The 72,089-nt window shown below is 35.2% G+C and overlaps 1 protein-coding gene across 1 annotated transcript; it reads right to left on the reverse strand.

The window, feature by feature from the left end:
- Positions 1–16,770: 16,770 nt before the first annotated feature.
- Positions 16,771–35,214, reverse strand: LOC149557118 (UvrABC system C protein, putative (DUF3411)). The gene is made up of 8 exons (XM_089831830.1): positions 34,627–35,214; positions 27,387–27,455; positions 25,373–25,504; positions 25,219–25,272; positions 25,035–25,079; positions 23,397–23,536; positions 17,154–17,279; positions 16,771–17,044 (listed from the first exon to the last, which is right to left on the reverse strand). The coding sequence occupies exons 1-8, from the start codon at positions 35,164–35,166 to the stop codon at positions 16,996–16,998; spliced, it is 1,155 nt and encodes a 384-aa protein (XP_089687956.1). The 5' UTR covers positions 35,167–35,214; the 3' UTR covers positions 16,771–16,995.
- Positions 35,215–72,089: the final 36,875 nt, after the last annotated feature.

Genomic DNA, 72,089 nt, shown 5'->3' on the forward strand with positions numbered 1-72,089 from the left:
ACATGTTTGGGTGATAAGGCTTAAGTAGTGAAACATGAAAATATTATGTATGTGGACTAGCATGGGTGGTAGACCAAGCCGATATGCAACTAAGTTGATGACCTATAGCACCTCAAAGGGTACAATATATCTTGGGGCAAGATTTGAACCATTGCTAAATGAGATTGAGCTCTTCTGAGGCTTGACACACAAGAACACCTTATCACCAGTCTGAAACTGCTTGAAGGTGTGCTTCTTTTCAGCATTTTTTTTATCAGTCTGCTACTTGCTTTAACTGATCACGAATAAGAGTTATCTGCTCTTCCATTTCCTTCAACATCTCAAGACCAACAATGATTATGTCCTCAACCCTATCCTAACTAATAGGTGTACAACACTTATGGTTGTAAAGAGCCTTGAAAGGAGCCACTCCCAATGAAGAATGGTAGGAGTTATTCTATGAAAACTCAACCAGTGGAAGGTACTCCTCACATTTATGTTGTTGGTCCATGTAGTACAAGTGTAGTAAGTCCTCAAGCACCTAATTCACCCTCTCAATTTGTCCATCGGTCTCATGATGATAGGAAGTGCTAAAATTTAGACATTTATCCAATGTTGCATTCAAGGTTTTCCAAAACCTTGAAGTTATCCTAGTATCTCTATTGGATATGATGGTTTTTAGTACACCATGGAGTCAAAATACCTCCTAAAATTTTTTTTTAGCCATAACTAATGGCCCATCCTTTAGGCTGCCAGGAATGAAATGGGATACCTTAGTTAATTTATTAACTACGACCAAAATGATATCATATTTGTGTCTATTCATGAGTAGTCCCTATACAAAATATATATTGATAACTTGTCATTTGTACTTTGGTATCTCATGTGGGTAGAGTAAACCTATCAAATGGATATGCTCATCCTTGACACATTGGCATTCCAAACACTAGGCCACATACTATATCACATCTTGCTTAAGCTCTAGCCAAAAGTACTACAACCTTGCATTAGCCATTATTTTGTTCACTTCTCGATGCCCTGAAAAATGAGTGCAATGCATCTCCTCAAGAACTACTTTTTGCAACCCTTGACAATCAGGACCATAAATCATGTTCTGGTATTTTCGTATACCATCATCATCTAAGGAATATCCATCAAATCTGGATCAGATGGGTTAGTATGCAATGTTGATTTCAACCATTCATAATGAGTATCACCTAGAAGATATTGTAACATGTACTCCCTTATGTGGGTCCTAAAAGTAGAAATAGTAGTGATGTGTCTTCTTCAACTAAGAGCATTTGCTTCTTTTTTCTTTTTTCCCTTAATGTATTCAATGCCAAAATCATACTCGCTAAGGAACTCTAATTAACCATCTCCTATGTCTACATTAAGGTTGGTTTGAGTGAAAATGTATCTCAAGCCTATATGATCAAGCTTGAGTTCAAATAACTTTCCTAACAAGTAATGTCGCCACATTTGCAAAGTATGTACTATTGCATCCAACTCCAAATCATGTAGAGCAGAATTCACTTCATGTTGTTTAAGCTCCCTAGACTCATAGGTTACCACTTTTCCAACCTACATCAGTACGCCACCCAATCCATCCCTAGAAGCATCTATTGTCACAACATGTCCATTTGGGTCCAATATAATCAAGATAGGAGCAAAAGTGAGCCTTTTCTTTAACAACTAAAAATCCTTTTCACATGTTTCTATCCACTTGAATCTTTTCCCCTTTCACTTAATGGAAGTAAAGAGAGCTACAATTCTAGAAAATCCTTCCATGAATTTCCTATAGTAACCCACAAGCTCCATCAAACTCTGAACTTCACTCACATGAGGAGTTGGCCATGTGAGAATGATTTTTATCTTTTTAGGGTCCACTAATGTACCATATGCTAATAAGATATGACCCAAGTAATGTATCTCATTCTGATAGAATGAACACTTGGAGAGTTTTCCATACATTTTCCTCTCTCTCTCTAAGGCATTGCAAAACTATGTGCAAGTGTTCTTCATGTTCCTCCAAATTATTGGAGCATATCAAGATGTCATCAATAAATATCTCCACAAACTTGTCAAAATAATCTCTGAAGATGTTGTTCATCAAGTTCATGAAAGCAAAAAAAGCATTTGTCAATCCAAAAGGTAAGACCACAAATTCATAATGCACATACCTTGTTTTGAATGTGGTTTTGGGTATGTCTTCATTCCTGATCCGAAGTTGGTGATATTCAAATCTCAAGTCAATTTTGGAGAATACAGTCTCTCCCTTCATTTGATCAAACAATTCATCAATTCATGGGAGGGGATATTGGTTCTTAATGGTCAACTTTGTGAGGCCTCGCCCTAATCCATCATATCACATTTGATACATTATATTTTGACAAATTGTGACTCGATATGTTGAAACATTATCTGATGGATAGGACATTATCTATATTATTTATGTCATGTAATGTTTTACTTTAAAAATGCTTAATCATGTTATTTGGTGTTTAATGTGTAGGCATGCATTATGATGGTGTATTTCAGTAAATGATTTAGAATTATGAATATTTTAATTACTCTAATTATGCAATTAGTAGTGATTAAATATGTGTACAAAAATGAGAAAGGTTATTTAATTGAAAGTTTTAATGTTTTGATCAATGTGATTATGCAATTTGGTTTAAATATATGAATGTGATGTTATGAAACTATTGATATTCAAATTGAATGTGTAGGATAAGTAGCAATGGAATTAATTAGATAATCAGTAATTGACCCTATGTACAAATTGTAAGACTAAGGTTGAATCCAATAAAGTGATTCAAACCTCATTGTCAAGTGTTTAATTTGTATTGTAATCTGAATGTGTGTGTATCATTCTGTATTTTGGGACATGTCGAATGTTATGTAAAAGTAAATCTTATGGTGTCACTTGAAACTCGTTATATGCATATGTGTACCGACATGTCAATTAGGGTTGTCAAAGTAACTCGTTAACCTAAAACTAATTTAGTTAGTAATCTAGATTAATCTTCCATAATTAGGGTTTAGTGTAAATATTACATCCTTAGGGTTTTTTAAGATCAAATATTTCAAGTCACTTGTATAGGTCTTAAAATGATCTTAGAGGCCAAATTTAATGTAACTCAAGTTCCCACGTGGTATGTGTATGGGTTAGGAACCTTTTACACCCTTCTAGAACTTCGTAGCAACATTTATGACCCCTAAAATATCTCATTGTCTCCTTTGTGGGAAAATAGATCATCTCCATAAGGTTACCCAAGTTTCCACTCCTCTAAAAGGTTGTCTTTATGATAAGGGCAAGTGGGAAGATCATAGCAGGCTTAAGTCAAGTTTGGAGATATTGTTATTTTTGGTGGGTGAGTTTAGAAACTATTTAGAGTCCCTTTGAAGAGTTGAAGGTTGTTCACCCATTCTCTACATTTAGAGAAGTCAAGTTTGGAGTTGCAAGAAGGAGAGCATTTAGCTCATCTCAAATTTCATTTCCAAAACCTCTGTGAAGGTAGGTTCTCCATTGCCATGGTTATGTTCTTGTTCATTGCTTGTATGTGTTAAATTCTTGCATAATGTAGCATGTGTGTGTGTGTGTGTGTATTTGTATCATGTGAGGGATGGGTAATTGTGGATTTTTTTTTTTTGTTTCTTTTCATGCTTCTTTTCCTTGTTTTGTTGGGGAAACTATGAAGGGAGTGTTGGCATCACTCACTCTTAGATAGGGAAAAAGCAGTCATGTATTCGAGAAGAGCTTTAGTTGGACTCCAAGTCAATGCAAAGTCTCTTCTAATGTTTTTGATTAAGTAAAATAGGTTTTAACAGGTGTCTAGAACCCAACAGTTTGCAAAAGATACAAACATTAAGTCATGAACCATAACAACCATCCAAGAAACAATAGGCCAAAGAAGGCCATGAGAGCATGACAAAAAGAAATAACCTCTAAAAGAGCAAGCGACAATAGGTTAAGAAAGGACCTAAGACCTCATTCAAAATAGACCATTAAGATTTACATTTTGGTCTCGTCTTTTGAGAATGTAAAGACATGTCAAATGAAGGCATGGAGGATTTGCCCTTTTTTCCTTTTACTGATGTCCATCCATCCTCCACCTTACCAAAAGCCTTCTGCCAATCAGGACAAGCATCCTCACAACCACCCCCCAACACCCTTGCATTAGGAGATAGAACTGCTAAAGCAGCACCAGCAATAGTGTTTTGAACAACAACAAAAAAAGGGATAGCAGAACCAATTTGAATGTGAGCTGCAAAAGGGACAACATTTGAAACAAAAGTTTCAACAGCAGAAGTGGGGACATCAGTAACATTATGAGTCACCGTCGTAGGGGCAAAAAATGAATCATTAGGGCCAGCAATTGAATCCTCTACCAAAGAAGGATAAATCTAAGAAGAGCTATCCAACCCATCCACAACTGAGGATACTTTTTGAACTGTGTAGTGATCATCTAAAACCCCCAACCACCAAGAAGTGATTTCTTCGATTTAACCTTTTCAAAGGAGCATTGCGCAGTGAGATGGCCTATCTTATGACATTTCTTGCATCTAAAAGGGAATTCCCTCATGATCAAGAAGTTGAATCCAAGACCCATTTGGAGAGGCCAACATTATCATTTCAGAGAGCCCCTTGGAGACATCAATCTCCACAAGAATGTGAGCATACATCATCCTAAACACATTGGAAGACTTTGAATCAACCAACAAGAAGTCCCCAAGGGCCTCCCCCATAGCCTCCAAGATTGAATCCAACCAAAAGTGAAGTGGAAGATTCGACAACCTTAACTAAAGAGGAATCTTATTAAAGGATTCAGTAGTCAAGTCGAAATTCTTATATCAAGGTTTGGCCATCAAGGGGAACCTATCATCCCAAGAGAAACCACAACACAAGATGAAATTTCTATCTTCATCATTAACAAATTGCACAATAAAAAAACTCCTTGCCATAGGGTAAACCTGAATTAGATCCGAGATGATAGGTTCCCAGTATTTGGAAATTCAAGCATGCAGATCTGAAAGAGAGAGCTAGAAACCCCTAAAATAAAAAATAGCAGCTGTAGAAGAGAAATTTGCCTCATATTTAGAGATTTCATCAACAATTAATGAATCTAAATAGAGCACCAATGAGTTACATACAGAGATGAGCACAGCCGAACGGAGTCCCAATTTTACTAAAAGACCCCCAATACCTACCTCATAAGAAACCACATCAGCATAAGAGATTGCAGATCACCCCACAATAGCCTGAGACTTAGAATTAGGAGAACGATTAGCTACTACAACAGGAGCAACATGAACAACATCTTCAATGACCCTAGTTGTCACAGGGGGGTAGAGAGCTTCCACTGTTGCAATGGGAGAATGAATAGCACCCCCATCACTGGCCAAAGGACAATTTGCAGGAGAAGACAAAGTTTGAAACCCTACTTGAACAGGCTGGGCAGGATCAACAGAAAAACAATGAGCAATAGGAAAAGAAAGGGTAGCAGGAGAAGGACATGCATCATCAAACCAAGCCACAACAAGTGGAACATCCACAGCCACACCTAGGGAATGAAGATCCTCCACAGAAGCTTCCAACAAACGATGGGTAGGAGAAGCAAAAAAATAGCATAGTGGGTGGGAACCTTCATGGGAGTAGAAGCGGGAGCCATAGTTTAGAGAAAGGATTGATCCATTGTCTTCTCATGTTGAGAAGAGAGAGAAAATAAGATGTTGTGGGGCCTTGCTTGGCAATACAAACTGATCTTGTTTTGGAGAAACAAGGAGAGAAGGAAATGAAAGTTTATGTGATTTGGTAGCCTTGGAAGAGGCATGTGATTTGTGTTCGTGATTGACATCTCCTACCTGGAAAAATCCACCTTCTCCCTAGTCATAGATTCATTATAGAACCTATTTTGCATACCTTGGATGGGAAATATATGTTGAGTTGTGCCATTTTGATTTTTTTCTAAATGTCACCCAGTCGGTTACTAGTTCTCCTAGCTTGGGGTGTGGCCTCATATCGAGGCTCAGGTTGGAAGGTGAGCTCTCCATGGTTGTTCTTTGTATATTTGCATATTGCTTGGATAGTATTTTGAAATGGAGCAAAATTGGATTCAGAGTCTTCTTGGTGTTCTTGAGTCATCTATCATGTCCTCCATTTTGACATCTTCTCTCTGCACTATGTAAATTTGAAACATAGAGAGTATGTAATTTGATGATTTCCTAGGTAATGGATCAATTGTTGAACACTCTAAATTTGGAAATGTAAGTATGGATTATTGCATGAAATGGAGCATGTGATTGATAGGATTTTCATGAGTTGTAAACTTTATCTTACCCTTAAGTGTATTGATTTTGCATGAGTATCAAAATGAAAACTCCAATAGTTCCTCTAGAAATCATTAGATTTGAAAAAATGTAAATCCAAGTTTTATTTTTCTCAATATCATGCAATAGGAGGACATTAAATTTCAATGACAATATTGTATCAGGAAGTTACTATTAAGATTTAATGTTGAATTTCAATTACATTCTATGTATTTTGCACATTAGAATACCTAATGAATTTAATGGTAATGTAATAACAATATTGAATTTAATCCTAGAATACAAACTTTCACCATTAAACATCCCTTAGACCTTTAGAATATACTTAAATAATTTGTCTAAATGAAGAAATAAGGTCCTTAATACCACCTATCCATGTTAAAACATTACCCACAAAATCACTTTGAAATGTTCTCACAAAAAAAATAAGTTAAAAAAAAATTGTCCAAAATGAGAATGCAGGAAAATACATGGGAACATTTTAATTTTAAAAAGGTAACAAGGAATATTCCCTAGATACCTTCACCTTGTTTTCAAAATTAGTTTATTTCAATAAATTATATATATATATATATAGACACACACACACACACACACACACACATTAGATTTATAAATGCTAAATACCTTTGAATTCTTAAATTTACCTACTTTACTTCATCTTTAACTACACCCCCCTAAGTCTCCATCTACCCCTTCCCACTTGGTTCCCAATCTCCAACGCATGCATCCTCCCCTCATGCCTTGGGAACCACACATCACTCTCCTTGCAAATTATCTTGGTAGGCACGTTGAATTTGAAGTGGGGTGGTTAGAGGTTTTTTTTTAAGTATACAGAAAAAGGACAAACCCCTTACCATGTTCCCTATTCTCCTCACAACCCTTACATACTTTTTCGTTTGAATGCCCCCTTGCTGTGATTTGTAGAGATGGGACAGTGTGCCAAGCTTGGGCAACCATCCTCTTGGCCCATGTGAGCTTGGGAGACGTGGATTAGGGAATGGTAAGTGAGTGTTAAGATGTAGGTTGGTTAGAATGTTAAGATGAGCTAGTTTGTAATTAGCGTTGATTTATAGTTTTTGTTTTATAAGTTTTGTATTAAGAGTTTAGTGTTAGTAAATAGGTGTTAATGAAAATGTTGTGTTTCTTTTAAATATTTAATTATATTAAACTGAAAGTGTTAGGTGTTAGATAGGTTTAGTTAGTGGTTAAATAGTTTTAGTTAGTAGTGATGTGGGTTAGTATGTAAATTATAAAGTTGGTTAATGTTATTATAGGTTGTGGTAAAAGAAGAGATGATATTTAAAAGATTTTTTGTTATAGGATTATTTGGGTGTTTGATTTATTTTTGATATGTCAAAATTTGAGGTGAGTCATATTGTTAAGAAAAGAATATTATGTAAATTAGTTAAATCATTTTAGTAGATTATTGCATTTATTATTTTATAATGTTTTAATATGGTTTCCTTAAGTCAAATTTTTAAGATCATAGGAATCAAAGGCAAATGTAGAGATCTTAGGTAGTTGACCTGATAGTGAAATAGGAAGGTGTTGTAGAGATAAAATGAATGTCAAAAGTAATTCAATAATGAATAATAATGCTTTAAATAGTTAAATTAAAGTATGAGTCTAAACAAGATCAATTATTAAAGTTCTAGATCACTTCCTAATAGGTACAAAATTAGATCATGTAAGGAAATTGTTCAACATAACAAAATGAACAAATGGAGTCACAAAAAAACCTAATGTGTCTTATGAAATTAGTCAAACATATTAATTCAACTTTAAGGAACTATAGAACCCTAATGCCTTCTTGACTATGATGTCACACTTTAACTAGAGTTTTATCAAACCAAATTGTGTAAACTCGAATTAAGTGTACTTGTAGCAACAAAACCTAAGGTTTCGTCATAGTGTAGTAGGGTTGAGATGTCGACTCCGCATCATTATGAATTACAACTCAAACTCACTTCTATCCCATTTAAACTTTCCGTAACTATTCAATTTAGTATGTCCTAAACATGGTGTTATTTAATTTTTTTAAAAAAATTGTTCATGTGTTTTTACCCCAATATTTTGGGCATGACAACCTTGTTCAACATATAGTAGTCGATGAACAATCTTAGGGTATCATCTTTCTTCTTGGCAAAGATTATAAGAGCTCCCCAAGGTGATACGCTAGGAAAGATGAAACCTTTATCCAAAAGTTCATGTAACTGTGTATTCAATTCATACATCTCTATGGGGGTCATGAGGCAAGGAACCTTTGATTGAGATTCTACTCCAGACACAAGGTCAATAGAAAAATTGAACTGTCTCTTAGGAAGTAGTTTGGGTAAGTCATCTAGAAACACATCCCTGAATTCTTGTAGGTTGTGGTAATCATCTAAATGAGGTGGGGTATCTTCCATGTTCTTTTAATATGGACAATATACAACTAACACCCTTTTCTCCTTGCTTTCTTCAATTGCATAGCGGAGATTTGTCTAAGTTCAAGTGAGCGTTTGACCCCATTTAGTACTATCGAGTGACTTGTATCATCAATGCATTCAATCACCTTCTCGTGGTAGTTAACTATGGCCTTATGTTCACTTATCCAATTGATTCCTAATATGGCATCATTCCAGCCCAAGGGAGCCACATAAAGGTTGACCTCTGTTCAGAAGCTAGGGATAAGCATTGCTCTACCCAACGCTCAACCATGTTACCATATTCTACAGTCCAAGGTTCAACCATAAAATTGTCCCTAGAAGGAATTCTAGCTACAATCTTAGGGTCTACAATGCATTATGTAGCACCAGTATCAATTAAAATTGAAATAGTATGTCCAAAAAGTTTACCCAACATCTGTATAGGAGTGGTATGATAGTTTTTCTGCCCGTGATCAACTGCAGCGTGAATGTGATGCTGAGGTGGAAAGTCTCTTCTATCAGAATGCTGAAGGCATTTAGTGGCATAATGACTACAACTACATACAAAACATCTTGATTGTGGTCCCCTCTTATCATCATTTTTGTTGGTTTCATTCTCGTTATCCATTTCTACCATTACCAATCCTGTTGTTCCTGTTATTTTTTGTTGTTCCTGTTATCATTATTCTTGTTTATATCGAGGTTTTCAAGCTCTTTTTCTTTCATGTTTCTGATTTGTTGTTTATTTCCATCCCCCTTTTGTCTATCATCTTGGTATTTCCTGTCATCCTTGTATTTCCTTTTGTAGTTCTAATTGTTATATAATTTGGATGAGGTCACATCCTTTAGTCTCTATTCCTATTTAAGAGCCTTTTAGAGTGCAAAATCCATGGTCTCAAGCTCATGCATTTCGACCTTACTGTAAATCTCAGGACACAAGCCCATAACAAATTTATGGGTCTGAAACGGTTCATTGTTTTGATATTAGGGAACATACTCAACCAAATGGAAGAACCGTTCATGGTACTGCATCATTGTCATGATTCCCTGTATTAGCTTGTAGAACTCCTCTATCATAGAAAAACTATGGTAACCACCTCTTGCAGAAAAGTTGTAAGAAATCCTATCAGGTTACCTTACCATGTTGAAACTTCTTCTCTGCCATTATATTTTCCCACCACATAAATTGAGAATATCTTTCACCCATTTAGAGTTGCACTTATTTTGACTACAAAATAAAAAAGTACACTCTAAGACCTTTCTAACAATATATGATAGTCCTATGTTCGGATTTCATTCACACTGGCATGCCTCTGAATTCTATAAAATTTTCAAAATGAATGCAGTTAAATTAATTTCATTTCAATATATAGTCAAAATTATATAAAAATTGGAGATCCATTCTAATTGGTCGATGGGCCCCACTTCATTTTTAAAGATGCCTCACCCACCAGCTAAAACGTGGCACATACCACCTTGGATTTTCGAGTGAAATCTTGAAAAAGGAAATATCTTTCCATACTAGCAATTAATGCCTTGATGTCTTCCCTAGAAGTTTTTCCATTAAATATAGGTGGGATGACCTTCTTGAGGTCTTTTCCCAAATTAGTTGCAATCTGAACCCTGTGATTAACATTCTCAGCAATTCAATAGCAACCTTTGACTTTTTCTCTTCCTCTAACCTTCTAAATGCCTCGGCTAACGAATCATCCTCATTTTTCTTTTCCTATTCCTCCTCATGTTTGTGCAGGACCTCTAAGCATTAATCCTCATCATGCTTCCTTGCTTCCTCCTTGGCATGTCTACCTCTTACATCGTTTTCTAAGGTATCCATCCTTTGACCTTGTTATTGCAACAAGGCCCCCTGATGAGTCAAAAGTACCAATATCTTATCCAATCTCTGATTGGATTCATCAAGTTGTGGACCATTGCTCGATCCAATCCATTTGCTAGCTCTAGTGCTCACAGTGAAAGATCAAACACTTGCATCCATACACATTTTTGCACATTAGCACAATAGCCCAAGGCCCTAGGGTTTAAACATAACTCTGATACCAAATGTGAAGACCATGTCCTACTAAGCAATTGCCACATCATTAAATTGCTAGAAATGTGAAAAAACACTAGAGAAACTCTAGTTGAATAGTCAACCATTCATTTCATTATCCATAATCAAGATTCACATTATAGTTATCCATCAAGAATGCAATTTCATAACATTATCCAAGGATGTTGACCTACAGGTCATCCATCCATCAAAATGCATGATTAAATAAATTCATTTGAAGATCATTTTAGATACATTACTCATAGTACATAATTACATCCAAATGACCATCTTATGATAATTAATTACATTACATCTTATGCATTTAAAAACAAGTTGTCATTAGGCATGTGTCCATCTGCAAATCTCGATCTCCATGGCCATCGTCCATTTGCTATCTAAGACAGGAGTGTTGCCCAAGCACTTTTACCATGCCAACCACAGAGTGTTTAGCTCCCCCAAACTCCTTGACATGAATAACACCTCGACCTTGGCACGAGAAGCCTAGCAACTCAATACAAGAGGATCAGATGGATTCGGTGCGGCTCTGAAACATACTACTTTCCATATATGTCTAAGTAGCCTAATCATGGAATGTGGCATGGAAAATAAAACATCAAGCATATCTACACATAGCAATATAAATACGACTTTGGCCAAAGCACTTTAAGATCCAGATTTACATGATACAAAGAAACAAAACATGTTGTATCCATTTCTAAACTGAATTGACAGATATAAAGAAACAAAGCATACTATATCCATCTCCATCTCTCCCAATGCCACATTACACCCATCCCATAAGAAGTTTAAATGCACTTATGACAACAAAACACATTTCCATAGGATGCAATAAAATTCAGAAGCAATTAGCACTCATACTACAATTCCCAATGGTATGGTGTTTTCTACACAAAATGAAATGTTCTATAAGGAAATTACAATCAACTGGCACTCATGCTCTAAAGATTCCAATGAGGAAATCATTTATAATCCGCTTTGAATAATACTTTCTACTGTAATGACCATGCATATTTCACTGTAATCTCATGCTTACTAAATTAACAAACGTAGAGTATTCAAAGCTATTAGCACTCAAAGACTACCAACCTTCACATAAACATTTAAATTTGCTTGCTAAACAAAAATGCACAATGACATGGTGATTTCACTTCTATCAGACCTAGTATATAAGTTGTACAGAGAATGAATATAAGAAACAACAAGTCTGACCCTAAGCCGCCAAAATAACTACTCGTTTTCTTCTACACATCCAAATCCATCTCTGTTAAAGGAGGAAAATAGTACAACATATGAGCAAACAGAGAGAGGGGTAATTTGCATGTAGTACTCTCTTATTAATAATTCAAGAGCAATCATAATCGAGGAGTTTATTCCTAACTTTTTCTTCTAGCATTCTAGTGTAATTCATCTAAATGTGTATATCTCAATACGTGAAGTCCAAAACTAATCATTAACAATCAAATGTTTGTTTCAAGAATGATTAAGTTTCATTTATGGAAAGCGATTCTAACTTTCAATCAAAACTACTCTATTTATCACCATTTACCCCATTTATGGATGACTCTTTAAACAATTGCCTTGAATTATCTGGGAGAGTAATGAGACAATAGAATTAATGTAAAAGAATGCTTAAATCTTAACATTGTCCACAAAACTTCCAGAATGCAATGACAAAATAATGCACTTGTGCTCATTTCATAAGGAATTTAATTATGATTGCAATTTATTTTGTGTATGCTCCCTTGCTAAACATACTGAGTCTATTGCTCCTATAGTTCCAATTGATTTGTGACCTCTAAGATTGGTGTTAATCTACTCCCAATGTCGTTTTTCTTGAATGAAAAAGGTCACCATTAAAAGCAGTTTAAATTGTAGTATAGGAAGACTACAACCAGTTCCATATTGAAAGTTGTGTGATAATTTATATGTATAGATATCTGCACATCTTTGAGAGTTTGACCTACCATTACAATGGGTAGGCTCTAATTGTAAAATCAACATTTTTCATTAAAATGATCATAGTGTTAACCCCAACAAAAGCTTGCTCTAAGCCTATTGGTAGTCCACCCATATTTTCAGAATTAAGAATATAAGGTATTGTCTCCTCCAGAAGTTTATTCTCATGTAACTGATACCTACTCTCTAATGCAACATGTGGATATGACAGTTTGGCCAACATTGAGATTTAAACTATATTCAATATTTTACAATGCAATGGAGGTATAGTTAATTCCCAGAAAGAAGCAGGTGTTACGGTTAATCATCAGTTCTAGATGCATATGAAGTAATTTCCACAAACAGGGATAAGTTGAAAAAGTGAAACGAAAACAAGACAAGAATCCATCTTCAATTCATTTTCCCTAATGTTTTTCTGCAACATTGAAATCAAAAGTTTGCACAAAGAAAAGAAAGAGCTTGCTAATTGAATGTTGCTCGCCAATCTCCTCTCTGATGACCGATCTTCCAACTTCTTTCCAACTCTCTTCCCCATTTTCCTAGCCACCTGTGTGTGTTCTTCCTACCTCCATAGCTATCATTTAATAGAAGACTAACCCCCAATTGTAACTTAACCAAAGTTTTGAGCATGTCAAAACCACCAATTCTTTGAGTAAATATTCTAAAGTTTTCCTATACTATTGACGTTTACCAATTTAACAATGCATATTGTATTTCCAATTAAATTACTTGACTTAATCCACAATCAACATTGTTAGATCAATCACATTTTTACCATTCAAGGATAAGGGTAGAAATAAAATGTAGACTCGAAATTAAATCGACATCTTAGCTCTAAGTGGTGTGTGGACTGCCCGGATTATCTGGCCATCCCCTTCCAAGGATCTAACCTACTCTACCTTGACCACACTCTCGTCTTGTCGAACCTACAACCACTCAGACACTCAACATAGTATCCAAATCTAAACTTATCAATCAACATTTCCACATGAAACATTATTAATATAATCTTAATTTGTAATGAAATACGACATTCATCATGATGACGTGATTTAAGACTTACATCTATGCATCAAATTAACCATTTAATAATATTAAAAAGTAAATAACAAGGTTTCATTAAACACCAATTTACTGTAATTAACTTCAATTATCTCTCTTATCAGTGTCAAAACATAGTTGACCAAGTCAAGGGTCAACAAGGTCACTACATAAGTAGGAAAACTAGGTATATCTAACTGCAAGATGTGACAAGGTTTTTGATTAAGAAAAAAAGGTTTTGAAGGGTGCTTGAAACCCTTTACATATTAAAATATATTCAATGAAGCCCAAACAAAAATACTATAGCCTAGAGGTGAAATAGGTCACCAACCAAAACAAGGTGATCGGGTGGCCTCACAGATAACACCGTACATTTCAACCACCAAGACAGGTTTAGAACGGGAACCTGAAAACCCCATGGTTACAAAAGAGAAGGACAATTATTCCTAAACCATGACAAACTACAAAGAACAACAAGCCAAAAATGTCAAGAGAACCATCAAGGACAACCTCAAACATGCAAGGCCTCAAGATTTACATTTCAGTCCTATCTTTTGAGAAGGTAAAGACATATCAAAAGATGGAGTGGAGGGCTTAACCTTTTTTCCTTTTACTATCATTCATCCATCCTCCACCATCCCAACAACTTTCTACCACTCAGTCAGCAACACCACAACCAGTCCCCAAAACCTCCGCGACAAGAAAATGAACTCCACTACCACACGATTTCTAGACTCCAATAATAGAAGGGACAACAACACCATCCTAAGATAGAGCCATAAGAGGGGCCATGATCAAATCACTAGTTACAGCATCTGTAGGAGGGGCAACAGATTTGGTCACCACCGTTGGGGCAACATTTGAATCAGAGAAATTGGCAAAATCCGCCCCTAAAGAATCCCCTCCAATCCCAATAGAGAAAGCTTTTTGAACCATGTAGTGATCATCCGAAACCCCATCCACTAAGAAGGTGACTTCTTTGTTCTAACCCTTTCAAAGGAGCAAAGCACAGCGAGGTGACCTGTCTTATGACATTTCCTACATCTAAAGGGGATTCCCTCATAATCAAAAAATTGAATCCAGGAGCCATTTGAAGTGGCCAACTTAATCTTTTCAAGGAGCTCCTTGGAGACATCAATCTCCATAAGAAGTCGAACATATGTCGTCTAAAACACATTGAAAAATGCAGAATCAACCAACAAGAAGTCCCCAAGGGCCTTCCCCCACAGCCTCCAAGACAAAATCCAGCCATAAGTGAAGGGGGAGATTCGACAACCTTACCCACAAAGGAATCTTATTGAAGGATTCCATTGACAGGTCAAAATCCTCATACCAAGGTCTAGCCATCAAGGGGAACTTCTCCCAAGAGAAACCATGACATAGGTTAATCTAGCAAGATGTGACAAGGTTAATCCAAGATATTACCGTTAATGAGGGAAGTCAAACAAAGGAATTGCCACAATAGTGTTTAATTATGTAACATATAGCCTTTATATGTGCAATACATAATCTTTAATTAGGTAATAGATAAATGTCCACTACATTGATTAGGTACTTTAATTGACTGTGGATTCAAATGTGTAATAAATTTCCCTTTAACATATGACTATAAAGCAATTTTCGTGACAATATGACCATTGAATTGTGGCTATTCAACCTTTTTCATCAAAGTTATTCACTCTTAAATCACACATTTTCAAACTAAGACATTTTGCTAAACCTAAAATTTACAAAACATTAATAAGAAATAGATCATCCATCATTTACAAATTACTTAACGAGAGTTGTTATCAAGAGAAATACATCATCCATCAACTCAATATACTCAATGTATCCCACTTATAAAGGGTCATGTATAATGCATCAATCAATCGATCGATTGATCAATCAAGAATTATCACTCATAATGGTGTGGATGCAAAAGCTTCACTACTACCATACTAGTCAGTTTTAAGAGAATTTATCAAATAAGTCTTCTTCTTATTAGACTTGCACTCCTTAATATGACCTCTACTACTACAACTCCATCACTTTGAGATTATTATAAAACTTACATCATTCTTTCTTCTTTCTACTTTGAATAGGAGAGACTTAGATCTATCTTTCCTCTAAAAGTTTCTCTCCACTAAAACTTTTTAACTCTGCCACCATTCTTCTTGAGCCCCTATTCCTTACAAAAAGGACGTCACTGCAGGAATCATGGATTTTTTCAAGAAAAAATCACTCAAACATATTTGCAATGTGTGAAGAATAGTTACCATTGAATGCCATGGTCAAATTCTACTGTTTATTTAGCACAGAAAAAAGCAATAGTATGCATTTATCTTCTTTATCTAGTTCGACCCATATTGACATTAATTGAATTCAAATTGACGGTGTGAGATGATCATTTTTACTCTCATTTTCAACAAATTGTGTTTACAAGACTAACTATTTAACTTCCAAATAGGTTGCTGATCGTTGATGTGATAAGACGTTTGAATGTGTGATACCTATTTGGATGTGTAGTGCGACATATAGATCAAGTAGGATTACAAAAGAGACTAGTTCATGTGTGGTCCATCTTGGAATCTTACATTTAGATAAGTAGGATTACAAAAGAGACTAGTTCATGTGTGATCCATCTTGGAATCTTACTTAATTTATAGAATAATAAAAAACAATATCCAAATTACTCTTGGAATCCTTCTCAATTTCTATACTATAACATGCATACAAGTAGGTGACACACATTCAAAAGACAATGCATCAACAACCACCGACCTATTTCATTCATTCAAAAACAAATCTCATTAAAACATTTTTATTGTATAATTACAACTATTTCATAACTGCCCACCTAAATCAGATTCTTAAAAGTTTGGGATTCAATTTATTAACGGGAAGGCAACCTTTGCCTATGCAAGTCAATTCCTGGAAAAATATGCATGTAAAATCTGGTTGTGTGACTATTTTCAGTCTTACTGGATAAATGAGAAGGAATTTGAAAAATCAAAAGCACGTATACATCTGTTCATCATTAAAAAATAATAATTTTCCTAAATGTTTAGGACACAATCATGGATAGCAAAAAAAATGTTGGTAGGTGCATTTTAAGTTTTGGTGTCACCTCCACTTAAAATAATTGATTCCTCCCAATGTGCCCTGGAGAACTGTTCATCCAAATCTTGATCACAAAACAAATTATGATCTATTTCAAACAACAATTTACTCTCTTATCTTCTGTATTCCGGTCCAACGAGCATAGTCTACCCACCTGTTAACAAAGAAAATAGCAATACTCTCATCATATGCAGCATAAATTTTAACATAAAAATAGCCCAGGCTATATAAATGCATTTCTTCTAATAAACTGAACAACTTACATTAATGAGCCCAAGAATGTGTTTCCTGTTCTTACAGCAAAGCATAACATGCTTAGCACCAATTTCTGTTTATGGAACAAAGGTTCCAAAATCCTTTGCTCAATAACACCGGCCAACAATTGGTACCTAAATTATATACCGAGAAACAGTCGATGTTATTTACCATGATCAACTTTATGAGAAATTCATTGGCAAAATATATTTGATAAAATAAAACATACATTTGACAGAATGTCTTAAAATCTAGTCAAGCTAAGTACCAGGCCCTGCTAAGAAGTTACAATTGTACTATTATCTGACTGGTAGAACCATTACATTTCTGCAATTGCAACCTGCACTCCATCTAATGCATAAATCAAAATTAAAAGATCAATTGTCCAGATTTATTATTCATCACTCCTGCTCAATTCCCAAAGAGAGGAAATGTCACTTGTGTTTATTGAGGGAACTTCTCCCAATTTCATGTTCACCCTTCATGGATGTCTCTGGACTGTCATCTTCTAGGTGATTACAGAAGGTTCTTTGAGAGCCCCCAGAATGGCAGGGTGAAGAGGATAGACTCAAAACATTGAAATATTTCTAGTAGTTCAGAGGTAATTGCACCCAAAAGTCAGACAGAGTAGATTCCCTTTCCATGTTTATCAAGTTGCCCTCATACTCGATATCGGTTTTGATAGTTGCAACCTACAAAACAGCTAACTTTTGGTGAAACGGGTCCACCATGCGGGTGCTCCAATTAATCTGCAGGCCTCTCTGTTTATTAGAGATTTGGACCAACCTAGTCTGTATTGAGCCTGTCTTGGAAGCAGGATTGCCCAATACCTCAACCCTTGAGAACAGATCCCAGCAAGCCTCCAAACTGAATCAGCCTGGACCATGCAGAATGTTGACAAAAAAAAGTGAGGTAGTAAGTTCCTGTTGCCATTTTATGTCTCATTTGCCATTCCTCGCCATCATCTAGGTGTCTATCCAAAAACATAATGAGTTTGTGACTTTGAGGTTTTATATTCAACCCATTGTTTACAACCAATCTAAGATATCCTAATTGGGTCTCCTATATGTCGAAAGATTCAAAAAATGCATAAAAAGTACCAATCTTGGATGTTTCTTCTCTTTTCCTTGGTGTTAAGTGCTATTGTTGGCCTTTTGGACTTTGGAGGCTCTCCATACCTTCATACCTTATTGATCTCAAGAATCCTGAGATTGCATTCTTCATTTAAATGCTTCTTCTTGCAGTTCTGGATCATGGCATCCTTGTCAAGCTTGTCATTCCTGTCATGCCTTTTCCCCAAAAGTTTGCTTTCTCCTTTTTGTCAATGTTTTGGAGTTTCTCATAACCCAATATCATTCCTTTGGCATAAAGAATCTAAGTCCTTTGCATATGTCAGACATTTCATCCATCCCTTCCCTTGGTAACCATTTCCCTTCATTCCTATTCCTTGATCCCCAATACCTTACACTTCAAAAAGTTCAAGTCTTTTGAAATCGGACTTTCAACCTTACCCTTTTCCACCAACTCTGGAAGTACAGAACTCTGCCTATTCTTCTAGGTCTTTTGGAATTGAGCTGTAATTCCCATCTCAAAAACAATCAAACTGTAATTGGAATTCTAATCCCAACAACCTTTCCTTCGTCAAAATTCCCATGTCAGCATCTTCATTGCCATTAGTGCCTTGTTCCTTTTCAAGATTTCAAGCTTGACCTTCACAATATGCTTGTTGAACTTCCCTTTCATAGCATGAAAAATCTCAAAACTCCATCATTCAAAGCCCGAAGGGTATTTCAAGCTTGACCTTCACAATATGCTTGTTGAACTTCCCTTTCATAGCATGAAAAATCTCAAAACTCCATCATTCAAAGCCCGAAGGGCAAAGATCCCAACTACCCTTGAGGTTTAGTGCCACTAACTCATCTATGATGCCACCATCACCATATTAGATCCAATGGCACCAGAAGATCATTCTTTATAGAGCTTGGCACCCATTCAAAGCAGAAAGTGACACTCAACCCAAACTACAATCCTCATTACAAGGCTCAATGATTGATACAACATCCCCAGTCTGCTGTTCTACTAAATTTCTTGAACTGTTTTTTGGTCCTTGCACTCAACTCCACAAACCATCAATGCTCAAAGATATGGTGAGGGGTACAAAGAATGTTTTTCACATTTCTGCACGATCGGATAAAATCTCAAAAGCACGTCCCATAGAGTGCATTAATGAGAATGATGGCTAGGTATTGGGCATTCTCTATAAAGTACACATGGGGGATCACAGAATTTATTGCAGATTTGGTGCTTTTCTTCAAAAATATTAAAAACGTAACAATCCTCGTTAATTGATCAGTTCTCTAGTCTAATGGATAATTGACAAAATAGACAGTTATTTTTTATTAAATTTTGCTCTTTCTAAAATTTCTTTAAAAACTTGTTCAAACTTTGTAACCAATAAAAGCAGTTGTTTTTACCTATTCTCATCATTCTTGTATGTTGTGTATTATTTCACTTAACAATGTTCCCTTGCAATAAAGATTAGGCCTTCTTACTATCATGTAAAAATGATCTTTTGCCTCTTTTGTGAGGTGTATGTTATGTACGCTTAATTGCAGAAGTTATTTTTGCATTTATAGTCCTTTAAAACCTTCTCCAAGGTCTATTGTGGCTATCGCTCCCTCTTAATGCTTGTTGAAGCCTTCCTTACCTTCATAAATACTTTCGGAAGCTAGTGAAATCAGATATTTGTTTCAGCTGGCAGCTTTGTACAAATTTCACATGTTATGAACAAAGAGAATGCTTAAGCCTTGGTGTATCACCATTTTTTACTTCTGTTGCTTTCCTTCTTATCTCTATAAATTATTAGAGTACGAGTAGACATTACTTTTAATCTAAAGTGCATTGGATCAACACATGCAATTAGACATAGAAATAAAACAGAGCCATCTCTAAAGGTTTGATCTCAAGTTTAGGATAGTGCCACTTTTTGAAAGATCATTCCCATTTTTATTCTGAAATATTGAGCCAAAGTGCAATAAGGGTGCAATTTCAAGTGACAATAGTTCCATTTATCTCTCTAAAAAAGATATCAAGCATAGTTCACAAACTTAAACTCAACTCAAACTTGGCAAACTCAAAATTTAAAAACTATACAAATAGCTCAGGAAAAACTTGGGAACCTAAAATATACATACAGCCAGAAAGTGTAAGATTTTCACACTCTACACTCATATGTTTTTGTCAATTAGCATTTTAGGGTACTTTAAAGTATACAAGCATTTTAGGGTACTTTAAAGTATACAAGCATTTTTAACACATGCTTTTCAATATACAGTCATGTTTCTAGTCTTAACTCTTAAGTCACATTGTAGGTCATGTATATAGCATACAAGCACTTTTAGCACACATCTTTTAGTATTAAGTCACATTTTTTAGTATACCGGTATTTTAGGGGCACAATTCTTTTTGGCAAACTTTATCAATTTTTCCCACATTTCAGCAAAGTCACTAGTTAACCCTGGAAAAACTCAACATAAGAAGTTTTATGTGAGTTTACAAAACTATGATATCAAGCATGTTGAGCAACATATTTTACTAAGAGGTTTTGATATATTTCACTTGGTTGTTAACTTGTTTTTGAAAAAATTACATCAATTGAGAGCAAGACACAATGCAGAATCCTTTCCACTTGCTGATCACCCAGATCCCAGAATGGGCAAGAGTAGATATGTGATGATTAAATAGCAACCAGAATTAAGAAACTATTTGTGGATCCCTTCATTGACCAGAATGTTGGATTTTCTGTTAGTAGCACATCTCAGTATAGATCAAGAAAATGTAATGAGTAGATATCTCATGGCTGAATGGCAACCAGAATTGGACAGCTATTAGTAGATTGCTTCATTGTCCATAATGTTGGGGTTTCGTTAGTAGAGGATCTCAGTTTAGACAGAAAATGCTGGTAAATTGTACAGAAAGAAATTGATTACGACTAAGATTATTACTTCAGCATATTCATTTTTGTAGTGTTATTACTTGAGCTTTATATCTAATGGATTGTAAACTCTTTGTCTATTAAAACTACGGTTAATAGGCTATTAATTTAGCTTCATAAGTAACAAATTCTATCATCTTTCTTTATTGTAAACAATATAAGCAAAAAAGTAAAACTCTAATCTTTTAATTTTAGTCTTGGGTGTGGATGACCTTGTCCTCGTCAGTAGTAGTGAGAAGCTTGGTGGGTGGTGCAATGTGGAGTTGGCCCCCTGACTTTGATAGCGCAATGATATCAGATACAATGGACATGCAGGGTTCAATCAATGAAAACTTGATGGACTTCAAAGAACCATCTACATGTTTCGCCTATTTTGTCCAATATAAAGTGGTGTGCACCTTGTCATGACCCAAGCCCATGAACCCGGAGCCTTATTTATTTTTCTCACCATTTTTTGCCAATACAGTCAGTGAATAACAATAAATGCCAATCCATTTGCATAGATGGATCTTGCTATGTCTTGCTCAGCAATGTCTCTAGCATTATTGTGACATAATAATTCCAAAGGACCCTTTGCTCTCTTATTTGTCCCCGATTCTTGAGGAACAACACAAAAATGGATGGCCCTCTACAGGTTGTTAACTGGAAGTGGAAAGTGAAGTCATAGAGCCAAAGGTATTTCTAGCACAAGGTATTTTATATCTTTTGTTTTATCTACAGGGCTTCAGTTTTCTATGACAAAGCTGTTTTCCTAGAAGCTTCTCCAAATATAAGAGAGCTAAGACACATAACTCTGTGTGTGCATGTCTCTGTGTGTGTGTGTGTGTGTGTGTGTGTGTGTGTGTGTGTGTGTGTGTGTGTGTGTGTGTGTGTGTGAGAGAGAGAGAGAGAGAGAGAGTAATATTGAGTACAGCATAACCTCACAGTTTAGTAAAAGATAGATTTGTTACTGTTTGCTGTCCATATTTTCAGCAGTTTGTTTGCCGGTCATTATACACAGACTTTCAGATCTGCTGTTCTCATTGAAGTTTTAATTTACAGTTGGTACCCTGAGTACAGAATGTGTTTACCACAGAGACAGAGAAAGAGAGAGAGAGAGAGAGAGAGAGAGAGAGAGAGAGAGAGAGAGAAATTTTGAGTACAGTGTCACCCATTTTGAGGGCAGTGTAACCTTATAGTTTAGTTAAAGATAGATAATGGAGTGTTCGGTGTACATATTTTCAGCCGCGTGTTTGCCAGATATTATACCCAGATTATCAGATCTGGTGTTCTCATTGAAGTTTTAATTTACAGTTAATATTCTGAGTGCAGAATCTGTTTACCAGAGTCTGAAAAATTAACGCTCAGCTGGCTCAACAGGAAGAATGATCATGTTAGTATCTGTAACTTGAATCATTCACCCATAAATATAAAAATCGAAGCAGAAAAATACACTTGTAGCACTTACTACACAACCACCAATAAGTTTGCCGATACATTGACAAACGATTTTTGGTTCATATTGCTTAAGCTCATCATGTTGAGTTAGTTGACGTTGGCAAGCAAATTTGTGGAGAAAATTGTTATAAGGTTAAACTCGCTATGAAAGATTATATTGTTCCTAAAAATTTCTATGGCTTGCCTCTTGTCAGAGTTGATATGACTTCGGGTTTAATAGTTTACAAGAGACATTTACTGTGAATTTACAAAATTAGTTCCACAGTTTGAGCTGAGCAAAGTCAGAATTACATGGAGAACTTGTACCCCTACCAACTATGCTGGATCATCTAATACAATGGAACTAATGATGGTTTGGGAAGGATCTCCAAAAATTGTAGCCAAGCATTACAGTATTATACCATTTATGTACTTGTGAAGAAAGCATTCAACACATCTAATCAACTGGAGTAATTTTATCAAGAGAAAGGTTTAGTATAGCATAATTTTATATGGCTTTGCATCCTCCTTTTCCTAGCCTTGGGCACAAAGCATTTTAAGCCTTCATATTTTTGAAAAGAAATTCCTAATTACATCAGTCAAAGGCTCTTGGCATGTCCACATTACTAAACACCTGTAATCAGAATTGATTAAAAAGCTGCTGATATAAAACCTACTCATTTCATTGGATGGATTTTTAAAGCTATAGCTGATCAGTATTGCAAATAAAAAAGGTTAAATACCACTTCTCTAATGGAATTCATAGTTTATGCTTATAGTATGATGAAAAATGAATGGTGCTACACTTTACATCGCAATCATCACAATGTAATGTACGTACCGTAGGTTGCTTGAAACAGCCATATATACTCCATAGGCAACACTTGTGGATATTACTGGCACATCTTCTGCTTCCCCAGCAAATTCTTTATCAACTGCCTTTCTTGCATTTATCAATAAATTTGTTGCTCCCGTACCAATCTGTAAATAATTAAAGATCTTTTTACAAACTTATGTATACAAGCAACTGTGCAAAAAGGATCAAACTTGCTCTCTTTTTGACAAAGCGAAAAATCATGACATGAAACCATACCTCCTTTGTTACCAAAATAAACTTTCTTGCAGTGAAGTCTTTTTCAAACCAAAACATCAAACAAAAATAGTCTGACACCAACACTGGAGTTAACTATAGTCACTTGGTGCACTAAAATTGCTCATAAAAGCAATGACATCACAACAGGGGTTCATATGAATTGCCTATCCCAGTGGCTTCCATGTCTCCATAATTGGTAACACCTATATAAGTTGTTTTCCAAATGCTAGCATAGTTGCAGAAAAAACAAATTAAACAACTTTCCTGCCATTTCTCACAATTTCCTTCAGAATCATTAGTTTCAGTGTTTATAGCCTTTCAAATTCTTTACTAGTTTCCTGTATTATCAAATATCTTGATACAGATCAGCAAAACACTTGATGTTGCAAAATGAAGATGAAAATCCAATATAAGCTATTGAACCAAAAACATTTGAATCCAGGGCTTCATTTAGGATGGGAAGACTTGAACATAAGGAGTGGCAAGAAATCTATTGATGTGGTATGTTTGGGAAACTGTCAACCTTTAAGCCTTCAAAAATTAAAACCAAATGGGTGGGCTTGATATCCATAAATATTAAAAAGCATATTAAAGGTTTCTCCCTACAGAAAAGCATACAAGTGTTCAATAAACATTTAAACCATATAAAGTGAAGCTTATGTTGTAATTTTCTCTTTACAGAACAGCATATAAGTGCTCAATTGACCACATCAAGTCAAGCTGTTATCAAATTTAAAAGATAGCAGATGGAGATCAGCATAACAACATGGTTCATATCATTCTTCCAAGCAAGAAACTATTATAAACAGCCATGATAAAATGGTAAGCCATCGTAGATAGCATCTTCCACCTATTATCAGTCTGAAAAGCATTATACAAGCTAGGTCCATTGCAAGGTAGCAAGCCTGGAATCAATGGACCTAAATGAGAAGTTTCATGTCTGTATGGCAAATAGGAAGCCTACATTTTATCAGTATCAACATCTTGAAGTAAAAGCCCGACAAACCTTCAAGGTTGTTTTTAACTATTTTTTAAGCATGTCCAGAATTTAAGCTATTAGATAATTCCTTGTTCCTCGGATGTACAACTAGATCAAAATGCTAACAAAATAAACTACTTAAATTATAGTTTTCTTGCCTTTTTATTTGTCCATCCTCAAACCCCGAATGCATTTATGGACTAAATGACATGCAAAAGATGAACTTGTCCTACCATCTAGGATACAACACACATCATATGCATTCCCATTGCTTTTGTAGCACTCATCCACAACCACTAATTTGAATTGGTCTTAGTACCTGACACATGATTTAATTTGAAAGAAACTTAACCAAGATTCGTGCAAAATTAAACTAAAAGCAAACATCTTAAATGCATGATTATTACCAGGGATGCTGAGGTTCCCACACAGAACAACTTTGCTCCATTGCGCTGCAAGAATTTAAATCTAGTGAGTTGCCAATAAATAGAAAGTTTATACTTTCACAAACATGTTAATGTAAATATAAAAAATAGCTTTAATAAGTAAATACCGAAGAGAAACTTAAAAACTATAATGCTAGATTCTTACCACAATTGCTCCTACTCGTTGAAGTAAGGAATAAGATGTTCCTCTCAGAGCAACCTGTAGATTAATAAAAGCAATATTCTTCAAGAATGAAAAAGAACAGCCAATTCCATGATTCATATTCCTGCCATCCAACCCCCTTATCAATAGTACTCACTTGGAAAGCATTATCTGGACAGTTGTAAAAGAATTTGCTAATCATTCCGGCTTCAAGAGCAAGCGCAGGACGGAGGGAAACAGTAGGGGCAGGAAGCCATACTAGCATAAAATCTGCAACTATGGCCATAACCTGAAATCAAAACAATATAAAGTGCATAAAAACCAAAAATGTGAAAAGATTCAGTGTGACCTCACAACTTGAAAAATACAATGTTGTTACTATAGGTGAAAGTCAACAAATATAATACATTGACTACAAATCTACTTGAAAAATAGAACTACACCTATGTTACCCTGAGTTTCCAGGACGGAGATGGGGACGGCAGGGGAAAGGAGGACGTGTTTTTGGGACAGCAATATTTTTTTCCCAATTTTAGGGACTGCTAGGGTAGGCAAAGGGGACACCTATATAGGGACATTATAAATATTCATATGAAAACATGGATAGAACATGCTCGCGCGCACACATATTCATACGAAAACATGGATAGAGCATGTATATATAGAGTATAGAACCTTAACATATAACATTTGTGTTCAACTGACGCCCTTGTTTGACAACAGTATTAATGGTACTGATTATTCTACACTCGCTGATCCCATTGGCATTCATTTCTGGCCCAGGCATGCCAGTTTGGAGGAGTATGAATGGTTTCCAGCCTGAAAAGTATGACAAAGTATAAGTTGTACGCCTTGTAATCTCCTGGGCATTATTCTTTGCATTTCATGGTCCCTTTGTTGCTGTTTGGTGGTGCTGGTGGTGTATGTTACTGCTAAGTATTGTTGGGAGGTGTTCACTGACATTTCAGGAAGGTGTCTGATGAATTTTGTAGGTATTTTGACCTGCAATTAAGTTGAGCTTTGCACAATGATTTCTAAACTTGGCATTGATCATTCCAGCACTTGCCTGCAAGTAATTCATTGTTTCCTTTTGATTGGGAGATATTTTGATAGTATTCTATTACTATTATGACCTGCAACCTCTTCTTTATGCACTACCAGGTTTTAGGTGTTGGTGAAATTGATTACCAAGAAGTTGTTCATATTTATGAGTGTTCTTGGCTATAATTCAGCGCAGTTTACCCTTCATACCGGTGAAACCTACAATGTTGCAGACCTGCAACCACATGTTAGAACCAACAAATGTAGTTTAACATGTATGGAATTCATCAAAAACTTGTGCACTATTGCTGAGTTGTGAGAGCCAACAAAAGAAATAAAAAATGTTTTTAGAGCATTTAAGCCTTACTTTTAAAACAGTGGTGGAAAAAAGGTACATGACTGGCCATCCCCGGGACGATTAGACATCCCCAATTGACTTGGGGAGGTGGGGGGGTCCTCTCTAAGAATCGCTGGCATCCCCAAGTTTCTGGGACATTTCCTACAAATTTTCAGATTTGGGATGGCCAGGAGATGTCCCCAATCCGTTCTCATCCCCAAAATGTCTAGGAAATGGGGATGTGTCAAAAAAGGACCAGCTATGTATACCCAGATTTCCTTGAACTCGACACGATGCTTAGCCTCAGGTTGCTTTTAGAAACAACTGGCATTTAAATGGAACACTTTTTTGAATTCTTTCCAAACCATTGACCAGATCAAGAGACTCTGACTATCAGAAATCAAGTTAAGAAAAAACCAGAGATACTTCAACACTTAAAGGCCAAATAAATGATAAAAACATAGCAGATGGTGACGGATTTGATAGAGATTCTAGTTATATACAAATATCCTGTATGTATAACATTATTTTCATTGCTCAAAGGATTTTGCATTATTTAAATGTCTTAGTCATATTTTAAGGCAAACACTATGTTTCAAAATCATTGACTCTACCTGAAAGGGCCACTTAACTTCTAGCAATGATTAAAACATACAGGTTAGCTATAATTCCAATTTGCTGCAACAAGTAATTATCAAAAAGCACACGCCTAAGCTAATGCCATGCCTACTTTAAGATCACCATTTCCAAAAGAGATGCACATCACTTCGTAAAGTTAAAAGGAAACACTTACCACATCTGCTATGACAAAATCTAGCTCTTTTGTGAAATTCTCTCTTCGACGTTCTAGCTCTGCTGCTGTCTGCAATACGATTTCACCAAAATGTCAATATCATAATATGTTTAAAGTTCCAATAAAAAATACAACTTTGCACTGCTATTCTTGTACAGTTCATCAGATAATGTTTTCCTTATATTCTATAACTTGCCTTAAACAAAAGAAAACTTAAAATTTTTGAAACATATTCAATAATTAATTCACATTCAACACTCAAACAAAACAACAAAACAGAAATTTAATAATTTAAATTATCTAACTAAAGTATTTCTCATTAGGACCAAACTACAAAATACTTTGTTAATTTAAGAGTATTTTTTTACTGTTTTTCTTATGTGAAAGTATTTCAATGATGCAACTGTAACATATAAAGAAAAGCCCCTAATATCTATTCAAGTGGAAACTGCTGCTAAATTCTAGATTCTGATTGGAGGAACTTCATTAAAATATGTCAAGGATGATTTCACATTTGGAATGAGAATACAGGATTTAGCAGGATTTTTCTAGTCAACGTTCAAAGTTCTAATCAAATTAGGATGTTCCCCTTTGCAGTGATGAAATATCCAGCCTACAATCAATAACTAAGAACTCTAATCTTCTATGTTCTTAATCATTATTCAATCCTTTTGTTATGCACCCTTTTTCAAAATTAAGCCAAGCTTAAATTCAAAACGCACATCATACATTAACATTTCCAATGGGCCTTGGGAATTTAGCACAAAGGAAATGCGATTGAAATTATAATGAAGTGTCATGTCCGCATTTTAAGATAGAATTTTAATAATAATTACATTATACAATATTACTAAATAAATAATGATAATAAAAACATATATTATAATTGATATTAAAGTATAAAATAAGAAATAATAATAAAATATTATTGTTATAACATAAATAAGAACATATATGATCTAGTATCAAAAAAATATTTAAAATAATTAAATAGCAATAAAATTACAGTGAATGAATAGATAAATAAAATTAAATACAAAAGAATATTGTGGATACTAAAAAGTATGTTACCTTTCTAAATAGGATTTATTAATCAATGACAATAAACATAAAATAAATAAGTAAATAAATAATATAATATAATATAGAATAATATAAATATAACTAAATCTGATGAAAAGTCAAGAAATATGTAATTAAAAGATGTGACTCCTTCAAATTAAGATATAAAAGGGAGAGTTTGTTGAAAGAGAAAAGGAGAAGAAAAAGAGAGGAGTTAAAGAAGGATTAACAGAAGAGGACAGGAATGTGAAGAAAATAAGGATGTGACTTTTTCGTAAGGTTATAACTATGAAGAGTTGTGACTTTTCACATGGACTGTAATTACAAAGGATTGTGACTTTTTGGATGGATTATGATTATAAAGAAGAATATAAATAAAATAGGCTTCTTCAAGAGGAGGAAGAAATAAAGAATCTTATATGATTCTAAGATATATTATATCTATATGATATACATATTTATATATATAAATATTGATCATATATCGATACCTATTGTAATATTAATATCATTTATAATAATGAGATTGTAATATCAATTATAATAGTAAAATCAGTAATATATATCGACATTTTAATCCTACTACTATATGGCTAAGAAGGGAAGACTTAAGTGCTGTCAAGGAGGGACTTATGTGAATTCCAAGAAATGAATCTTTGTCCCAAGATAAGGTAGGGGTCAGCGTTCCATAAGCCTTTGTGATACGGACTTGGACCTATAAACTTTGAAGGAATCCATTGATAGTGGTATCTAGGAAACTTGGTTAACACTCACTACTTCCATTATGAGCTGGAATAAGTGATAAGGTTGGACATAAGTGTTAAAGATAACTTTAGGAGTATGGTGTTACCAAGGAGGGGCTTGTTTAAATCCAAGCTAATGGATCATATCCCAATAGAGGTAGGGGTCAGTGATCCGTAAACCTTCGATATGCAGATTTAGACTTGTAAACTTTGAGGAAGTCCATATCTGGTGTCTAGGCAACTTGGATAGCATCTATACCATCCATCTATAAACCAAATAGTAATATGATTGGATAATTGGAATTATTATTATTGATATGTTCTTAAGAAATATACATTACAATTGACAAAATAAGCATCATTCATGACCGACCCAAAAAGGGAATATAACATGAAGAAGGCCTCAAGTGAACTTAAAACATAAATTAAAGTCTCTTGCAATGAAAATTTATTTTAAATGATTCCTCTAAAATATTAATCAAGGGTAATCAAGGGTTATAAGGGAAGTTTGGAAAATTGTGTCTTTGGAACGAAAACTCCTTTTAGGGGAGACCAAACAAGGAGGCAGAAAATATCATTTCATTGCCACATTCTTTTTATGGGTGAGTCTTTCCAAACTTCCTAAGAATCACATAAATTGAGTTAGGAAGGATGTATAGGGACCAAGTCCCAAGGCCAAGAAGCCCAATCTGTGAGGTATTTGAGTTTGGGACTTAAGTTCCAAAGCACGTCAATCCAATATGAGTTTAGTTGCATTAGGATTGTATACAAACTCATTACCCGATATGATGTGGATGTTCACCTTAGATCTTGGAGTAAGGCAATAAGGCTGCATTTAATTTGTTGGACGAGTTAGACTTGTGTGCCAGGGTAAAGAAGGGACTCAAGTTGACTAGAGCATAACAAGTGTGGCAATTAAATTATTTATTCAACATTTAATAAGTTTTGCCTAAGGAGAAGCATTCAATCAATAAATTCAACCTATTTTGTATGACAAGTAGGAACTTGCACCAACCAAAGATTGCAAATTGCTTGGAATGGGGTAGCAAAACATATATAAGCAAGGGCGCTCACTGTAGAGATCATCATATGCCGTTCATTGTTGAGACAATTTGATGGTAATGTGTGAAAGCATTTAGTGTGAGTTTAGACATGAGTGAAGTGAGACTGTAAGTGTTCAACGTTTTGCATTGCACAAAGGTTCTGAATCTTTAATGAGGTCTAAGCATTGTGCAATCTCCCATTTCAGAAATAGGATTTAATAATAAATAAAATTAATAAAATTATAATAAAATATAATTATATGTTAATCAGATTTTATTAAAGGTCAAGAGATATGTAATGAAGAGTTGTGACTTTTTCAATGTGAGATATAAAACAGAGCAGATTTCATTTGAAAGGAAAGGGGAGGAAAAAAGAGGGAAGCATAGAAATTCAGAAGGATTACTGTACGGAGAAAGGAATGGGAAGGAAATAAGGAAGTGGGTCTTTCAAAGGGCAGGTATGATAAACGGTTGTGACTCTTTCAAATGGTGGTAATTATGAGAGGCTATCACTCTCTTATGAAGTGGTAATTATGAAAAGTTGTAACATTAAAAAAAAAATGTTATTTATGTGTAAAATTTGTGGATGACAGCAATAAAAGTATATTATTCAGATTGTAAGAGCAGACTGTGAAGATGAATCAGAGCAGGCACTACAGAAATAAAATAGAACAACTCCATTTGATGAAGCAGATCAATCTAAGAGAATAATTCGATTTGAGAAATAAGACTTCAGAATCTCAGATACACACACACAGCTGTTGACATTGCGTCCATGAATCAGTACGAAGCTTCAAGTATTTTATGCACTTGATCTGCCTATTCATAATAATAGATTATAATGCACTCAATCTGGCGACATGGTCATTATGGACTGCCATGCATTTGACCTGCCTATATCAATTCTGATATATGCATTACTAGTTATTGAGTGCAAGAGGGTTTACAGTTAAACTTATGCATTACTTGTTATTGAGTACAAGAGGGTTAATAATTAATCTGTGTTTACATATATGAGTGTGTTTATTCTGTAATCAATCACATATGAGTTGCGGGAAATAAGATAGGAAGATGCAGGTCATCAGCTCTCATGAACTAATATCAGCTCTCATGAACTAAGCCAGCCACTCCAAGAGTATACAATTGGTCATAGCTGGAAAGTCCTGCCTCTGGTGGGGCAAGAGGTGATTTGCTTGCCCCAAGAGGAGAATTGGTCATAGTTGACATTCTTGCCACTAGTGGGATACCCCAAGGGGAAAACTGGTTATAGTTGGATGGTAATCAATCACATATGAGTTGCAGGAAATAAGATAGGAAGATGCAGGTTATCAGCTCTCATGAACTAAGCAAGCCACCCCAAGAGTATACAATTGGTCACAGCTGGAAACTCCTGCCTCTGGTGGGGCAAGAGGTGATTTGCTTGCCCCAAGAGAGGAATTGGTCATAGTTGACATTCTTGCCACTCGTGGGATACCCCAAGGGGAAAACTGGTCATAGTTGGATGGTAATCAATCACATATGAATTGCAGGAAATAAGATAGAAGATGCAGGTTATCAGCTCTCATGAACTAAGCCACCCCAAGAGTATACAATTGGTCATAGCTGGAAAGTCCTGCCTCTGGTGGGGCAAGAGGTGATTTGCTTGCCCCAAGAGAGGAATTGGTCATAGTTGACATTCTTGCCACTCGTGGGATACCCCAAGGGAAAAACTGGTTATAGTTGGATGGTAATCAATCACATATGAATTGCAGGAAATAAGATAGAAGATGCAGGTTATCAGCTCTCATGAACTAAGTAAGCCACCCCAAGAGTATACAATTGGTCATAGCTGGAAAGTCCTGCCTCCGGTGGGGCATGAGGTGATTTGCTAGCCCCAAGAGGGGAATTGGTCATAGTTGACATTCTTGCACCTCGTGAGATACCCCAAGGGGAAAACTGGTCATAGTTCGATGTTCCCGCCACTTATACTGCATGAGGAAGTTTTCCATAAAATGAATGTAATACACTCTCGAGCTTAGTTAGGCTGGGCAATTTACTGGTGCCCTCTTGAGGTTCATACAAGACTAAGTTTAAGTTATAATTGGTTATGAGGTGGTAAGCTTCGATTTAAGACATTACAAAGGAACTCCACTAATGAGATTAGTTATATCATATGATTATGTTAATATTCCTAACCCTAGTGGGAAAGTCTTGAGGTTCATACAAGACTAAGTTATAATTGGTTATGAGGTGGTAAGCTTCGATTTAAGACATTACAAAGGAACTCCACTAATGAGATTAGTTATATCATATGATTATGTTAATATTCCTAACCCTAGTGGGAAAGATATGTTTTATTGATTACATTGGAGTTGTAATTTTAAGGCAAAAACTAGGGCACTGGAGAAAGGGTGCATTACGTTGCTTCACAAAAAGCCCTATGATAATGTGGGAAGTGGTGTTTCCTAGTATGTAAGTATATGCACTGTCAATGTGGCCCCAGCTTCCGGAAGGATAGTGTATTTCTGCCAGGGATGCCCAACTTTGTTGTAAGGGTGAGAGCCAATCACTGTGAATCAATGTAGTCTGTTGTATTTATTCAGGTTATTTTGGCATTGCATTGTGAATGCATAGTTTCATGTCAAGTGGCAGTGCAATATAAAGGTTTGTGGGCCCACTAAAGCACAAACCACCTTTTTCAGTGGCTCAAATTCTCAAGCGAACCGTGCCATGATGTTTGGTGCCACAAATTCTCAATGTTGTCCAATTGCCCACCATCACTTGTCTGCGGCAAGGAGGTGCTTTTAAAATGTTTAAAGTACTCCAGTTTGGTTAGCAATTGCCAACAAAAATTTAATGTTTGGCAATTTTGCAAAAGTGGCTTTCACAGCCCATGCAGGTACCTGTTATGTCCCTGTATAAAAGAATCTGTCAATCCACTTCTGGTACACTACTGACTGGTAGAAAAGAGGCAAGCTCTCCTCACCAAATTAGAGATGTTATAAGGTTTTCCTCTTAACCGCATAAATTACGTATGTAGTTCACTTGTGTGGTTGGCCCCACAAGAACCCCAAATTTTAAAGTTCACATTGAAAAACTCCCTCTATTGTTGATTTGGTTGAGTACAATATGAGTGCTTTTAGGAACAGCGTTGTTCCATGTGAACATTGTTGAATAAGACTGGTGAATGAGCAAAAACCAGAAGATTTGCTGCTGCTTGAAAGCCAACTCAAGAGGGCACGCTCAAGCCAAACTTTGATAGAAATTTGAAAGCTAACCGAGGTCCCTCAGGGGTGGGCATCATATCATGTTCCTCCTCATTTCATTAGCAATAGGCAGCTTATTTTGTCTAAGATCCAAGACGAGAAAGGAATCAGAAGCTTTCTCCTTGCTTGAAGGTCTTATAATAACAGTGGCAATGGGATGCACAGTGTTGGAGGTAGAGTGAGACTCACAGGTAATGATCCAGGGTGCCTCAAGAACTTATTTAATGACTAATAATTTTGAGATAAAATAACTGAAACACAATGAAATGAATGGAAGACACCGAGATAATCTACAGGACAACAGAACTGAATCTGCAATGTGATATAGCATCTGAGTCCACTATGAGAAAATTCAAGTTCAAATATGCAATGGGACAGATCACTTCCGAAGGGTGTCATTATTCACAATAAGAACTGCTCTGCTTTTTTTCAAATTTAGCTTACTTTGATACATTGCTGCATGAATTTGAGTTTCGTTTCATATAGTTAATTTAGCATTTTTTAATTTTTTCAATGTCACTAGAACTTATCGTCATTTCTAATTTTCTCCAAGTTACTAAAATTTCAAACATCAACTTTACATCTATTTATGAAATTTGTCCATGACAGAGCAACTTCAACATAGTGATTTTCTCTAAGGTACCACCTAAGTTGGCATGCACGTTTGATAGTGGGTGGAGTTTCAACATTAATAGATCATAATATTGGCATCGCACAAAATGATCTTAATTGAAGAGTAGATTGATGCTTCTCCATGAGGGTCGTTTCTTCTTCGATTGAATTAATCAAGAGTTGCTCAACCTTATCCCAGAAGATGGATTTTTCGCGTCCTTGGGAACCATGTAATCTATGTTAAAGTGATGATTACTACTTAAGCCTTCCATTTAAAAGTCTGCTGGCTGGCAACGTTTTAAGCAAATGCGTCATAAAATTCAGACAAAATAACTTTAAATATATGCTCCTTTATGATATTGTCTTTCAGCAGGCAAAGCCCAAATCCATATAACTCAATGATTTCTATCCCAAACAAGTAAATGAAATTGAATTGGTATTCCATTTAAGTGCATTTTTTTTGAAAACTCTGACAATTCTTAACATCAACCTTTTATACCACACTTCATGATCTCAGTTAGCTTCAAAACTTCACCTTGGTAAAGATGCCAACGCCGCATTCCATGGCAACCTTTGCAAGAAACAGATCATCAGCCAGCAATCTCTCTTTGAATCCGCCGAACTGCATAAGCCAACGAAAGAACGACGACTTCTCCAACTCAACATACCGGTTGATGATAGCAGCAGGAACCCTCCCTGCCTTCACAGCCGTCGCCAAATCTGGAGGAATGCTTTCCAGCGACTTTCCCAGGGCAGCCAGCGCCATCATTGCTTCCGTCCTGTTCTTCTCATTCTCCTCGCTCTCTCCGTCGCCTCCACCTCCCCCGCCACCGTTATTTCCAATCCCCGACCCTCCATTTCCCCCTGTAGACGCTGCTCTCAATGTATGTCTCATTTTCCTCGTCCATTCTGATTCACTCCGCACACTGCCAAATTTACCATTCCTGTTGCATATGCTCAAGCTGGAGCTTTTAGGCCTGCCATTGAAGCGGAACACAGAGCAGAAATACGAAGAATGCAGTGATTTGGACGACCCAGTTTTGGGAAAATGGGAAGTCGACAGATACAGAGCCATTCGGCTTCCTTCCCTTCGCTCACCGGTCGTTTGTGTTGGTTTAGGGTTAGAATTTATTGTTGTTGGTTTTAACTATATTATTGCTGGCCTGCGTTGGCATGGGAATGGGAATGGGAATTTGGTTGGTAGCTCCCATTTTGCTTGAGATTTCCACCGCACCATCCACCACCAAACATTTTGGATTCTGATTTTTCCCTTTTTAATTAAGAAATTCAGATAAATGGTTTCCATTTTTAAGGTAATTGCAAGGTTCTCAAACTTCTCAAAACCGGTTTGTCTGGCGGAGTTTTAAATGAAATGGTTCAACGCATTATGGAGAAAGGGTTTTAGCTGAATATTCAGCGCCTTATTTTTTACGATTGGGCCCGCCTGGCCAACGTCCATCCAACAGGACCTACTGTTTTCACCGTATTAATGATTGTTAAGTGTGTATTACAATGTTGTATCCGCAATATATTTATTTATTAAAATAGTATTATTATTATTAAAGGAAGATTCTTTTTCCTGCAAAATTAGAATTTATCAATAAATAAGAGAATAAAATGTAATAATATTTATCTATAAATAAGAAAATAAAAATGTTTTATATGAATAGTTATATGAGAATAATATTCTATAATACATTAAATAAATGAATATGTTAAAAAAAATTAAATACATAGATATACATAAGTGCATGTATTTTTCTATGTATACATATTAAATATGTGAATATATACATATATCTATGTATGTATGTGTACAGAGATATGTGTAGGTGTGTGTGAATGTAGTTGACTTAATGTTTAGTTATTTTTAGTTATATTAATGATAATATTAGTAATTGTAACTTTAAAGTAAGTTGTTGATGTATGTGTAGGTGTGTATGAATGTAGTCGACTTAATGTTTAGTTATTTTTAATTATTTTAATGATAATATTAGTAGTTGTGACTTTTAAGTAAGTTGTTGATGTTCATAAGTATTCATAATTAAATGAAATGTATTCCTCACATCTAAGAATAATATTTCATGTAATGTTTCTTTAAATGAACTAATAAAATATTATTTAGCACAAAATTGCTAAAACTTATGTATAATTATTGGTCTACTTTTATTTAGTCTTTTGGGATACTTAAACAAAAAGAATGTTGATATAGCATCATATTTGATAATGTAGACTTGAAATTTTAGTTATAAATATCAAGATCACCATAAAAACTAGAAGTGAATGTAAATACTAAAATTAAAATGCTCAATTAAAAATCCTCTCTTCTACTAATTAATTTTAAAAATTAAATTGAAATACATTTTGAAAGTTATAATAATGTTAAAGTCTTAAGATCTATCTATTTGTAATAATAAGGATATTGTGATAACTCAAATTAAGGAGTAATTCAACTCTCATCTATTTAGCAACTATAATTGCACTCATTGTGCTCATAAATTAATCAAACTCTATGCAAACTAGTCCATAAAATAATATACATATATAGGTTGTTTTTAGCCGTGCCATTCGAGGTTGTAACTTTTTTAATTCCATAAATGGGCCCCAAGGGCAAGCGCTCTCTCACCGCACTTAAAATTTCTTACTCAAATAATGTTTTTCTTTTTGAAAAATAAAATGAAATAATGTTAAATGCTTTTGTGAAAAGTTTTAATGAATATAAATGCTTTGTGTGAATAATTTAAAGAATAAAAATGCTTTATATGCATAATTGTAAGAGAATAAATATAATAATTTTAAAGAGTAAAAATGCAAGAATAAATATACTTTATATGAATAATTGTAAAAGAATAAAAGTTTGCATTTTAATGTATAATTGTAAGAGAATAAATATGCTTTATTTGAATAATTGTAAAAGAATAAAAGTTTATATTTTAATACAAAAGTATAAAGTATATTAAAAGAACAATTAATTATAAAGTGGATTGATTGGTTTAAAAACATTTTTATGTTAAATTTATAAAGATTCATGATATAAGAATTCTAAAAATCTTGATGAACTAAAGGTAGACAATAATTTGAGAGGAGCAAAAAAAAACTTTACATTATATGAACATATAATAATTTAATTAACATAAATTATTTTATGGTAAATGGAATTTAGTTTGGAAATAATAAATGATGGATTAATAGGCAAGAGCCTACAACACAAAGGTGAATTGTGAGCCTCTTAATTGGGAGGTCTTGAGTTCGAATCTACTCTAGATTAACTAATAATTGAAATAATTAATCACAATAAATAATAATGATTAACCTTGGCTTCAGGATCTAAAACCCATTACATGAGAACAAGTATATAAAACATTAAGACCCATACCAAGCAAATGTGTTGGAGAAAATAAAAATCAAGCATCCAAATTAGGCTAGTAATAGAATAGATGCAACAAAAACAACATACACTAAACTATAAAAATAGAAGGACAAGAGACATAGCCAACAAAAGATAGACCAACTCCTTGATGGTGTTGGCCACCTCGTCCCCCATAACAATCGTCCTTTCCACCACCCTCTTGAGGTCTTCAAGGTCATCAGTAGGAGCAGTGATAGTCATCTCTCTTGCTAGATTTGGTGCGCTTCCCCAATCCTGCATGCTCATCTTGGTCTTTATCAACGTCAATGATCACAGTATGTCTCTACATATTCCCTTCCAACCTATTAATGAGAGTGTTCATGTTATCAGCAGAAGAATTCATGATTTTGAGGGTGTGCTCAAGGATCCTTTTTAGGGTATCCTCAATCTTGTGAACCCTAGCATAGAGAGACTCAATTTTCTTTTCCAGCAGCCTCCTGGCATTCCCTTCCATCTCCAAAAAATCCAAAACAGGTTTCTTCTCCTACATAGTCCAAAGGGCATTCTCTACATCACCATCCACCTCCTTATTTTGTTGTTTCTATCTCCCCTCAAATTTGGCAGAGAAGGCCCTATACTTAAGATTGAGCTTTTGATTTTAAGAAAGGTCCATCTAGTTATTAACTTGATAAGTACTCAAGGATAGATCCTTAGTTGTTTGCAAGACCTCAAATGGGGTCTCTTTCTTATCCTGGAACTTAGTATACCAAATATCTATAGAAATTTCATTAGGCCTTTCTTCATCCTCCTTCCCAAAAGGCTGAGGAGGGACAAGAACATCATGGACAATGTTGTCGGTAAAGTCCTTAAGGAGAGGGAACATGATGCAGGAGCATCTTGGGTATAAGAACAATCTTGCATCACCCAAAAATATTTTATTTTCAATATTTTCTATTTTAATAAGGACTAGTGGACAGGGTGGTTACTATTAATGGAAACTTGCTATTTTTAGTAAGTTTTTCATATGAGCTCAGAATGTTCTCATTTTCTACAAGAAGGTTCATTTTAGAGTTATAAACCTACCATTAAAATCTCATTTCTCAAGCTTAAGTATTGGAGAAGTTATTGAAAATTTTTGGTGGAAAAATTTGTAGAAAAATCTTCAAACTCATTGTTGGAGGCCTTAAAGTGCCTAGATGAGGTCCAAAAACTCGATGAAAGGGCACTAACATAATTACAAGCTTGTAGATCAGGAGCTAGCATTTTCAAAAAGTGGTTATAATAGCCAATTGGAGCAACGATTCGAGGGTTATGACCTTCCAAAGTTGGGCTACCCGAAATATCTAAAATAGTTGTCAAAGATGTATTTGGCCAACTTTATATGTATTGTTAGGGTTTATCGGACCTAGGTATTAAGTTTCAATGTCTAGAACCTTCCCAGGTGGCATAATATTGCCTATTTAAGAAAGGCCCGAACATTGTCTAGAATAGCTCTGGGTAGTAGTTTGTAGCCTAGTCTTGCAGATTACTGCAATGAAGGTTCCCATGTGGGTTAGCATATTGTACTTGTGAATTCTGTGATTCTGCATTTGTGCTGCAAATAAGAAGTCCATATTTTGTTCTTGCATTTTTTGTTGTTTCTTTCTTTCTATTATGTGTTTATGGTATTAAGAGGAGCACCCTTCATTAGAACATACTTTCGATACCAGTCTTAACATTAGTGAACATGTCAGAAAAGTTAGTATATTTCTTCAATGCATTACTAGGCATTGTAATAATAGGGGAACCAAAGCAAACTTCCCCCAGGATCATCATATCAGCCATAGCTTCCTTGTTAACATTAGGCACCCCCATAATAGTGTCCTTACAAGAGCTCGTAGATAAAATTTGAATAGGGAAAACCACTGGGGACCTATCAACAATGTTATTTTCCTCAATGTCATATGTATGATCACCCTCATCCCCTTTAAAGATCAAACTCTTAAGGGTAGACTTGGGAGGAGTTTTTGCTTTCTTCTTCTTTGATATCTCGTCCTCGTTATGTTCAATACCTTCTCCATTGTTTCCTTTGTATATGAAAAAAATTGAGTACACTCATTTCCTTCTTAATCCTCAAGGTTATTCTCCTTGTCAGTATCTAGATGAGAAACCCCCTTATCCTCCCCCACATCTTCAATTCAAATCAAGGGGTTCTCTGCAATCTTAGCTCTTAAATTATTATACAGTATAAGAATGAGCCTTTGATGCAAAACCATCTTCTTGGGATTTTTCTTGTGATCATATATGCTTGTATTCATAGAGGAAAGAAAGTAAAAAGGGAAAGAAATGTGATCCTTGTCTAAAATGATTCAAATTTTTTTTTTTTAAAATGTGAAGATGAGTGAACCAACCATCCAACGTAAGGAACTCCATGATAATTCTAAACATTCTCTTTGAAAAGGGTTTGAACTAATTTGAGTCATAGTAAGAGTTATTCCCCTTGTCCAAGCTATCATGTTCCTCCTTAGTTTTGAAGTATCTGATGAAAGCTTTATTAGCCAATTTTCTGTCATTAAAAAACTTGATGTCATCAATCAAAATCCATGTAGCCTCCGCCACAGGTTTCTAACTAATTATAAACTTCTTGCCTTGGATATTGATAGCGCCATTGTCTTAACCATCAATAAAATTATTTGTGATCTATTTCTATCATACCCACTTAATTTCTCCATAAAGGGAGTAATCCCACCCTTTAGCAATTTCTTCCATATCTCAGAATCCCTACAAACATGTTCATAGGTCGTTGGCTCAAGCCTATTTAGATCACCACCCATATTGATTCCTTTTCAATATATCACTTTCAGATTACAAATGTTAAAACTATTGAGCACCAAAAACGTAGGCCTTTTTCTCGCCAAAAAGTGTGAGAAGGGAGATCATGAATCGACACTCAACACCTTTCTGTAGTAACATGCTTTTCTTTGAAGGGAGGTCATGAATTGACACTCGACACCTTTCTATAATAACATATTTCTCCTTGAAATCATAATTATATTGTGGCATGGGAAATTAGACACAGATCTGAGATTGCTTACCATTTACTCTATCAAAGTTTATAAGGCTCATCAAATCATAATTAAAATTTTCCTCACCCTCCCATTTCAATTCATGATTGCTTTTAATGGCCAGGTTAGCGATAAAATCCAACACCTTATTGTAATCATGATAAATATGTGAAATATGGACCTTTTTTAATCCCCTTTGGATACTCTTTGCTTCATTAATAATCTTATCTATAGTCCAAGAAGCTAGAATTTCCCCTTTTAGACATTTTATTATGTTTAAAGAGTCTCCTTCAATCCACACATTATCAACTTTCATCTCCTTAGCCATTTTGAGCCCTTGAAGAGCTCTCATGGCTTTCCCAAGGTAGTTTGACTAGGTTCCCAAAGGGAGTGCTACCATAAAGATCAAAGGCCGTACATATTTCTGACCATTATCCCACATCCAATCAGGCCAAGGTTTCCCTTGGTTACCCCATCAAAGTTAATCCTAACCCATCCATTCGAAGGATACATCTAGTAAAAATCCTCTCTTTCTTTATGATTTGTTTTAGCAGAGACACAAATACTTAGGCTCAAATCCCATATAAGGTAAATTTCCAAATCATTGTCAATATCCTAAGAAATAGATTTAAGATCGATATTATGGGGGAGAAAGGTCAACTAGACAGTAAAATGATATTGAAGATATAAGCTTTTATTAATCTACATCTTCTAAGAGTACTTTAAAACTTTAACCATTAAAACATTCAGCACACATCCATCTCACAATTTGCATGTAAATTAAAATAGAAAGCTACACATGTTTATCCATAACATGAAAGAAATAACACATAACATAGTAAGTTTGTTACATAGAAACCCTCCAATGAGAAGGTAAAAATGGAGTGGGGATGACACCTACAAATCTTCACTACTGCAGTTGTAAAGTGTAGCCAATTAAGGCTACAATAAGTTCGATCATAAACTATGATCTATCCTATGAAAGGTTTTCCCTGTTAAAGGCTTTCAAAGACTGTTAAATCTTACCGTGTTAAAGGATTTCAACACCCTGTTAGAAGTGTACCTAGTTAGAGGACTTCAACAATAAAGTAAGCACCCTATTAAAGGATTTACAAAGCCTACTAGGACTACTTGGGTAAGAGATTTTTACTGATTCACCTATTAGAATGTTTCAGCCTTGATCCTTTGGTTAGCACTATGTTGCTAGATATCATATCTCCTCTTTCTTGATGTGTACTTGATCCTCCTTATCAAATATATCACTGATGTCATCTCTCTACTTTCCTTTGTTCTCTCTAATAGATTCTGTAATTCATATATCTATCACAACCTCCTTAGTCACCATGAATGCTTTTTCTGTGCATGCAAACCTCTCTCTTCACACACGAACTCTTTTAGGGTTTGCCCTCTTTAAGAAGACTTAGGTGACCTAAGGTTAGGTAGGAATCAACAATTGTGATTCACCCATTTTGTTGCTTAAAACATCCCTTAATTTGATTGGTTGCATGCATTGCATATGGATTTTTAATATACCTTTGTATATATCTTCCAGAATCCTAAAATAATCCTTACTTGGGCCCAAAAATGGTTTACATGGGAGCTTGTGCCATTACAAACAACTATGTCCAAAATTGTTTACTCGATACTTGAAGCCTTTGATGCTCGACATTCACTATATCTTCAATGTTGTAAGTCAGCCTCTAAATGACTCGGCATCCACTATTTTACTCAACATCTGAATCACTTGACATGTATTAGCTTGTTCGTCACTGGAGTGACTTGACACTAACTGTCTACTCAATACATTGTATATTTTGCTCGGTATGCATTATCTAACGTCTTATGCTTGGCATACACTAGTTGCTCGATATGCACTAAGTATTGTTAAGTAATGACTTAAGTGTATTGTCACTCATATGTCAAAACCAAAATGAGATCAACAATCTCCCCCTTTGAAATGAGTGGCAAAAACACTTTGTCATGCATATTGTTAGTACCCAAGGTGGTCTTAGTTTTAAAACTTTCAGTTTTAGAGGTTGAACCTCTTTGAACCACTTCGAACTGAAGTTCGAAGTAGTTCAAAGTAGTTCGACGGTTCAAAGCAGTTCAAAATAGTTCGATAGTCCAAATTATTTATTCCACAGGTTCAGTTTGACAAGTTCAGAATCTTGTCATTTAAGCTCAGGTTCTGCCAATTCAATAGTTTCGAGGAAGCATAAAAGTACAGGTCAAGATGGAGATCAGTTCAGTGGTTCAAAAATGCAAAGTGGTTCAGAATTTTAATATGCAGTTGTGGAAACAAGTTTCAGGTTCAATGTCTTCTAGTTCAATGATCCAATGAATTGACGGAGGAAGTTCAGTTTGAATACCATCTGCTCCCTGTGGTGAAGCAGGCTTTAAGACACCATATGGATGTACCGACATTGCAAATTCTATATGTGAAGGTGGAATTGTGGAGATTATATGACAAATTGCAACAATAGTTGAGAATGTGATTTTGGTATATGCAGCAATATTGGGATTGTTGGCAGTTGATTTGGCTTACCTAAGACCAATGCCTCCTTGCTCTCTTATGTTGGGAACAATTAACCATTTGAATCTTTTGGAATCACTCAAACATTGGAAAAACACACGGCGCCAACAAAGATTTGCATGTCATCAATAGTGGCAGAATGGTAGAACAGAAGCTCGACGACAGCGAGGGATGTGTTCATCAATTGAAGGATATCCAAACCCTGACCCAGAGCATTCCAAGGAATTTTAGTAAGATTGGTTACAAGAACATTACGATGTAGTGCTTTATAGCAATAAACTTTCTACATGTGTGATGAAGGTATAACCTCAAGCTCACTTTATGGATTCACGGCACAATGGCAAGATTTTGTTGGGGCACATAATCTAAGATTCAAAGGCATCTATTTTAATAATTCCGCGATGTGAAGGATGTTCATTTTAGGGAAACTCTATTGTATATGTGATTGTGGCAAGTTGTAACTGCTATGTATGTTTTCGAGTTTGTCATGTTTTAACTCTCAAAGACGTGAAATGGAATCCAAGCTTCAAATCTAGCATAAGAATTCATGCAGAAGCCGTGTACAGGGGGCAGTAAACTAAACACTTAGCGAGTATTCTGAATAGAATCCATATCATTTTCCATTCAGAATGTATGGATTCAATCTAGCTTGCGACATCCAAACTGAAAGACAACATATTATGTTTGCCATCATCATACGCCATCAAGCATGCACAAAGGTATTAGAAGCTGTAGGTGTCCCCCCCCTTCACAGCATAAGATCATTTTTGATGGAGGTTAATACAGGTTATGTGGCTTGGGTTTTCATCAAATTTGGTGAAGTGTAACCTTGGTGTTACTTTCAATTTGTAATACTTTTTTTTCCCCCACAAATGTATGTGCGGACATGAAAGACATGTTTAGAACAAATGATAAATGCTCGAAGAGATATTAGAATGAGAAGATGTCGAGAACTAGTAAGCATTTCAGGATGGAAGCCCGCGTGTCCCGTGGTAGTGTGAAAGAGTCATCAAAATGAAGGTCAGTATATTATGTTCACCATAATCATATGCCCAAACAAACCTGTTTGTCCTTTCATGATCAGTTGAATAACGACCAATTGAGAAGAAGCCATGGCATGAACAGTTCTAATGAGTAGCGTATTCTAATCTAAAGAGCAGCAGGGATGTTAAGAATTGTGGGTTCCTCCTCACAGTATAAAATCATCATTGGAAAATATTAATAATAGTTGGTAATGCTCTTTCATCCATATGATCATATGCCCGAAAATATCCTTCAAATCAATATGAAGTTTGTTGCCCTCATATCTAAACAGTCTTTTCTCCTCATAGAAATATATTCAAAAGGAGCAAGGGATTGACTGCAAAGAAGTTGATTAAAATATCATGATGACAGTGATTCGTGGCACCAAATCTGAACCTATCCATAAGGGGAGCTAACCTGGAAGGTCATGTTGCAAATTTTATAGAAACTGAACAGCTGCAAAGGAATTAGACAAGAGCAAATTTCTCATTGGTATGCTTTTTGCTGCAGAGTGGGTACATGATAAAGGTCACTACATTAAATCTCAAGTTACAGTAGCGTCAGGGGCTATTTCATTACTACAAATGCAAGAAGGATTGAAACGGAAGTTGGAAAGTAGGATCACAGTTTGAAGTCATTATAAGAAACTGGTGAAAGGGAGTATAGACATATGGCAACAAACGGTGGATATATTATCAATTCAAATAAGCCAAAGGTCACTTTATTTTGAAAAAAGGACCAGTTAACCCAAAGAGCAAATAATCTAAAGGGAATAATTTGATAAGTCACCAACTATATGTGCCACCTGTCAAGAATCATTTGTGTCCTTGGTATACCTTAATTCTAATATTTCTAAAGGAAATGATTCGAGTGATAAGAAGAAAGAGGATTTTCAAGAATCAGTTATCATAATTGAGCAGTCACCAACAAGGGGAAAAGATAAATATGTCTCAGCAAATGTGTCCAGGGTTCCACTTCTTTTCTATAGGGGAGACTTTGGTGCTGCAGTATAGGAGAGTTTGGGGTTGAGAGTTCTGCTTTTTCCTTATAGGAGATTTTATGCTGCTACAAAGGGGAGGGTAGAATGGTTAGAGTTTTAGATAGGTAGATATTGTAATGATAGTAATTAGCAGATATGATATGGGTATTTTAGTTTTTGCATGACTTTGTGCATACAGAATTTTAATATCTGTATATGTATTATCTTGAATACAGTTTAGAAATTTTGTGTTCAGGCATGATTAATCAATATTACTTTGTGAATCCTGGTTTATCAGTTCGAGATATTTGGTTACTGTCCTTTCTGCAAATTCACGGTTTCATCCATTCCTATAGATTAGTTAAATGTCTTTTGGTTATTAGAAATAATCTATACCTCACGATCCAAGAATCTGTGAGAGACCCTTTCATACTTTTAGGTAAAAGTGCAGAAGATTTAAATTCATTGAACATTTCATATGGGGAGCTGTACCTGATAAAATTCAGAGGAAGGTTATCAATCCAATGATAACTTGTCCAACTGTTGGTGCTAGTTTTTCCTTTTATTTGGGCATTCGGGGTCAGAATTGCATACATTTTCTCGAAGGACAATCTGTTCACTAACACATATATAACCTTAACTTATGAGCATAACTTAGATAATCTATATTCTTTACTCAGCTCGCATAACAAATTTCAAAATGTTAAAATTTTGCAAAAACTAACGACTTATCAGTCATACCTCAAAACTTCATAACTCCCCCTGAGTTTATTATTCTTTGTTGTATTTGAATCTAATACTCATGTTAAGTAAGTTTTATAAACTATTGTCTTCCTCTATTTTTGCATTTATTCCCCCTTTATGCATTCTCTCCTTTTTGTCTCAATCTCCCTTTTTTTTCAACATCCCCCTTTTTTGATACTTATGTCATTTTGGTGGTACACTAATAGTCTATTTGTCAAAAAGAGTTTTATGGACCTCCATGATGATCTTTAATGTTGCATCCCAATTGTTACATGCTACCTCTAGAGATTGATACTGGATGTCTAGCTTAGTAGCAAGGTTAACTAGGCCATCATGAGTGGAAAAATGAGAATCTTTCTTCATCAAGTTTTTAGCAAAGATTAGTTCCTTGTCTAACACTTCCATGTGTGGGGTCAATATGGCTTGGATTTTGATCAAGGTAGCACAAATATTAGCATATTATGCTTGTAGTGTTGTAAGTTGACCTTGAGTAGAGAGTAATCTCTAAAAATGTGTCTGGATTTGACCTGGAGATAATTTTAATGTTATACATGTGGATTGTAGATCTCCTTGCAATAATTCAATAGCCTTTTGTGCTTCTTGTTTGAATAAATTCACATCACAAAGCTTTGTGTATAGAGAAAAGATATTCTCCAACACCTTTTTCACATCTTCCATCTTAATTGCTAACTCAATCTATCTTAGTGCAATGGCACTAGATATCTATTCAAGAACTTTTTTCTGAAACTTCTTTTCTGACCACTCTAATAATTCAGTGTTTGAGGCTAGGTCATCATCATTGATCTTGTCAACAATATTTACAAGTTGCTCAATAATAGGTTTTTCCTCATTAGGTGTTGGGAGGCTGAATGCATCAAGAAATATTTCTTTGATGCAATGTAGAACTTCTCTTTGTTTATGCTCCCTTTTGAGTAACTCTTGGTGCTTCTTTCTTGCTAGAGCTTCCTACAATATGCTCATTTCTTCTATGGTGATTTTTGTAAGATCAAACTTTGGAAGTTCAATCACCTCATCTAAGTTGACATCTCCATAAGATGTGCCTTCTCCAATATTATATATATCAAGACTATACCTTGATGATTGTAATGATGTAGCATCTACACTCGGCCTATGAAGAGTTTGACTAGGAATAGGGGATGCAAAGATTGGTAGGGTAACCAATGTCTGAATTGTTATTTGTTCCTTTGGTTTCATAGTAAAAAATGACTCTTCAGTCCTATTAGCTTCCTTCTCTTCTGTCAAAACTTCACCTTGTGCCTGTGAGATAGATGCAGGATTGACTTCTTGACCTATATGGACTTGTGTCCCATCCTACTCAACTATCAAAACTACTTGCATTGCAACATTTGACACTAATGTGCTAACATCTAATGTCACTATGTCCTTCACTTGATATACCACAATGGGCATTGAAACATGTGTGGTAGTGGTGACACTTTGTAGTCCTTTTGTACCTTTTGTCTTTGTAGATGTAGGGGGCACACTAGATGTGTCAATTTAATTTTCCCCTGTTGATGCTTTGTCAATCTCAATTGTGCTTACTAATACAAGATTAGTACATAATTTTGCAGCTAAAGTGGAATTATGTACTATCTTTGTCAAGTCTTCCTTTGTCAAAGGATTGATGTTCTACACTATGTTGTTAGAAACATCCTTTATCTTTATTGTGTCCTCTTGACTTGCTTCATCTAGATGAGGGGGATTGACACTCGACATATGTACCTCAGGTACATTCTATTCATCCTATTGCTCAACTTTAGATATAGCCTCTTCATCTACTTCCTTCTTTGTGCCTTCGTCATGTCCATCCTTGACAGATACATCCTTAGCAATTTCTACTACCTTTTGATCATCTTTTTCTTCACCAACCTCCTTAGGTGCTTGTTCACTTGTCTTTTTTTGTTGTCAATTCATATACGACTTTCCATATCTGGGTGCTCTGTTTGACAATCTCCTCAATATTATTCTGTAAAATATTGAAAGCTTTGTATTTTGGAGCAAATCTCCCCTTATATTTATTTATGACCTTAGTTATTATTGACTTATCCAAATCTGGCATTAGTCTTGTTAGAGTAGGTTCACTTATCTATCTTTTAGTTGTCGAACTATATTGCCACTTCTGCTCAACTTTGTCATATAAACGTTTGGGTGATGAGTTGGGAATCTCAATAGGAGTGGTCTTAAATGCGGCCATCATCTCATATATAGACTCTTCCACCTTATTCATGTCTAAGTTTCCAAGTGTATCAAACTCAACATGTGTGAACCCTGAAAAATCTGCATTATTCTTGATGTTGTCACACAAATTGTCTAAATCAGAAGAACTATGGCTTACTACTTGGAATTGACTATTTTCATCTAATTTTTTCCTCTCCTCACCCGACTCAACTAGAGCTACATACTTTCTCCTTTGTCTCTTCTCAGGTTCATCCTCCTTTGTAATAACAATAGCTATTTTTCCTTTAGACTTCTCAACTTCTTATGTCTTCTTTGCAATTTTCCTTGTGCTAGCCCTGGTAACAGGTATTGCTAGCTTTTGTTATGTAGGTTTCACAACTTTCTTTAGTTTACTCACTGTTGGCGCCTTAGCTTTCCTCTTCTTCTTTTCTGCTAGTTTAGGTGCTTCCTTGGCTTCTTCTTCCTCAGCACCTTCATCATGTTCTACTTCTTCTTTGTCCTCTCCTTGACCTTATGTAAGTACAAGTGGGGCTTGCCCTGGTTGATCTTCTTCATCATCCTCATATTCTTCTTCTTCATCTTCTTCCTCTTCACCAAATCTTTCCTTAAGCTTCTTTACAAGCTTTTTTTTCTTTCTTACCGCAGAGGTTGTGTTTAAATCTATTGTGATTCTTGACTTGTCTTCCTCATAATTTCCAAATGAGGTTGCACTCTTGTCTATTTCTTTTTCCAGTAAAGTTGTGATGGATGCAAATGCCTCATCCACATTGATTTCGTAAGGCAACAACTTGAACCATTTGACCCTTGAAATAACTACTCAAACATATGTATGATCAACATCAACTAGAAAGAAAATCTTATTATAATATTTCTCCACTAGTGATAATAGAATCCCCAGTATTTGTTTCATAGACTTAAAGTCTTCAAAATAACTTGTCATTATTAACTTAAATTTATCCCCAAGTTGCTCTATGAACTCTCCAATCTAGACTATAATAGACTTGTTGGTCTTCCAAGCAACTTTTCCAAATGAAGGAAATGTGTTCTACACATAAAAGAATATACAAACTAGTAGTGAACCAAATTTTTATTGTGCACTCTTTGTCTTTCTTATGGCCTCCAAGTTTTTTGATAATTTTTGGAGTTGCAACTTAGAAAGGTCATAAGTGTGGTCCTTCTTCAGTATCTTGTAGTCTAAATCCACTGCCATACGAGACACATTGTTCAATCTACTAGATTGAAAGAACTTGTGAGCAATTATTTTCACTACAAATGCAATTAAGGGATCAACAGTTTTGTGTATAGTCATTCTTCTTTTGTTCCATACTACCCCTGTATTTTTCTCTATTATCTCCTTAGCATCACTTTTCATAGTCTAGGGTTTGTCTAGGATAGGATACCCTGTTACTTGGTGGATGATCCTTTTTGTGATCCTGATAGGGCCATTTTCTAACCATATAGAGTGATCATGTATTTTGCTAAGTACAATCTTAATCCATTCCATTTTGAATACATTTGGAAAATCTAGGGCACATGTTAAACCTTTTTTCTCTATGATTTTACTTTCCTCCTTCAATACTCCATCTACACACAATTTGCCATACTAATCTCTAATTTACATGTCTCCAATACTTCCAACTTTACAAGTGTAGCAGCATCTAACATCTTGTATCATCAAAACCTCTAGTGGTATCATCAATAACACACTAGAAGGATCTCCCTTATATGCTATCACAGGAATAGATCAGAAGGGTGGTTGTTTGATCTCATTACTTATTAATTGAACATTCAAAACTTCTTTTCCTTGCTTTCTAATAGTAGTAGAAGAGCTAGATGCCATTTTTTAATAACTAGGGTTTATGATAATTCAGACAACATAACTCGGCACACGATAAATACCTTGTGAATTTAATGATTGGTGATGAGTAGAAGTTGAATCTAGTTCATAAATGCTTGAAAGTTCACCTTATGCTCTTCATGCTCTCTTCAATCTTGAATGAATGCAAATGAGTCAAAAATTGACTATATAACCCTTAAAACTCAACAATACATGCTTAGTGCTTACAAAACTAAAGCTTAGCTACCATAGCAATTTCATCCCAATTGACTTACACATAATGTCTACTATGCTTGGAAACCATAGCGAGCTTGGCCAATACTATCAACCTTAATAGCTCGACATCAACTAAAATTTCATTTTCACTTGGCAACAACATGAAAACTAATAAAACTTATAGATTTCTTCCAAGTCCTAACCAATACATTGCATCTTAATTCATGCATATATAATATTTTTAGAACTTAGATCCTTGAAATTGATGTAAAATATATCATTGAGATATCAGTCCCATACATACCTTTTGATTGCCCAGTTGGGGTGATGTGATCACCTTATCCATTAGATGAAGTTACCTCTTTTGAACTTGATGTGCTACAATCTTCCTTTTCTTCCATGTCTTGTTCATCAACACTTTGAGTTTGTCAACATCAACCTTCTCTTTGACTTTATTGAATTCATTGCTTGGTGCATTTGACCTTGTTGGATAGTTTTTGTTGATATGACCAGTCTTCAAACAACTAAAGCATGTAGTTTGACTCAACCATCTACTGTAATCACTTCTAAAATGTGTTCAAATATAATTCTCGGGAACATATACATAATCTTGACAATACTAACAATTGTACCTTGTATTGTAATCCCAATTGTAGGATTTTCCATTGGGTTGTACCTTTGTCTGCTTGTTTGATGTCCACTTGGCACTAGATCTACATTCATATGCTTTGTGTCCATACTTCTAACAATTGTGGCAATATCCTTCAAGTCTTTGTGTGCTTAAGGTCTTGGTCCTGCATTCATGTGCTTGATGTCCTTGCTTATTGCACTTATGATAGTAACCCATGAATTTTTGCTTAGGGTTCTGATTTGCATTATTGCTCTTGCAAACATTTGTTGTATGACCTAACTTTCTACAATTATGACAAGTGGGTTTGTAGTTAGTACCTTTGTTGTTTCTTTGTTCACCACTTTTAGATGATTCTCCTTCATCAGTACTGGTATATCCCAATCCAGTAGTATCATTGTTAGGTCTAGGAGATCTCATCAATTTCTCAAAGTATTTGATGGCTTCATTGGGTTTGTTGAAACTTTCAGCAAATTATTTTTCTCTTCTTAGTTCTTTCCTTAGTTGTTCATTATGTAACTCAAGGGTTGTGACTTCAATGTCCTTTCCATTCAATTCATGATTGGAAATCATCACTTGATTCACTGTTTACAGTTGCATGTTAGCTATCCTTTGTACCTCTGATGTCTTCTCTTCTAGTCTATTGGTCAATGTCCTTTTGTCATCTTCAATCATGACTTTGTCTTCCTCAGCTTTCTTTTTATGCTTGGTCACCTCATATAGCAATACTAATTGGAGTTCTTGTTCTATCTTAAGATTTATGACCTCTTCAGTTAGGGCACCATTATTTTCTATCAAATCTGTAATTGCTACATCAAACTCACTTGAGTTTCCATCTACAAACAATTTAGTAGTGTCTTCCTCTTAGTAATGTGTGTCATTTTCCTCAATAGCTATCTCTCTCCTTCTCTTTAATGAGTGCTTCAACTCATCTCTTGCTTCATTGAGTTGGTGTAGGGCAAGCTGGATTTCAATCTTCTGGTTCTCAATGACTTTTCCCAACTTGTAGACTTCCGTCTTCAAGATCTTTCCTCAAAGATAAAAAGCTTTCCTTTCCAAAGAAAAAAGCACTAATACCAATTTTTGGAATTAACAATGGGAAAGTAAACTCTGAGGGGGAGGGGAGAATCAACACTTTAGAACTTTAACCATTTAAACATTCACCATACATCCATCTCACAGTTTGCATGTAAACTGAAATTGTAAGCTACACATGTTTATCCATAACATGAAACAAATAACACATAACATAGTAAGTTTGTTACCCATAGACCCTCCAATGAGAAGGTAAAATTGGAGTGGGGACAACACCCACAATTCTTCACTACCAAAGTTGTAAAGTGTAGCTAATTAAGGTTACAATAAGTTTGATCATAAATTATGATCTACCTTGTGAAAAGTCTACCCTATTAAAGGCTTACAAAGACTGTTAAATCTTATCCTGTTAAAGGATTTCAACACCCTATTAGAAGTGTACTTAGTTAGAGGACTTCAACTTAGAATAAAGTAAGCACCTTGTTAAAGGATTTACAAAAGCTTGCTAAGGCTACTCGATTAAGAAATTTTTACTGATTCACCTGTTAGAATGTTTCAACCTTGGTCCTTTGGTTAGCACTATGTTACTAGATATTAGATCTCCTCTTTTGTGATTTGTACTTGATCCTCCTAACCAGATATATCACTTATGTCCTCTCTCTACTTTCCTTTGTTATCTCTAACTAATTCTGTAATTCATATCTCTATCATAACTTCTTTAGTCACCATGAATTTTTTCTCTATGCATGCAAACCTCTCTCTTCACACACGAACTCTTTTAGGATTTTCCCTCTTTAAAAAGACTTAGGTGACCTAAGGTTAGGTAGGAATCAATGATCGTGATTCACCCATTTTGTTGCTTAAAACATCTCTTAATTTGATTGGTTGCATGCGCTGCATAGGGATTTTCAATATACATTCATATATATCTTTTAGAATTGTAAAAAAATCCTCAAGTCGGACCAAAAATGGTTTACATTGGAGTTTGTGCCATTACAAACAACTATGTCCAAAACTATTTACTCGACACTTGAAGTCTCTGATGCTCGACATCCACTATATCTTCAATGTTGTAAGTTGGCCTTTGAATGACTCAACATCCACTATTTTACTCAACATCTGAATCACTCGACATGTATTAGCTTGCCCATCACTGGAGTAACTCGACACTAGTTCTCTGCTTGGCACATAGTAGTGCTTGACGCATACTATATATTTTTCTCAGCATGCATTATCTGACATCTTATGCTCAACATACACTACTTGCTCGATATGCACTAAGTACTGTTAAGAAATGACTTAAGTGTATTGTCACTCATATGTCAAAACCAAAATGAGATCAACATTTTTACCATACCAGTATTTTGGTATCTATTGACCAAAAATGCCTCCTACCAAATATTTAAATTTTGATGCCAAGGCCCACCCAATGATCACTTCCCACTTTTAAATACTTAAAATGCCATGGAAACACAAATATAAAATGAAATAAAACTTTAATGTATTTCCTTTTTCCTAAGTGACTGTGAGCTTTCATGTTTCCACGGGCCCACAACTTCCTCACCAGCAGATCTTCCATAGATCTATGGCGAGCGCTTCCCCACTTCCTTAAAATAAACTACCTTTACATAATGTGGGCAAGCACCTCACTTCCATGTGGCAGGTGGGTCCATTTCCTCTTGCGGGCCGCAGAGGGGGAAGCTACCAGGTGAGCTGGCAATTCAATTGGCAGGTGCTTTCCCGCATTCTATGTTTTGTCAGACTTCCTAACAATGCGGGCAAGTGACTTGCTGCAGCATGTCATTATGGGGTCAGGCTTTATTATAGGTCACAGGGTGATTCCAGGTTGCTGAGGTGGCTATTGAGTGGTTCGTGGGCCCAAAAAGTTTAGAGGGCAAGCGCAGTATAATAAAAGATCTTTCACTATCGTTGATCTTATAGAGATCAACGATCAATGCTTTCCCACTTTATGAAGACCCAAGGTATTTAGACATTGCGGGGAAGTGCCTAAAGGACATGTGTCCCTACAAGCCTGGCTAAGGAAATAGTATAGGAAGGCATTGATAGTTAAGGCTGGCAGTTGTGAGGCTATCACGGTCAAGGTCTTAAAAGGTGGCTTAGTTAGTTGAAAGGACATGGTCAACCGCATGGAGACTTTTGTGGGGTGGCAAACTGGAATAAAATCATTGGCCCACGTGGCTCATTTTGGTTACAAAACTTGTTTGACTTGCTAACTTTGCTGACTCTTAAGCCAGAAATGAATGGAGTCGAGTTTTCTTGCACGATCTAATCTTCATGATCGATTCCAACCACTCTTGAATGAATGTTGCACCCAGTGAACGAAGGAGAACACTCCACCACCCCAGTTTATCCATCTACTTGGTCAGAATGGTTTAATGGCATCATTTTTGTCTTCTTGAGGTCCTATTTCAGCAAATGTTTTGGATTTCATTGTATTTGAGTTTGTGCCAAGGTTAGATTTGCCCTAGATTTGCATGATTAGTCTCTATGAGACTTAATGGCAATGGTTGTGGGGTAACTCCAGTTAGAGAACATCTCAGTTATGCCTAAGCTATAAAGGAAATTTTTGTAGATTTTGTTAAGGTCAACTTTTCTCTATTTTCTATAATATTGCTCTATAACTTTAGTGTAAATTCCCTTTGCCTCTAAACTGTATGACATTCTACCTTATCTCTTCCAGCCATTGCTGTAAAGTGCAAGAATTACTTGCCTCTCATTGATGTATTGTGGATATCTGCAATCTTGCATGACTATATCTCTTTTGGCCTATGAATGGTAATAAGTGAATCTTCTCTTTCCTTGTGTCATTTATTTGGGTTTTCTGATCTGCATGCGATTGCTAGATTAAAGAAAGTTTGAATGTGTATATCTTTTGGTGTCATGATGGTTCAATAATGCATGTATGGGAAAAGATTGATTTGAACACTCTATTTTGGTGCATCACCTTTTAGGTTAGAGTAGGTAGATTTTCTTCTACGCATTCCTTCTCACTTTTCCTCTCCAAGATTAGTTAGGCGCACCCTGATAGTAAAGGAAGCCGACCTTCTCCAAAGACTCAACCTCATAGTTCAAGTCCCACAGCTTGGAGGTTATTTCCATGTTTCACAAGGTTGTCCTTAGGTAAAAACTTTGGACAAGGGTGCAAACTTTTGTAACAATAGTTTTTGGCATGCCCGCTGGGACAAAGAAGATTCAACTATATAAGTCTGTTGGTTAGCTAGTTGAGCTAGTTCATCCTGATACACTAAGAATTTGGGTGTTATTCTTAGTACCACCAGCCTTTGGAGGCATCCAGTCAAACACCATGATGACTCTAGTACAAATCTGTTGGTTTCAAGCAGAAACAATGCTGGTATGTAAAGATCATCTTTGATCTTTTGTGATTTTCAAGTTTTCTATAAAATTGCAGCTTTTATGAAACTTTGACCATGGATCCATTTCATAGAAATAACTGCTACTGGCCCCCATATCATGAAAATTTTATTCCTAAGCCCTCATATTGCTAGTTTCATTCTCAATCCCAAACTATTTATAGTCCTTTTGCTCAAAATTATTATCCTCTTCCTACCCCTACTCCATTAGTCCCAACATCCTTATTTGAAGAACTTAAAGATATGTTGTTGGAATCCCAAAGAATTATGGATGCATGGGATAGGAAAGTAAATGAAGGCCATAAGCAAATACTGAACCTTGATAGACAACTTGATGCGATTGCAAGGCAACAAGAACTTGAGAGACAACAGGAGGAGATGGCCTACTAGACCTATCTCCAACAAGAGGAAGAAGAGAGGGAGAGACAGAGACATTCTGAGGAAAACCTTACAAGACAAGTTGTTGTAGAAAGAGAGGAGGAAATGAGGCTCCAGTCAGCTCACTTTCAAGCCAAGCAGGCAGATGCCCCCCTTTCTCCAAAGTATGCCATCCCAAGCTTTAAGAAGCCCCCTCCCTCATGAGGCCCTATTATTGTAACCCCTCCACCCCTTGTAAGAGAGAGTTGGTTTAGTCATGAACCCCTCAGACCCATCACTATTTCCCTATTTCAAGTTGGGCTGGTTGTATGGACTCCTGATGGTCCAAATATGGAGTTTTGGGAGAGTGAATCCAAACCCACAAAGATCCTCATGTCAGAAGTTACAGTTTGCTAAGGAGAACAAAGAGGAGGTTGTTGAGCCAAAGGAAGAGGACCCAATCCTCTTATTTGAAGAGCTTCCCTCCTTTGTTGAGGAAGAAGAAGAAGACAAGAAGGTTGTTCCTCCCCTTGAGGAATGAGCCATGGCTTTTAAACCCTTACCAAAAAATGATGATTTGCTGCAAGTTGAGCAAGAAGAGAACCATTTGTTGTAGTAGAGAGCCCTCTATGATGTGGAGGATGGACAAGAGATCCTCAAGGAAAAAATTTTCCTTGAGGAGGAATATACTAACCTACATGAGGTTTCCCCGCAACCTATGCATGTCTTTGCAATTGAAATAGGGGAGGTCAGTGATGAGGATGATCTTTTGGATGAGTTGGATGCTATATGCTCTTCCATAGATATTGAATCAGTATCTCTTGTATATGAGGAGCATGTTCCATAATAGTAATAAGTAGAAAGTCACACCATACCAGTAGATCCAAAGGAAGTGGTTCATGGGCAACATGAACAAGATGTGAAAAAAAGTTGTTTACAACAAAAGGAGGAGCCACTTCCAAACCAGTTGAAGACTACCATTGCAGAGCATAGTCAAGTGGTCAAGGATGATTCCTTTGGCGCTACAACATTAAGAGGATGCCCCATAAGGTACCTAGCTCTACAAAAAATTAGCAAGTTGCCCCAAGTCATGCTCACTCCAGAGCATGAGGAAGATTATCACAAATAGGAGCAGGTATGTTTTGCTCCACAAGACAACACCCTAGAGTTGGAAAGATTCACTGTTTTCAGCATTGGGAAGGAGGTGTTCCATGTAGCAGTATGCTTGTCATACTCATTGATTCACCTAACTTCCATTATGCATCAAACAAGAAATTGGTTGATAAGGAATGGTAGCTATTTCAGCAAATCAGTCAATGGGTTTGTTTGACCCCTCTCTTTGTAAATACTTTTATATATAGAGTAGTTTTGTTTCCCATTTTTTCCTACTTTCCAAGAAGTGCACAAGCATAGGTTGTCTCTCTTTGAGATAGTAGGTTTTTCAAAGTTTTGAAAGTTGCATAAGTTTTGGTCTCTAGTTCCAGTTGCAAAGGGCAAGGTTTTCAAGGTTTTTTTTGCTCTCACAGAGGTTGGGTTAGGGTTTCACAATGCATAGGATTCCATTTTATATGACTCTATAGCCCAATGGATGCATAAGGTCACTGGTCATATGCATAGCAGGCTTGCATCCCCCCTGAATTAGCAGAATTGTTGACCAATAATGCCTCCCACCAAATATTTAAATTTTGATGCCAAGGCCCACCCAACGGTCACTTCCCACTTTTAAATACTTAAAATGCCATGGAAATACAAATATAAAACAAAATAAAACTATAATGTATTTCCTTTTTCCTAAGTGATTACGAGCTTTAATATTTCCATGGGCCCGCAACTTCCTCGCCGGCAAATCTTCCATAGATCTACGACGAGTGCTTCCCTGCTTCCTTAAAATGAACTACCTTTACATAATGCAGGCAAGCGCCTCACTGCCACATGGAAGGTGGGTCTATTTCCTCTTGTGGGAAACAAAGGGGGAAGCTACCGAGTGAGCTGGCAATTCGATTGGTGGGCACTTCCCCACATTCTATGTTTTGTTAGACTTCTTGACAATGCGAGCAAGTGCCTTGTTGTTGGGTGTCATTATGGGGTCAGGCTTTATTATAGGTCGCAAGGTGATGCCAGGTTGTTGAGGTGGCTGCTAAATGGTCCATGGGCCCAACAATTTTAGAGGGCAAGCATAGTATAATAAAAGATCTTTCACGATTGTTGATCTTATGGAGATCCACGATTAGCGCTTTCCCACACTATGCAGATGCAAGGTATTTAGACATTGTGGGGAAGTGCCTGAAGGACATGTGTCCCTACTGGCTCGGCTAAGGAAATAGTATAGGAAGACATTGACAGTTAAGGCTGGCAATTGTGAGGTCGTCATGGTCAGGGTCTTAAAAGGTGGCTCAGTTAGTTGAAAAGACACAGTCAATTGCGTGGAGACTTTTGTGGGGTGGCAAACTAGAATAAAATCATTGGCTCACATGGCTTATTTTGGTTACAAAACTTGTTTGACTTTCCTAACTCATAAGCCAAAAATGAAAGGAGTCGAGTTTTCATTCACGATCTAATCTTCATGATCGATTTCAACCACTCTCGAATGAATGCTGCACCTAGTGAACGAAGGAGAACACTCCACCACCCTAGTTTATCCATCTACTTGGTTAGAATGATTTAATGATTCCATTTCTATCTTCTTGAGGCCCTATTTTGGAAAAAAAATTGGATTTCATTGTATTTGAGTTTGTGCCAAGGTTAGATTTGCCCTAGATCTGCATGATTAGTCTCTATAAGACTTAATGTTAGTGGTTGTGGAGCTACTCCAATTAGAGAACATCCCAGTAATGCCTAAGCTATAAAGGAAATTTTTGTAGACTTATTAAGGTCAAATTTTCTCTATTTTCTCTGATATTGCTCTGTAACTTAAGTGTAAATTCCCTTTGCCTCTAAACTATATGACATTTTGCCTTATCTCTTCTAGCCATTGATGTAAAGTGCAAGAATTACTTATCTCTCATTGATGTATTGTGGATATTTGCAATCTTGCATGACTGTATCTCTTTTGGCCTATGAATGGTATATAAGTGAATCTTCTCTTTCCTTGTGTCATTTATTTGGGTTTTCTGATTTGCATGCGATTGCTAGATTAAAGCAAGTCTGAATGTGTATATATTTTGGTGTCATGACAATTCAATAGTGCATGTATGGGCAAAGATTGGTTCAAACACTCTATTTTGGTGCATCGCCCCTTAGGTTAGAGTAGGTAGATTTGCTTCTACACATTCCTTCTCCCTTTTCCTCTCCAAGAATAGTTAGGTGCACCTTGATAGTAAAGGAAGCCAGCCTTCTCTGGAGACTCTACATCACAGTTCAAGTCCCATAGCTTGGAGGTTGTTTCCATGTTTCACAAGGTTGTCCTTAGGTAAAAACTTTGGACAAGGGTGCAAACTTTTGTGAAAACAATACCTTGTTTTGACTTGTGGTAATGTAATATGGTTGTATTTTGAGCCCTCACGAGTCTATAGATTGAAGGGTTGAATTGGAAACAACATGAGTTGTTTCATAGGTATACACATTGCTAATTTGATGCAAGATCAAAGAAATATCTATGTTGTAATCTATTTTAAGAGTAATATATATTTTCCCTCTTTCTTTTGTGGAGATCTATTCAAAAAAAATTGTCAATGTAATCTTAGTGTTATGCGTTCAATTATATCTAATGCATCTTTTTTGTTGCTACAATTGATTTTATTTTTATTTGGTAAACATGTTAGATCTAATTTCTATTTGATTTGAAACCTATTATATTACTATCCACTTCATTATTTCTTACACTTGTACAAATACTGAGGTTGGATTTGTAATAAGACATCATAAAGGAAGAATTTTATAAATAATCACAAAAAAACTAACTAATGGTCGAAATAACACATGATAATTTTAAGGAGTATGACTTGTATTAAACATTTGTACAAACCAAAAATACATATGGGTCTATTTCAAGGGTGGTTCAAGCATAAAAATAAACATTTGTGAAATTCTAGACTAGAACTTGTATTTTCCTAAATTGGAAACACTTCAATTTAGTGATGGTTTAGCACTCATTTAATGTGATTTCATGATAAATTTGAATTTAAGATGCATTTGCATAACTCTTCTTATCTCTCCTAGATGGAATCGGGGTAAGATCTAATGAATCTTCCTTAGTGTTCCTATTTTGTACTTCAAAACTTGAGGTAGTACCTATCCACATGGTGTCCTACTTTTATGTTTTCCAATTACAAAAATCCTTTTCTAGACCAAAATAGGGCTTTTCTTGAAGTTTGCATCCAATTTCTCAAAATTGACACTTGATATGGAGCCCCAAGGGAATCCTAGAGTTTTTTAGATCCTCGGACTGGGATGTAGTGGGTCCCTATCCCAAGACTAGGATCTAGTGCATCCCAGTCTTAGGACCTATTTTGGGTCCCCTTATTTTCCCTTGTGTCAAGATTGATTTGAGGCATCATTTCTTTGCTCGATCGACCATTGGAAATTTTTTTATTTTGATTCCTTTATAAGCCCAATCAATTGCTTCATTTGAAATATACATACAAAAGAGAAAATCAAGATTCAATATTCATCCATAGTTGATAGTATTCTTGCACTCAAGAATTCAAGTTATCTTTAAGAGCATTCAAGGAGATCCTTTGCAGTCTTTAGGAGAGGAAATTGTTTGCATTCAAGATACTTTCAAGGATCTTAAAAGGAGTTAATTTGGGGATATCATCATCAATATTTCATGCTCATGCCACAACCTTTTAAGATCTAGCTTCCTTCATTGGTGATAGTGGAGTTTGTTATCAAGAGAGAGTTTCAACATTCATCCTTCTTCTACATTCGATTTGATTCAAAGGAAAATGTACATCCTCTCAACACAATCAACTTGGTTAAGTGAGTTAATTGAATTTTATTGAGAAATTCTACTCTTATAAGGTGAATTTATATATTTAATTTACATTTCTAGCATTGTAATTATAATTTTGAGGTTGATTCCTAAACTGTCCTTTGACCAAGGAAAACTCCCATCAACAAACAAAAACCATTTTTCTTGCAGGTTATACGTCTCAGAAAGTAGAATAGAGCACAGATTTGGATACCCAATTCACTGAACTTCAAAGATTTGAAATTAGTTTTGTAATTAGGCATAGTAGGAGAGGGATTTATTTCTTCACAGTCTCTAGAAGTTGACTCTATCCTGGACTGGGAGTATTTCTTTCCCATCCCGAGAAGTTGTCTCTATCATGGAGCTGAATAATTTCTAGGTCGTGTAGATCTCGTACTTTCAAGTCTAAAACCATGTTTGTTTATTGTTGAGAGCAGTATAGAGAGAAGAAATTTAGAACTTATCTTCCATTCAATTTTCAAGGTTAGTATTTTCTTTGTTTTATTCATTTCAGTAAATTTACTTTCCATATCTATAGTATTTAATTGCATAATAGCTTCTTCCTACTTGCTTGTTTACATTTTCTATAATTAGGGTTTTAAGGATCTTACATTCTTTCTCTATTTCTATAATCACAAAATATTTTTTGTATTAGTGCTCCTTCATCATTTAGATTGCATTAATATACTTCTATCTAATAACCTTAGAGTTAGAATTGAAAGCATCTATGTCCTTAACTTTCCTTTGAGGTATAAGGTCATAACCCACACGAACAAAATGTGAAGTAATTGAGAACTTTTTCATTGCTTCAGAATTTACCTTATATTTTTTTTTGATCTCGACAAGTAACATTTACACTTTTGATCATGGTTTTAGTTTCCCCTTTGCATTCTATCATATGTTCACCTTTATTATACATTTTGGTGAACCCATGTCTGACAACTCTTTCTTTTGTGGTGATTAGATTTCCTCCTTTATATGTTGTTTATTTAGTTAAATACATCACATGCGATTTTTATTTACATGTTGTACATATTTACTTCTACTTAGATTACATTGTATACTTTGTGATCTATTTCATACCTCAAGGTTAGATTCCCTTAATGTATGTCCTCCTCTTTCCTTTCTTTGTATATGAGCTTTATTACATTAAGCCCTACCTATAGCATTCTCATTAGGAGAAGTGGTAGGCCAATGGCTTCCTTGGATCCAAAATCTTCTTCACCCCTCTTTTGCAACCTTGATAACAATTTGGTTTCCCATGATCCTAATCCTTTTATGGAGAATTAATCTTCTCATTCATCCCATGATGAAGAAGAGGCCTTAAGAGTTCCTCTTGCCCGAGTCCATAATATTGATTTTGTGATTGAAAATGAAAACGTGGCTTATTCAAGAGAATCATAATATTGATACTATTAGTGCTCTTGAAGCTATTAATAAAGTGATCCATAACTATGACAATGGTGTTAGTCTTTTGTGTGGTCTTACTCACCTTGTCCATTCACATGTTAAGTCTTTTACTCAAGTTACATCTAAATTAGGTGGGGTTCCCTATGTCACTAGTGTTGAGCCTTCCTTTCCCATTTCCACTCCTACATCTAGCATTCCTACTTATGTTCCACCTATTGTGACTACATCTATTCAACCATCAAATGCTACTAGTACGAGCCTTCTTATTCCTTTTCTTCTTGTGAGTGTTTCACCTACTTATTTTCCCACCTCACAACCTTTATAGAATATTGTTCCTTACAGTTATCCTAATCCTCCTACTATTGTAGTTCCAAGTATTCCATCTATATAACCTTATATTTTGCCAACTTATACACTTTTTCTAGTATAGAAAATCTATCAATTCATAGTATATCTTCTAATGATTCCACCATCATTAGTCTTGCTCAAACTAATTCATCCTTGCAAGAACAATTTGTTTCCTTAACTTAATCCAAATTCAATGTGCATATATGTGACATAGGTAGTCCTTTGTCCCTAGACATTATCTATGCCATTGTCCCTCAACAAGATGATATGCCTCACCTTGATACTTATAATGATAAGGGTGATCAAGTGACTCATCTTAAAACTTTCAAGTCCTATATAGTGAAATCATGCCAATGACTATAGGATTTTAGCTCATTTGTTTTCTCATTATTTTTGTTAGGAATAAGGTGTCTCAACCTTGTATAATTCCTATTCTTATTATTATTTGTTTTGTAAAATGTATTTTTGCAAATAATATGTAAATGTGAGTGTACATGTCTAGTTGGCATGTTGATCACTTACATGTGTCGACATCTTGAAGTGTGTGAAGGAGATCATGGCTAAAATGGTTATGACGGATTCCTATGACACGTAAGATCTATTTAAGGAATAAGCTATGACAGGTGTAAGAGCATCTTATGACATGAGGCCTATTTGGGTGCCCAAGAATGAGTGGTTGGTGTGTGTAAGAGAATATGCCAAAAATAGGTTGGTATGATGGATTCCCTTACACTTCTCTTGTGACCGCTATTTTTGGCGGATTCTATGACAAGCTGTCATTGCCTATTCAAGGGATGGATGCCCTTTTCTTGGTATTGGATCTACATGTGGCATTGTGCATGTTTCTTGGTGGTTGAGCCATGAAAAACACCCAACTCCTTTGTGGGCATTTTGTTGGGTCTTAAGATGTTCATAAAATGTGCATTGCATGTTGTAATGTAATAGTGTGATAGATGAAAGTTTGCAGGTACTGAGGTGTTGCTGGAGTCTTCTATTGTTGATGTTGAACTTACATTGCAAGTGTATTGTAATCTTGTGTTGAAGATAATACATTGTGTAGGTTCTGGAGGGGTGGGGTTGTTTTACCGAAAGGTTTTTCCCCACCGAAAAATCTTTGTGTTGTGTGTTTCTTTCTCTGTCTATTTTCTGTATGCATGGTTGGCTGCTATATTGGTGTTTACATGATATTGAATCTGTAAGTGTAGAATATTTTAAAAGGATTTGCACCATACTTTCCTTATGAGATTAGTGTAGGAAGTTGTTTCCGCACCTGAGTTTCCTTACAATTTTTGTGACAAGGCCTTGTAATGTTATTGCTCCTTGTCATATTATCCATTGATTAAATTCATAAACTTGCTAATGCATTTATCCAAAAATTCCAAACAACATTGGTCATCAAGTGTCCTTGATTGATTTAATGCATTGTAAACAAGGTTCTAAGGAAAAAGTGACAAATTTTATTGGTATATTTAAGTATTTGTGTGCTCATATTTCTTATTCTATGCTACTATTGATATCAAACTTTTTTTTTATGGCTAATTTACAAAAATACATTGGAGATAAGATTATGCTTACTAAATTTACGTCATTTTCACAACTTTGTGTAGCACTTCATCATTATCAATTAAAAGTGAGTCAGTCTAAGAGCACTACTCCAATGACTCTTGTAACAACTGATAAGACTGGTGTTGCACCTAACAACAATAAATTTCACAAACCTAACAACTATGACTAGATGAACAAAGCAATGATTATAACAGATGGACATGTAGTTATTGCATCCCATCTTTACTTCTTCCTTAGTTTTTTGGATCAATCATAAGTTCACTCCTCTTTTTGAGTCTTTGCAATATATTATGGAAAGGATAGTAAATAGTAATATTATTACACTTCCTCCTATTATACCTCTTCTTCCTTCTATAATATCCAATCCTCACTCTCATTCAAAAACATTTTGTCAATATCAATATGAACTAGACCATGGAACTAAGAAGTGTTTTACCTTGAAAAATAATATTCAATACTTGATTGATTCTAATGCTTTGTTTGTGGGTAATCATGATAGTGGTATTAAATCTGTAGCACCTCCTAATCAAAACCTTCAAATCTACACTAATCCTTTACCTCAACACACTATCAATATGATTTCTCAACCCTTTTCTTCCTCTCATATGCATATTGTTTATGATCACCATATGGAAAAGGATACCCATATTTCCAATATTGTGGATCATGTACCTCCACCTAAACCTCGACCTAGGCCTAAGATTTCCCTTAAGTGTGTCAGAGATATTACTATTACATTTGATAATTCTAGAATTATTAAACTTATTAATGGCCCTCTTTACATTATTGCTAGGGTTCCTAGGTCACCTTCTTATGGTTGTCTTGTTGATCCTACAACTTTCATGGTTAATGTCATCACTGAAGAACACCTTTTTGTAAGACATTTGCACCATGACTTTTATTATTCAACTGATACTTGAATTTGGACTCGTAAAAGTTTCCTTTAACAACTTCATGGTTTCATTTCTTTGTTTGTTGAACTTTGTGGTAAAGTGGTGGATATTACCTTTATTATCATCCCTACTTCCAATCAATTCCAAGTGAAGTTTGGTTTACCTTGGGTGACCTCCATGAAATTAATTTCTTCTTGTATCTAAAATATATCTAATTCCCTCTTGATGGTGAGGTTAGAATGATCAATCATAGTATTTACCATCCCTTTAGGCCTAGGAATTGTACTTCACTTGACTTCTTTCAACTTCTTTTCCTAATACACCTCTAACTCATCATGATTTCCTTTTCCAATCATATGAAGATTATAAACATATAATTTTTTTTGAATTAAGTATGCCTAAGCATCTTACTCATGGTCTTTTGCCTACACCTTCTACACCTGTTTCTCCAAATTCTTCAATTTCTAATGAGACACAACCTCTCACATCAATCACTCTATCTAGTTTGGTTCTTACTCATCCTGAATCTCAACCTATTATGGTTCCTTTTTTTCTCCCATAACAATGTAACAAGGAACCCATGCCTATTGATCCTTCTTCTCAAACAATTTCTAGCAAGACTAGACAAAATTGACATGCTTCTGATCATCAAAAGAAATGACAAGCTAAAGCTAAAGATTGTTTGCATGCTTCTCTTTCTTCTCTGCATTCCTTTGACTAGCCTATGTGTGTTTAGATTTATTTAAATGACCCTTGTTGCTCCATTGGTGCAAGACGATAATAAAATCAAATTGTTGTATCATTCTTCTATTTGTATCTTACTTCTTTTACATGTTGTTATATGTTGTACATCTACTAGTGTTTGTAAATGTGTCCTTATGTTTAGTCACATAGGTTTGCAACATGGAAAAACCAATTATTTTTGGTCTCCATGGTGGTAGCTTAAAACTACTCTTCTTCATTACTCTTTTATGTCTTTCATACATTATGTTGCAGTTCTACTTCCTTTGGGGAATGATGATATTTTGCAGCTTGCAATAATATACATATATTATCTTATGATCACAGTAACCTCAAAGTTAGTAGATCCCCTTTGTTCTCTCTATATGTAACATAATTATTTCCCTCAACTTATCTTCTCTTGGGGGCATTTAATAAGAGGAAATATATTAACTGGATGTACATACACTCTTTTAAAGGCATTTCTTCTGTTAAAGTGTTACCGATGACTTTAACATAGGGGCATATACTTCGCTCACATTTTTGCATGCATCACACACATGCGTACACACACACACACACACACACACACACACACACACACACACACACACACACACACACACACACACACACACACACACACACACACACACACACACACACACACACACACACACTTGTCATCCTAGACATACACTTGTGAGTCCCTTTATGGATTATGCAAATCCTAAAGACTAGATTTTCCTTGTACACCTGTGATCCTCTAAGGATGAGAGTATCCTTAGGATTGGGTCTCCCTTTCTTCTTCACTTTCAAATATGCTGAATCCCATACACATGCAACACATTCAAATTAAATATAATAAATCCCATGCATGGTTAACACATTAAAATTCAATATGGTAAATCCCATGCATGGGTAACACATTCAAATTCAATATGCTAAGTCTCACACATAGGTATCACATTTTTTTAACTTTATCTTTGTTTGAATCACAATGAGATGCACACTTCTCATTGGGTGAGCTAATCACACTTTTTCTTTTCTGTTTTCCTTGAGTTATTTCTCTCTTATTATAATCTTGGAGTTAGCAAGGACTCAATATCTTGGGGGCTTGATGGATTCTTTGTCTCCTTGACTATGATAAGCTTATCTCATTCCTTATGCTCTACTTTACCAAGATTTTGGGTTGAGCCCATACTCTCACTAAAGTGGGGGCTAAATCTATCATCCTTAATTGGAAGAACTTCAATTTAGTGACACTTTAGCACCCATTTAATGTGATTTCATGATAATTAGCATTTAGGATGCATTTTCATAGCTCTTATTATCTCTCTTGGATGGAATTGGGGTAGGATCTAATGGATCCTCCTTGTTTTCCTATTATGTTATTCAAAACTTGAGGTAGGAACTATCTACATAGTGTTATCGTTTTTCATCTTCCAATCACAAAAATCCTTTTTCGTACTAAAAGAGGGATTTTCTTGAAGTTTGCACTAGATCTCTCAAAATTAGTACCTACTTGGGACCCCAAGGGAATCCCAAAGTTTTCTAGGCATTGGACTAGGACATATTACATCCCTATCCCAAGATTGGGATGCAGTGCATCCCTACCCTACAACTAGGACATAGTATGTCTTGGTCCTAGGATCTACTTTGGGTCTCCTTCTTGGCCCTTGTGTTGGGTTGATATGAGGTATCATTTATTTTCTTGGTTAAAATTAAAAAAAAAAAAAATTATAAATCCTTTATAAACCCACTCAATTGCTTCTTTTGAGATAAACATACACAAAGACAAAATCAAGATTCCATATTCATCCACAACTGATAAAATTCTTTCCTCCCAAGCATTCAAGCCATCTTCAAGTGCATTTAAGGAGATCCTTTACAATCCTTTGGAAAGGAGATCTCTTGCATTCAAGGTTCTTTCAATGAGCTTCAAAGGAGTTCATTTGGGGGCTTCATCATCAATCTTCCATGCTCAACATAACAAACTTAGTAAAGTGAGTACACTGCATTTGATTGAGAAATCATACTCTTGTATGGTGGGTTTGTCCATTTACTTTACATTTATATCATTTCAATTATAATTTCAAGTTTAATTCATAACCTAGGTTTTGATCAAGGCAAATCTTCCATAAAAAAACAAAAACCCTTTTTGCTGCAGGGTACATATCTACGAAAGAAGAATATAGTATACATCTAGATACCATTTCGTTGAACTTCAAAGATCCAAAATTAGTTTTGTGATCAGGCATAAAGGATAGGGATGTATTTATTCCCTATCCCTAGAAGTTGACTCTATCCTAGACTAGGATACACTTTTTTCCCATCTTGAGAATTCGCCTATGTCCTGGAGGTGAATAATTTATGGGTTTTGTATATCTCACACTTTTAGGTCTAGAATTAACTTTGTTCACTCTCAAGAGCAGTACATATATAATAAATTCAAGGTTAGTCTTTTATTTTATTTATATATTTCAGTAAATTCCCTTTCCAAATCTATAGTCTTTAATTGCAAATCATAGCTTATCCCTACTTCCTGGCTTGCATTTTCTACAATTACAGTTTTAAGGGTCTTGCATTCTTTCTCTAATTATATAACCATTATATCTTTATTTGTATTAGTGCCCCTTCATCATTTTAGATTACATTAATCTACTTGGATCTAATAGCCTTAAGAATTTAAAGGATCTATCTCCTCAACTTCCCTTTGAGGTAGAAGGTCATAACCCACACAAACAAAATGTGCAGTAATTGATGATCCAGGTGGATCTTGAAGACCTAAGCAATTTGACCCACTCAACATCTCCCAAAATTGGCATCAATGCATAGAGCATAGTGGAATGATCTTAACACAATTTGAAATGTGTCAAAAGGAGTCTATTTGCTCAAGGTATGCTTAGACAAAGGTTTAGTCAAAGGTTTGGTCAAACTAGTGAACCCGAGGTTAACTAAAATAAAGGTAAAATTTTAATTCTCTCAAATCCATGTAAAAATTATGCTAAGTTGTAGTGCACATCATGTTGATTCAAGAACTATTTTTGGTTTAAAAAATGAAGTCCATATACAAAAGTTATGGCTGGTTAAAGTTACTCAGGAAAAGGGTTGACCGGATGACATTAGTAGTATAGTCAACATCCTCAACCAATCCTAGAGTAACACATGGTAGTTAATAGATCATGGAAAAATGGCATGGCAAAAGGTAACATATCAAATTGAATAGGTGGACTAGTATTGGTGAAACAAGTGTCTCCCCAAGAGCGAATGAAAGAGGGCCATGTAGCACCTAGTGAGAAAAAATATTTTTATGAAGATCGAACCTCTAACCTCCTCTCTGCAAGGGGGCACCTTGACCAATAGACCAAATGGGGAAATTTATCTTTTATAAAGTAACTACTCAAAGACAAAATACACTAGAAGACAAAACAACCATGTATTTTGAACCCGCAACCACTGACGACCAATCTTCTTCCTCTGCTAACTGTGCTGCCATAATTTTCATGAATTGTTTGGTGGATTCATAATTTAAAATAGATGGTTGGTCATGTACAAGCCTTAGTCCCTATCTTCTTTAGCCATAGTGTGGTCAATTTAATGTGAGCCACTTAAACATTAACAAATCTAAAAATAAAATGGATTTAATTAGTAAAAGGGGTTAAAATAAGAGATGTGAGGAATATTTAAAATATTATGGTTAAAATGTTTAATTTAGCATGTAAAATTGTATAAAAGGGGGTTATTTTCCTTTGTAAAGGCAATTAGCCTAGGAGAAAACAAGGAGACTTGGAGAAGTCTATGTAATTTTCCTTAAATGAGGATTTGGGAGGATGCTCTAGAAAATTAAGTGGTCTCATGATATGAGATAAAAATTTGTATTTTCTTGAGATCATTTCCCACAACTTTATGTAGTTATTGTAAAGGCTTAATGCCTATTGTATTCATATACTCTTGTTGAGAGAGAGAGAGAGAGAGAGAGAGAGAGAGAGAGAGAGAGAGAGAGAGAGAGAGAGAGAGAGAGAGAGAGAGAGAGAGAGAGAGTTGCAATTTTATTGCTTAACATTGTAAAAAGTGATGAAGGAGTTAGCCACGAACATGTTGCCAGAAAGTTATTGTCATTGTAGTGTTAAAGCGGAAAAAAGTTTGTAACTCCATGAAGGACCATGGTGATGTGAGATTTTTTACATCATAATAATGGCATCGATCTTGCAAGTTTGTAGATCTAGAGACAAAGCGAGAGTCTAGTGAACTCCAAAATCACATCCTTTGTCTCTTGTTCTTACTAATGCATGCTTTTGCCTACTTAGTTATTTTATGCATTTCTAAGTATTATTTTCTTAGTTCACAAGCAACGTCAGTTATGATCTTTATATTAAATCTGTATCCTAGTGAATCTTAAAATTGTAAGTGATTCATAATAAGGACTTTATAGATCAATTGAGAACTTTTATGTTGCTTCATGTTTCACCTTATAAAAAAGTTGAATAAATTCATGGAACTAATTTAGGGGCTCCTTGAGGAGTCCAATATTATAGTTTAACATAAATTTATGGAGAAGGGGAACTCACTTGTCAATAACATGGAAAATTATGCTATCAATTTATCAAAGAGGATGTTGAAATAAATTTAAGCGAGGTATGACATGTTATATAAATTGGCATACAAGGAAAGTATCAAGAAAAATTAAATGAAGGTGCTAACCTTAGATTGCACAAGGATGAAACATGTGCATACACACAAAAAAAGGAGAACAATGAGGTTGGACATGTGTAGGGAAAGCAAAAGCTATCGTGACGCAAAAATTGACATCATATATATATATATATATATATATATATATATATATATATATATAAAGATCAAATCTACCACACAAATGACACATAAGAATAATAACAAGAAACTCGTAAAATTTAAAAATATCATTGTATCTAATCAATCACTATCATCAATCTGCATAAAATAAATCCATTTCCCAAATAAGATAATTACAATGTATCGAACAAATTATCAAAAGTACATGATAATCCATACATATGAAGTAAAATAATATATCAAAGATGCCAACCAAATACATCATGAATATGCAAAATACATCAAGTACGTAAATCATAGGTCAAAATGGAACAAGATATCATCCTATGTCATTAGATTGTTTGTCATCTATCTACATGCTCTTGTCTTTTAAGCCATTAGACATTTGTCCCTTCACAAATCTTGAGACAAGAGTGTGGTCGAGTCACGTTTCTACTCAATCATGTAGTAATTATCTCCTTGGGGCTCCTCCTAAAATGAAGAGCATATTGACCCTATATGAGAAATCTAACAACTTGGTATTGATAGATCAAAAAGAATATGGTGCAAGATGTGAACTAGCTACTTTCCTCATAAGTCCAAGTAGACCTAAAACATAATGACATAGAGAAAGTACAATTAGTTAACACATTCAACATACATGCATTTCAATAGTTTACCCATATCAAAAATACTTTCCCAGTAATTTATAACATCAAAAGTATTTTTAATAAGATCCACATGCATAATTTCATTTTGTGCATAAGACAAACAAAAAATCTTGTTTATAAAATTAAATGCAATTTGGCACATCTAAAATAAAGGAAAATGATAATAAAATTAGTTTTCTAATCTTGTAAAATATCGTATGTCCATTCTTAACACATATCGCAAATGACTCTACTAGAAGCTTTCTACGAGGAAAAATAGAGGAAGAACATAATTAAGGACATGTCAACAACTCCATGTATCTACTAGTACTTGCACCTAAAGGAGGTTCCACAGATAAGTTGATAGGAAATTACACTTAGAATTTTAATTTAATTTATATTATATAATTCATTGTATCATATAATATAAATTTATATAATTTGATAAGTTTCAAGCAATTATTATGACCACATATTCAAGGAGACAATTGCAAGATCAAATGTTAGATTTTTATATTGCACTATGTACTAGGGGATCATTGTCATAAAGTATGTCTTAATTTCTTGTGAAAAGATAAATTTTAATATAAATGTATAATTTTTATTTTGTAATAACTAAAATATCAATAAAAATATGTCTAATATATTTTATTATTATTTATAGTTTTATAAGAATACATAAAAAATTAATAATAAACAATCATTTAAAAGGAAGAAGATTAACTAGAATAAAGCAAATTTTTCCTTTTTAGTATTTTTATTTGTATCACTTTTTGAAACATAAAAAATAGAACATCTTAATTAAAAAGACTCAATATTAAAAGATATTCTTACTAGAAGACTTCCTAATTAAAATATATAAATTTTCTTATAATTTTTCTTAAAGATAATGTGCGCGCGCGCACGCGCGCACACACACACACACACACACACACACACACACACACACACACACACGTGTGTATTATAAAAAAATATAGAATGCACGAGTGGTGTTTTCTACAGAGAAAAAGAAGCAAAAGAAGAATAAACTACAAATATGAGTTTTTAAAGTCCAATGACTAAATTAAACTAAAAATAAAGTACAAATAAAGCAGACCAATTTATGGCTTTATTGTAAAGAGTTTTATCAAAAAACGTGGTCTGGGAGTTTGAGAAAACCTTTTTGTTATTTTTTTGGTAGTTTTATATTGTGAGACAAGTTTTCTAGCATAAAATTACAAGGGCAAGTCCACAATTAAAATCTTGTTAGCTAATTAAATTAGGAGCTTATTCATTTTTTCATGACACATACTTATTTTATGCGTGAATAGTTATACATGCTAAGAAGTTACTATATTCCAATAGTTACTATTATTCAAAAGAA

This window comes from Cupressus sempervirens, chromosome 5 (genome assembly GCF_028749045.1).
Source record: "Cupressus sempervirens isolate cs-2001-9-10 chromosome 5, ASM2874904v1, whole genome shotgun sequence".
In the NCBI taxonomy this organism is placed as follows: domain Eukaryota; kingdom Viridiplantae; phylum Streptophyta; class Pinopsida; order Cupressales; family Cupressaceae; genus Cupressus; species Cupressus sempervirens.

What these genes read in the sequence shown, in the direction of transcription:
- LOC149557118 (XM_089831830.1), bottom strand. Translation starts at nt 35,166, where the DNA reads ATGGCTCTGTATCTGTCGACTTCCCATTTTCCCAAAACTGGGTCGTCC. An exon ending in GCGTTGGCATCTTTACCAAG is followed by an intron (nt 27,456 to 34,626) that starts GTGAAGTTTTGA and finishes ATCGTATTGCAG; the next exon opens with ACAGCAGCAGAGCTAGAACG. An exon ending in GCTGTTTCAAGCAACCTACG is followed by an intron (nt 17,280 to 23,396) that starts GTACGTACATTA and finishes TATATAATTTAG; the next exon opens with GTACCAATTGTTGGCCGGTG.